The sequence below is a fragment of the Antechinus flavipes genome, chromosome 5, assembly GCF_016432865.1.
Source record: "Antechinus flavipes isolate AdamAnt ecotype Samford, QLD, Australia chromosome 5, AdamAnt_v2, whole genome shotgun sequence".
Lineage (NCBI taxonomy): Eukaryota > Metazoa > Chordata > Mammalia > Dasyuromorphia > Dasyuridae > Antechinus > Antechinus flavipes.
The window spans coordinates 92,788,079-92,860,167 of NC_067402.1; the positions used below are offsets into that span (position 1 = coordinate 92,788,079).

Here is a 72,089-nt window from a genome sequence, read left to right on the forward strand (position 1 = left end):
CTGTAAGGAATGACCAGCAGGATGAATATAGAGAGGCTTGGAGAGACTTACATGAACTGATGCTAAGTGAGATGAGCAGAACCAGGAGATCATTATACACTTCGACAACGATATTGTATGAGGATGTATTCTGATGGAAGTGGATTTCTCTGACAAAGAGACTTAACTGAGTTTCATTGGAGAAATGATGGACAGAAACAGCTACACCCAAAGAAGGAATACTGGGAAATGAATGTGAACTATTTGCATTTTTGATTTTCTTCCCGAGTTATTTTTACCTTCTGAATCCAATTCTCCCTGTGCAGCGGGAGAACTGTTCGGTTCTGCAAATATGTATTGTATCTAGGATATACTGCAACATATTTAACATATATAGGACTGCTTGCCATCTTGGGGGGGGGGGGAGGAGGGAGGGAGGGGAAAAAACGAAACATAAGTGATTGCAAGGGATAATGTCGTGTAAAAATTATCCTGGCATGGATTCTGTCAATACAAAGTTATTATTAAATAAAATTAAATTAAAAAAAAAGAATTTAAGTGAACTGATGCAAAGTGAAGTGAGCAGAACAAAAGAACAATTTATACTATATTAATAAATACTATTATATATTTAATTGATAAAATTAAGGAGAAATTCTATCTTGTAAAAAACAAACTAAATAATAAAAAAAATTAAAATTCTAAATGAAAACAATACTGGAAAACAACTGAATACAGATTAAAAGTAATGATCCCTATTGATTCCAATATGTAGAGAATGAAATACACTGTAGTGGATTTACAAAAACAGAGATGACATAACTCTCATAAGTATAGATAGAAAAATTTGAGATATCATCTAATTCACTCATTCATTTTTACCAATGAAAAAACCAAGACTTAGGTGAAGTACTTTGCCCAAGGTTATACAAATAGTAGGTAGCTGGGTTGAAATGAAAAATCTAGGTCCCTCGATTTCAAACCTATACATATATATGAATTCATACATATATATGTATGCATAAATATATCCAAACCTCCTATAACAAGACTGGCCAATGGCAGTCCAATTTGGTAAGTATGTACAGGTGTTCTGTGACTATTTTTTAATTCTCAATTGACTGGTAAGCCAGAACAGAGTGTGCATATAAAAGTTCCAAATATTCCAAAGCCCTCTGTCTTTCCCTGTTGGCTTTTAAATGAGGAAAGATGTTATAAGCCTTTGGATGGGGGTGACCTTCCCACACCTGGTTGCCATGTGAATATGGGTCTATGTTATGAATGTGTTATGAATAAATGTGTTATGAATGTGTTATGAATAAATGTTTAGAATAAATGTTTAGAAATGCCTACTATGTGCCAGCTATACTAAACACTAGGGCTACAAAGCAAAAAGTAAAACTATTGCTTTCAGGGAATTCACAAGTTTAATTAGTCAGTCAATATTATGTAGATGTTTAGAGATATAAAGTTTCCCTTATGTACTGCTTTGACAGTATCTGACAAATTTTTGTATGTTGTCTCATTGGCTTCATTAATCTTTAATGAAATTATTATTTCCATGACTTGTTCTATAATCCGCTTATTCTTTAGGACTAGATTATTTAGTTTCCAATGAACTTTATTCTGTTTTTCAAAGGCTTTTTGTAATTTTTGAACTGCAAATTTGAATGTGTTTTTTGTTACATTATAGTATGGAAAAGGTACATTCAATATTTCTGCTTTTCTGCATTTATTTGTGAGGGTTTTATGCCCTAATACACGATCAGTTTTTGTGAGGGTGCCATGCACAGCTAAGCAACAATTATAATCTTTTAAAAATATTCTCTAGAGGATTTTCATATCTAACTTTTCTAAAATTCTATTCATCTCTTTAATTTCTTTTTTATTTAGTTTATGGTTAGATTTATCTAAATCTAAGAGGGATAAATTGAGGTCCCCCACTAGTATAGATTTACTACATATTTCTCCTGTATCGCCTTTAATTTTTCCTTGAAGAATTTGTATACTAATTATTTGGTGCATATATGATAAGTAATGATATTACTTCATTGTCTATAGTACTTTTTTGTAAGGTGTAATTTGTCTGATTATTTCTTTTTAATAAGGTCTACTTTTGTTTTTGCATTATCTGAAATCATGATTGCTATGCCTGTTTTACTTCAATTGAAGTAGAATAGATTTGATTCCAGCCCCTTATCCTAATTCTGTATGTATGTTTTTGTTTCAAGTGTTTCTCTGGTAAATAATATATTGTTTAACTCTGGTTTCCAATCTATTCTACTATCTTCTTTCATGTTATGGGTAAGTTCATCCCATTCATATTCACAGTTATAATTGCTAACTGTATATTTCCCTGTACCCTATGCTATTTATCCTTCTCTTTTTATCCTGTCCCCTTCTCAAGAATGTCTTTTGTTTTTTATTCCTACCTCCCTTAATCTACCTTCTTATTTTAAAAAACTGTTTTTGTTTTTTTAATTTAATTTTAAAATTTTTAATTAAAGCCTTTTATTTTCAAAATATATACATGGATAATTTTTAACATTCACTCTTACAAAACTTTGTGTTCTAATTTTTTTTCTCCCTTCTTCCCACTCCTACCCCTAGATGGCAAGTGATCCAACATACGTTAAACATGTACAATTCCTCTATACATATTTCCACATTTATCATGGTACACAAGAAAAATCAGATCAAAAAGGAAAAAAAAAAATGAGAAAGAAAACAAAATGCAAGCAAACAACAACAGAAAGAGTGAAAATGCCTTGTTGTGATCTACACTCAGTTCCCACAGTCCTCTCTCTGGGTGGAGATGGCTCTCTTCATCACAAGACCATGGGAACTGGCCTTAATCATCTCATTGTTGGAAAGAGCCATGTCCATCAGAACTGATCACTGTGTAATCTTCTTGTTGCCTTGAACAATAATCTCCTGATTCTGCTCACTTCACTCAGCATCAGTTCATGTCTCTCCAGATCTCTCTGAAATCATCCTGCTGCTCATTTCTTATAGAACATTAATATTCCATAATATTCATTTACTACAATTTATTCAGCATTCTCCAACTGATGGGCATCCACTCAGTTTTCAGTTTCTTGCCACTACAAAAAGGGCGTCCACAAACATTACCCTCTTATTTATCATCTTTTCCACTCTTCTCTCTAACCTTTCTCTTAGTCACTTTCCCTCCTACTTCCTTGTGAGGCAAGTTGAATTTTTGTACCCAGCTCTGTGTGTGTGTGTGTGTGTGTGTGTGTGTGTGTGTTTTCTCTCTTTGAAACAATTCCGATGAGTGAGATTCAGCTATTGCCTGATCCCCTTCTTTTTCCCTCTCCATTGTATAAAGTTTTCATTGAATGCTTCTTTTACTTGAATTTTCCTTTTTCCCAGTGCTTGTATCCCATTTGCTTTCCTTTTTGAGATTTTTGCTCATGTTCTTTTTGTTGTCATTGTTGTTATCCATTCATTTTCTCACCTTATTTTTTGTATTTAGACTTTGTTAGAGTTGGACTCTGCTCACTTCTGAGAAGGATGACTAACTTAAGTATCTGTTTTTTCTGTCCTTCTGCGGCTTCTGCATATCTGTGTGGAGGCCTCTTAAATATAATTATACCAACAGATTGGTATAATTCAAGAAAAGGTCCTTTCACTGCCCTTCTGGTCCTTTCACAGGTTGGACTCCTTTCTCTCCTGGAATTGAGTAATAGGCAACAGAGTTACTAAATGGCACCCAATCCTATACCCAGTGATAGGGTCCTCTGGTATCTCTGCCCAGATTTCTAATCCCTTAACATCCCTAAATGCTGGACTTTGCATTTCTGCCATGGTCATTGTCCAATAACTGGGTTGTGCTCCTGACCATTTCTCACCCCAGTACCCACAAATCTTTCTTTTTACTTCCTAAACATCTGTGGGATGGGAAAATGACTGTTGACATGTTTTCTGGGGTCATTATAGAAGAGGTTTGGGGAGCTTTGGCAATTGTAACCACTTACTTGGCCATCTTACAGAGGGAAGACAATAGAATTAAGAGGGAACTGGGAAAGACTTCCCCCTTCTCTTCCCTTCCCTTCTATCTTTCTCTTCCTTTCTATCCTTCCCTTCTCTTTTATCCTTACCTTCCTCTCCATTTCTTTCCCTTTCCTTCCCTTCCCTTCCTTCTGACTTGCAGGAAGCCAGGGAAACCGGGAGGTAAAGGTGACTAGGAAGAATATTCTAGGTGTGGGAGACAAGCAACAAAAATGCCTGGAATTGAGGAATGGAGGGTCTTGTTGATATAACAGCAAGGATTCCAGGGTCACTGGACTGATTACCATGTAAGGATGAGGATAAGGTGTAAGAAGACTAGAAAGGTAAGAAGGGACTAGGTTATGAAGGGCTTTCAAAAAAGAGGCTTTTGTATTTGATTCTAGAGATGCTAGAAGTCACTGAGAGAGTGACGTGGTCTAACCTGTGCTTCAGGAAAATCACTTTGTCCCAGAGGATGGACCGAAGTGGAAAAAGATTTTTGGCAGTGGAGACCAACCAGCAGGCCATTGCAATAGTCTAAGTGTGAGATAACAAGGGCCTGAAACCAGAGTGGTACAGAGGAGAAAATGGACTTTTTAGAGAGATGTTGAGTAAAATGGGCAGGCTTTGATGGGCTCGAACACAAGGGTGACACCAAATAAAGATCAAGGACTCACCAAAATTAAGATAACCAGGGTATCTCAAAAAGGAATAACACAAATTCAGAGAAGATGCTATTTCGTTACTTGGGGTTTTCTTAGCAAAGATGCTGGAGTGGTTGGCCATTTTTTTCTACAGCTCATTTTACAGATGAAAAAACTGAGGCAAAGGGGGTAAAATGACTAGCCCAGGATCCCATAACTAGTAAGTGTGTGAGGCTGGATTTAAAGTTAGATCCTCATGACTTCAGGGCTAGTGCTCTATCCACTGCATGTGTGGGACATCCCAGAAAGAAGTTAAGTAATTGAGATTTCTGGGACTCAATCCCTCAGATCCTGAATGAGTCCCCAAGATATGACCTGTGGCCCAGGGGCTCTCCAATCCATAAGGCACTCCAGCTCAGGTCTCACATGGACAAAGTGAAGGTCTGGATTTTCTCTTTTTTTCTTGATGGCTCATTTTCCATACTAGGGAATCTCTAAAAAGATATAATAATAATAATAAATAGTATGGTTTATGTCTAGAGAATCACCCAAGGTATTCATTGTACTATATGGAGTCAGACATAGAATGCTGATTTATTTCCTCCACCACTGAAAATCCCTAAAACCCAGAAGACATCTAAAGGAGCATTAACAATAATAGAAACTTAAAACAATACCCCATCACACACATAAAACTACCCCCAAAAGGGAAAAACAGTTATGGAGGATTGCTGAAATATTAACCTTTCGTTTCACACCAGCCCTGCCTGAACAGGCCAAAGGGACAGATTTCCTGGCCGGCCCCTCACGGTTTGGACTTTCTGAATCCTTTCGGCTGTTGTTCCACCCATTCCCCTCAGGCTTTCCCCAGCCCTTCTCCCGTGGGGGCCACACTTGTTCTCCCCGCTGATTGTGGCAACCTCCTCCTGCTGGGCAGTTGGCTCCCGATCCGGATCTCGGTCTCTGACATTGTGAGGTTACCGCGGGGCTGCAAATATCCATTTCTCGGGCTCGTTGTGGGCTCAGAGAAGAAAACAGAAAGTGTTGGGAAGATGCCATGTTTTGGGCAGGCACATGGATAATGCACTCACATGTCAGGGCTGGGCTGGCAGAAGGACAGCTTACAACGGGGATGTCAGCGCCTGCTCTCTCCCTGACCTTACATCTCTACAATGGGGCATTTCAGGCCGCCCGGCCAGGTGCTCGCATCGCTGGTTATGGCTCTGGACAGATGGCGGCGGGGAGAGAATGTGGGAGGGAGACATGAGTGAAGGAACGTGTTGGGGCAGAAGGCAGAGAGTGAGATGGATGAAGCAGAAATGAGATCACACTAAGGAGGATCTGGGCAAACCTGCATGAGCCGGACTCCAGGTGAACAGGAGAGTTTGCAGGGTGGGCGGGCGGAGCTTCCTTACATAACTGACTTCGGAGCATGGCCCCTTTCGGATCCAGGAGGAGCGCTTGGGGAGCACCGGCCCTGAAGGCAGGAGGACCTGAGTGCGAATCTAGTCCCCGTCGCTTAACACATTCTAGCTGTGTGACCCTGGGCAAGTCACTTACCCCCAACTGCCTCAGCAAAAAAATAAAATAAAATAAAAATAGTGTTTGCCTTTCGTTTTTCACACTTGTGTGCTTCCAAGGTCATATTTTACTTAAGAAGTGCCTGTCTTGAATCCATGCAATACTCTATTTTTAAAACTTATCAATGAGCAAGGACAACTTTTTGAACTTTTCCTCCAAGAAGGTCTTATGATTCTGAAGCCCTGCAGTAGTGGTCTTGAAGGGGATCCCATAGACTCCCATCCCAGAGGAACTTTCCCTAGACAGGTTTACAGCCACTACTTCAAGTCACCAAACATTTATTAAGTATCTAGCATAGACCAAGCATTTTGCTAAGAATTGGAATACACAATTCCTGGAACCTGGCATAAGTTCTGACTCATACTAGGTGAGTAATAAATGCTGAACTGCTGAATTATTGAGAAAAATTAGATTAGAACCCTGTTCTTTGAATTCACTATCTAGTTAGTGGTTTTTTTCCCTAACAACCAAATTTAAAAATTAATGAAATAATGAAATAAAATACAAGTCTGCCTTATATTAAAAAAAAGAATTGGAATACAAAGACAAAAATACAATATTCTTTGCCTTCAGGGAACTTAGATTCTACGGGGATACCAAGAACATGAGTAAGTAAAATAAAAAGAAAATGAGTAAGGGACAGGTTTCCCCCAATTGATGTAATACAGATTGTAGTTTTCCATGATGAGGTAGGTTTTAATGTATGAATAAGATGTACTTAATGACCACCAATCCCTTTTATGAAACTCAGATATTTCTCTGATTGGATTGTGAAAGAGAACAGTGTGATGGGATGAGCAAGCAAATAAACCACATTTCTGGAGGCTCTAAATGATTGGCCCTTAGATAAGTTAAAGAATTCAAGAGCTGGAGGCAATTTTGGCATTTTATTTATACCAGGGGGCATCAATTGAGGGTGAAGAGTTTCTCTCCTTCTCTACACTGGCCATTTGATTGGAACTACAATCAGTTCCAGTAGGAAAAGCAGGAAACACTGATCCAATAGGATCAGTAGGAGAAAGAACATTTTAAAGAGCAGTCATGCCTTGTAGACAGAGACAGCTACAGACAGTTATCAAAGGAAGGAAGCAGCTAAAAGCAATATAATTCCTAAAAGAAGAAAAAAAAAGTCAGACTATGGAGAAGCTGACCCTGGCAACCTCGCTGAGTATTCCACCCTTTTATTACACGCAAGATAATCATGGATAGAAAGTAAACATATTTATCAAGTAGTAAATACAAATAGTAAAACAGTTGTAGGAAAGTTATACAAATTAGATTAGAGAGAGAACATTTTAGCTTAATCAGAGAGAATAATCTGAATAGAGATTGTGCTCTTAGTAGTCCGTGAGAGGGCAATTACTGGGAATTAAGGGACATGTTAGGAGGCTAGTTTTTTTCATGTATCTAAGCTCTGGAGATCTTCCATCTGCCATTAAGGTTTGCACTTTGCCTCTTGCCCTCCATCTTTATCCACTTTTCTCTTTCCAGTCTCTCCACATATAAACTGTACACAGTGTCGCTTTCTTAGGGGTCCGTAGCTTCACAGTGAAAGAAAGGCAAAAAATCAGAGTGGGATGGGGAGACAATATACCGACTATGTACAAACAAGAACTATGCAGGATAAATTGGGAGTAATCTCAGAAGGAGGACATCATTATTAAGGGAGCAGGGAAAGGCTTCTTATGGAAGGTGGAATTTTAGCTGAGAGCCAAAGAAAGTCAAGAGGCAAAGATGAGAAGGAAGAGAATCCTAGGCATAGGGATAGCCACTTAAATGCCCCGAAGTGAGTGTGCGGGCATGAGTAATGTGTAAGAGGATGGGAAAGGTAGAAAGGAGCCAGATTACGCAAGGCTTCCCAAGTCAAACAAAATGTCATATTTGATCCTGAAAGTAATAGGGAGCCACTGATGTATTGACAGGAGGTAGGAGGTGAGAAGAAATGATAGGGACATAACATGATGTGCTTATGATCAGTTTGATAGGTGGATGGAGACAGAGTACAATGGAGAGAGACTGAGGCTGGGAGACCAACCAGCAGGTTATGACAATAAGTTATCACTGATATTCTTTCAATTCATAGGGCGGGTGAAGCTGAGGAATTTAGAGTCAGGCTCTGAAAGTCCAGAACCACTGCTGTCAAACTCACTCCCCATCCTCATCCCCCAGATCAGCTCTGTACTTCAACCAGGCAGCGGACAACCTTCTCACCTGAAGGGACTGGGATTATTCATTTGAAACAGCCAAGCAAGCAGAATAGAGGATGAAGTAAAAGAAGCTCAGGCCCAAGGAATTTATCCCTCAGGTGGAAGGTGGGGCCGGAAGGCATGAAACAGGCTAGATACAAACTCTCTCATCAGCGAGAAGTTGTTATGCCACAGTTCTCTTTAACTGTCCTGACTCAGTTTCCCTGTACAAGTTTCCCTTGTCCCAGTTTCCTTAACTGTTCTGTCTCTGACCCAGTAAAACTAAGGATTATTCGCTCTCGGGTTATAAATTAGCAAGATAAAAGAGTAGATTCCTGACTGTTTTGTATCCTCAAGGATTTACAATATTCCTTTAAATATTCCAAGATAACCCAAAATATCTTTACTTCTTTGTATTCAAACATCCTGTCTCCGGATTTTTTAGGGTTTTATGGCTTCCCCTCCCTGATAAAAACTTTCCCTCCCTTTCTTTTCTTTGTCTCCAAAAAGGTATTTAAGAAGTTGGGGTTCCTCCATTCATTGCTGGAGTATGGCAGCTGGCAGTTGTATGCTGGTCTCCTCCAGCCCTGGGACCAACATGAATTCCTTAGTCCCAGTATACTTATCTTTGTCTGACTGGATAATCTGAGACTAGAGTCCTGTCCAGTCAATCTTATTCTCCCATTAATAAAAATATTAAAACTCTCTAATCTCTCTCCTGCCTCAGTTTCTCCGGCATTACAAAGTGTTCTTTGGTTTTGGTTGTTGTTTTTTTTTTTAGAAGTTTACTTTTTTATTAAAGTTTTTTTTTTTATTTTAAAAAACATATGCATGAAGACTTACATGAACTGATGCTCAGTGAAATGAGCAGAACCAGGAGATCATTATATACTTCAACAATGATACTGTTTGAGGATGTATTCTGATGGAAGTGGATCTCTTCGATAAAGAGAGCTAATTCAGTTTCAATTGATCAAGGATTGACAGAAGCAGCTACACCCAAAGAAAGAACACTGGGAAATGAATATAAACTGCTTGCATCTTTGTTTTTCTTCCTGGGTTATACCTTCTGAATCCAATTCTCCCTGTGCAACAAGAAAACTGTTCAGTTCTGCAAACATATATTGTATCTAGGATATACTGTAACCTATTTAACATGTAAAGGACTGCTTGCCATCTGGGGAAGGGGGAGGAGGAAGAAAGGGGGAAAATCGGAGCAGAAGTGAGTGCAAGGGATAATGTTGTAAAAAATTACCCTGGCATGGGTTCTGTCAATAAAAAGTTATTTATAAAATTAATTAATTAATTAATTAAATTGAAAAAAAAAAAACATATGCATGGATAATTTTCAGCATCCACCCTTGCAAAACTTTGTGTTCCAAATTTTTCCCTTCCTTTCCCCCACCCATTCCCCTAGACAGCAAGTAATCCAATACATGTTAAACATATGCAATTCTTCTATACATATTTCCACAATTGTCATGCTGCACAAGAAAAATCAGATCAAAGATGAAAAAAATGAGAAAGAAAACAAAATGCAAACAAACAATAACAAGAGTGAAAATGCTATGTTGTGAATCACACTCAGTTCCCACAGTCCTCTCTTTGGGTGTGGATGGCTCTTTTCATCACAAGATTATTGGAATTGACCTGAATCATCTCATTGTTGAAAAGAGTCACATCCATCAGAGTTGATCATCATATAATCTTGTTGCTGTGTACAATGATCTCCTGGTTCTGCTCATTTCACTTAGTATCAGTACATGTAAATCTCAAGGAGTATCTTTGTAAGAGTTTGCTCCTGAAGATTCCTAAGGTGCACAGAACATGCATAGGAATAAAAAAATCCTCTCTTAGATTAGCTTTTGTCTTTCAGTCTCATATGATCCTCATAACAAATCTATCAGGGGTGTAATTATTTGATATTCTATCTATTTGACAAATGAAGAAACTGAGAATGGGAGAAATTAAGTTCACTTGCTCACAGTTAGTAAAGGATAGAATAAGAATTCAAAGGCAGGGATAAAAGTGGAAATATGTTTAGAAGAATCGTACATGTTTAACACGTGTTGGATTACTTGCTGGGAAGGAAAAAGAGGGAGAATTATTTGAAATACAAGATTTTGCAAGAGTGAATGTTGAAAACTATCTTTGTACATATTTTGGAAATAAAAAGCTACTCATTAAATTTTTAAAAAAAATTTTTTTTAAAGAATTCAAATGCAGTTTTGTTAGTGGAACAAATAGTTGCTTGGAGATGGAATGGAGACTAGGGGTAATACCTTATTTTGATTAAGTTATTTAACTAATTGGCTAAGTACCCTAAACTCCCACTGTTAGTTCAGAGAAAAGGGTGTTTCTTTTTGGACCGTATGGATTTTTCAATCTCCTGAATGCTATTGCTACTGATCAACCTAGGCTGGCTTCCCAAATGTGGGTGACATGGAGAGCTGTAATTGCCAGTGCATACCACAAAGTGTCTATCTATATCCTTGTTATCTTTATGTAGCAAAAAAATCTTTTTTGCTGTTGACTCACTCTCACCACATTTTGATTTTGCCCTTAGGACCAACATAAATCTGGCTCAGAAACACAGGTTTTTCAACCTTTTGGAATCAAAAGGGTTTGTTAAATCCCCTCAAATAGTCTAGCTCTTTGTGACCGGGAAGGAGGGTGTCAAATCAGTTTTCTAGCTTTCTTTCTAGCCCCTTTTTAGCCCCCTCCCTTTCCTCATCGGTAAAATGTGGTTAAGAATGCTGACACACCCTGCTGCACAAAATTGTTGTGAGGAAATAATTCATAAACCATGGTATTATACTGGGGAGCTATTATTAATTTGCCTCCAGTCTGAATTTTTTGTCTTTCTCTTACTTACTTACAGGTCCCTACTTGTAAGTTCTTTATATTTGTACTGGGGCTGACTCCAACTGAACTCTTTCAGAGATTAGCTTGTCTGCCATGATTCTGCCTCCAGCCTCTCAAGTACCTTGAGGAATTTGGAATGTCTTTTTTCCACTTCAGCTCCAGCCAATACTAGCAGTATTCCCTCATTTTAGGGGATTAGTGCCTGGTAATCCAGTTCCATTTAGCCATTTAATTATTAATTGGCTTTTACAAAGAAATATTTACTTCACAGATGTAGCAAAAACAAACATTTTCCTTTAATACTGTAGTGCTTCAATTTCCAGGATACCACCTTGTTTGGGACTGGGATAGGTGGGGAAGGGATCACATCTTAGTTCTCACATAGCCTTTGTTCCATCAAGTTCATATTTAAAGATAGCATCACTTCAGGCTTGCACTGGTTTGGAGTCCTGGACCCAGGAACATCAGATCATTTGCAACTAGGCTGATTATAATATTTTGCCTGGATTCATGGGTCCCTCTGGATTGAACTCCTGGTTCAGACTAAAGAGTCTATTCCTTATTATTGTTCTGTAAGGAATGACCAGCAGGATGAATACAGAGAGGACTGGCGAGACTTACATGAACTGATGCTGAGTGAAATGAGCAGAACCAGGAGATCATTATATACCTCAACAACGATACTGTTTGAGGATGTATTCTGATGGAAGTGGATCTCTTTGATAAAGAGAGCCTTAACTGATCAAAGATGGATAGAAGCAGCTACACCCAAAGAAAGAACACTGGGAAATGAATATAAACTGCTTGCATTTTTGTTTTTCTTCCCGGGTTATTTATACCTTCTGAATTCAATTCTCCCTGTGCAACAAGAAAACTGTTCGGTTCTGCACACATATACTGTATCCAGGATATACTGCAACCCATTCAACATGTAAAGGATTCTTGCCATCTGGGGGAAGGGGTGGAAGGAGGGAGGGGAAAAATCGGAACAGAAGTGAATGCAAGGGATAATGCTGTAAAAAATTACCCTGGCATGCGTTCTATCAATAAAAAGTTATTAAAAAAAAAAAAAAGTCTATTCCTTGCATCTAGAACAGAACCTAGCTGCCCCCAAATCATGGTGGCTGTTGACTCAGTCCCTTTTGAAATAGCCAGTGGGGGAAAAAAGATTCATTCCCATCATTCCCACCATAGACCAGTGAACTCAGTGAGAAAATGTGAACCATTCTTCAGTTCTCACAATTTCTCCAGAAGTAGCAAATGGCCTCCACATAGATATTTCATTTTAGCAAACGGATGGGATCTGTACATGAGCCAGATCTACATTATATACTTTGTAGTAGGAAGTAATTTTCTCTATTTAATTAGTGAGTTCTCCTCTATTTTAGTCTCTTCCTTCTGAGATTAACCTCTATTCTTATTTATAGACTTTTTGGTACATAGCTGTGTGTATGCTGTATCCCCAATTAGAGTAATACTAACCAAAGTGGAATAAGCTGTCTTGAAATGGGTTACCCCATTATGCAAGCTCATACCCAAACGTAGCATCACTTCCAGTTCTTACTGCTCTGGAGTCCAGAACTCATGCATATCCACTCACCTGGTGCTAGGTCGGTAATTCCTGACTCCTAGAAGTCCTCACTGGAAATCATCAAGCAAAGGCTGATTGACTATTTCTCTGATATATTATAAAGGAATTCTCTTTCATATGAGTCAGTTTAGGTAGTCTGAGATTCTGTGATTACCTTATAATTATACGTCAAATTACTTTGATTAATATTTTTAAAAGAAATGCCCATTAGCAGAACTTACAGATATCTCTGTTAAGCATACAATTTTCATTGTAAAAGAGTTGATTACAATGGTAGGTATAGGTTGATCTGTATGAAATTTTCTACCTAAAAAAAACAAAAAAACATTATATTACTTTCACCTTTTTGTTGTTATTTGTTTGCTTCTTTTTTCCTTTTTTCTCATTATTTCCCTTTTAACCTGAATATATTTGCACAGCATGACAAATATGGAAACATGTTTAAAAGAATTGTACATATTTAACTTATATCAGAATGTTTACTGACTGGAGGAGGGGGGAAATGAGGGAGGGAGAAAAATTTGGAACACAAAGTTTTATAAAATTGAATGTTGAAAACTATCTTTACATGTATTTGGAAAAATAAATTGCTGCTTTAAAATTGCATTAAGGTCAAAGGAAATGCATAATTTTCAGATGATAACCATTCTGGAGAATAATTTGGAACTATGTCCAAAGGACTATCAAACTGTACATATCCTTTGACCCAGCAGTATCATTACTGGATCTATATTCCAAGGAAATCAAAAGGAAAGGTCCCACATGTGCCAAAATGTTTGCAGCAGCTTTTTGAGGTGGCAAAGAACTGGAAAATGAATAGATGCCCATTAATTGGGGAATGGCTGAACAAGTTGTGGTATATGAAGGTAACTGAATATTCTATAAGAAATGATGACCAAGATTTTTAGAAAGCCCCAAAAAGATTTATATGAATTTGTGCTCAGTGAAACAAGCAGGACCAGGGATACGTTGAACACAGTAATAGCAAGATTGTACAATGATCAACCATGAAAGACTTGGTTCTTCTCAGTGGTTCAGTAATGCACGGCAATCCTAATAAACTTGTGATAGAAAACTCCATCTGCATGCAGAAAGAGAACTGTGGAGATTGAATGTAAATCAACACATGCTATATTCACTTCTTTTTTCTGTTTTTTTTTTCTTCTCTCGTGATTTTTCCCTTTTGTTTTGATTTTTTCTCCCAACATGAGTCATAAAGAAATAGTATTTAAAAAGTTAATAAACATGTATAACCAAAAAAAATTAAGAAATGGGAAAATATAGCATTAAGGAATAATAAAGATTCTGTGATCTCAATTTCTCTATGAAACTTAAGCACTTAGCAAAAGAAACATGACTTGGGTTTTTTTTTTTTCCAATATGTATGATTTTAGTTCATTTCAACTGTTGGCCTGACTTTAAAAAGAACATTGACAAATGTTTATTGATAATAATGAAATATACTCCTCTCTTCTAGGTAGAGATACTGAGATATATACTGTCGGAAATGATCAATGATACCGTTTTGCTGCAAGAAATGGTTTTACCTATATCAGATTGCTTGCTGTCTTGGGGGGGGAGGGAGGTGAGGAAGGAAGGGAGAATTTGGAACTCAAAATATTAATGTTGAATGTTGAAAATTATCGTTACATGTAATTGGAAAAATAAAATATTCTAAATTTTTTAAAAATGGTTTCAGGGAGAAGGTGGTGATATTAGGAAATGGAAACTATGTTTTTTAAAGCATTCGTAAAACATTCCGTTTTATGAAGAACAACAACAATCCTCCCTATATTTAATATTGAACAAGTCGGTGGTAATTATAATAACATTATATAGAGATTTTAGGGTGTTATGCTCTTGTCTTTTTGCCAATAAATAATCTAATGGTCTTTTGAAAACGATGGCAGCAGGAAATTTGTTATAGACAACTTTGGTGAATTAAAAAAATATACTTTCAAATACTATGAAAGGTCACTATTTCTGGAAGTTCTACTAATGGCCTTCTTATCCATGAAGGTATAAAATTAGCGGTTTATTCCCTCTAGTTTTTCCATAGTTTTGTGTGTAGATCGCCAATAGAGGGGGCCCATTTCTCACCAGAAACAACCACTGGGAAATTGAGGTATTCATGGAGGGAATCTTGTTAATCCCACAGGTTGTTAAAATCTAAGGATAATGATTCTAGCAACCAAACAGATAGGGCCCAGAAGCTATCCAAAGACCTATTGCATAATAAATACTTTCTGCAGGGAAAGACAAGGCCACAGAGTCAATGAACTATCTTCTCTTTCCCTTTAAGATTTAGAATTAGAAATTAGGATGGGTTAGTCTACATATAGTACATATGAAACAATTTTAAATGCACAAACATCTCCAAGATATAATTCTTGTGTATACTCACTCCTTTCCTTTTCTCTCCACCCCATACTCCACTGAGTTTTATTCATCTCTTAAAGGATATTAGTAGGAAAAAGCAGATCACCTTTCACAACTTCTATCTTAAAATGTAAGGAAATATGTACTTCTTGAAAAGGTAGCTTTAATCTTCACTCGAAATCTTCTTCAACAATCACACATCAGGTCTCTGTCAATGTAAAGTGCCATATTTAATGTATTATCTTGTGGTGCAGTAGGAGTTGTGGAAGGAAACTGGGGTGCAAGCTTTATAGCAGCCTGAGGCTGGGGTGTGGCCACTGTTTATTGTAGTATTTATGTATTTCTTCCCTATTTAAGATGTACTTTTAAAAAATAGGTTCCTGTCTTCCCCCACCCCTCTCATATCACTTATGAAGTTTTGGAGTGTTGTATCATTTTTTACTGTGTGATTTTTTTTTACAGAGCTTGGTGCTTTTTTGGAAATGCTTTATGTCGCGTTATAGCAAAATGAACTGTTTTAGTAATGTTTCCTTGGTTCATCCAATTATACTTACAGAATAATGGCAAAAAACAAACAATCCCCCCCAAACCCAAGGTCAACCCCCCATTCCTGGGGGCAAGTCAATTTATCAGAAACTCATAGCTAAATGGCTTAGGGGATAGAGCACCAGGCCTTGAGTCAGGAAGATTCATTTTCCTGAGTTCAAATATGATCTTAGACATTTACTAGCTATGTGACCCTAGGCAAGTCATTTTATCCTGTTCTGTTTACCTCATTTTCCTCATCTGTAAAGTGAGCTGGAGAAAGAAATGGAAAACCACTCCAGTACCAAGAAAAATCCAAATAGGGTCATGAGGAGTTGGACGCAACAAACAATAAAAATCAGCAATCCCTTTCTGATGGATTGGGCCACTTCCTATGAAGTTGGGCATACATTAATTATTCCTGTCTTACTAACTTAGGGCATTTTATATATTCTAAACTGCAATCATGAGATATCACATTATAAAGGCTGCTACACAGAATAATAGGAATATGGAACAATAGTCTCCACAATGATCTTAGTACAAGTTACATAAATATTTAACATTCTTTTAAGTTTTCCTTTTCTGCAAATGTATTGACTAACTGAACATACAACTGGGGAAATTATAAAGTACCACTTTATCATTGACGTAAGAAGATCATTAATGTTAGGGGGTAAAGGACTAAATAGGTAAGCTGTAATCAATATATTGACCCTAATTGACATCTGGATTAACAGAGAAATTAGAGCACAATTGAGAAGTAACTTTGCATCAAGGCTGGACTGTGGTATAGATCGATAGTTGTGATCTCGCCTGGATTCTACTCCAGTTCTCAGAATTGCATCCGTTACATTTCAGAGCCGCTGCAATCATTCTAGTTTTTGGTCATCTGGGGCGCCAATTTTTTCCCACTATTGCTTCTGTCTTGCTTTCTGCCTCACCCTCTAGGGGCCAGATGATTGGGCACCCATTTCTCAACTTCCTATTTCACATTCTTCCCAGCAGGAAAATGCCCAGCAAGGATACTGTGGAACTTAATAAAGCAATGTACTTGAAAAATCCATCTAAATTTTGAATCTAAAATTATTTATTTTGTAGTCATTTTTTAAAATTTCTGCTTTTAAGAGTTTGTGTATTTTATGTGGAATGGAGACACTTTCATTTTCTATAGCTCCACAGCCTTCTCAAAGAAATCTCTCACAAGAAGCTATTTGTTATGAGGAAAGCCTCTGGGCTAATTTAGTTGTTAGCAATTCCATTTCCTTTTCTTGTTCTAGGAATCCAGTTTCTCTTGTCAGGTATTGAAAGTAATCATGTATTAAAGAAAGACTGTTTCTCTGTCTCTCTGTCTGTCTCTGTGTATGTCTCTCTCTGTCTCTCTCTCCCTCTCTCCATCCTCTCTGTCTCTCTGTGTCTGTCTGTCTGTCTGTCTCTCTCTTTTTGAAAATATTATCCAAAGAAATCCTTGGCTTGGCTAAAGTACTGACTTTTGGAAGTACTCAAGTATCTTAAATCACCTTTAAATTACTTCTCTGTTCTCTCAGGCCAGCATAGAGCTGTTTTCCAAAAATTGGTTGTGAAACGTCATCTAGACAATCTTTGAGGACTTAACCAGACATAGTGAAAGTTACAGTGATGTATTTGTGTTCAGGAACATGGGGTTGCACCTTAACATGTGTTGCACATAAAATGGGCAATTATGTTCTGGGGGTTATCCAGAGCGGTTCAGGATTCCTATGAAATGAAAACTGGACATGTTGGACTGATGCTTCAGCTAGTGATTTGTTAATAGAGTATAGCAGAGAACGGACTAAAGGCAAGGTAGTAGGCTAATAAGACCTGATGAAAAAGCAGTGTATAAACAGAATACCCAGGGTTTCATGGTTATAATCACTGAGTCATACCTGCTGAGGGCCTGTATGCTCATCAGGGGCCCAGATGGCAGAGCCAGGTGCAGTTTGGTGTATTCAGAAGGGCTAGAAATATTACGTTACATCCCACCTAGGAATAAGGGCCAACTTGCCAAGAATACAAAACTTCCATGAACGATCACATTCCTGGAACAGTTTGCTGTTGCAAGGTATACGTAGGTGATTGGAGACTGAATGTCATATCTTATAACTTTATATTACAATCTATCCCTTGACCCTGAAGGCCACATCCTAAAGCTGCTGCTTTATCACCAGTCTGTTTCCAGATTTGGCAGCTTCACTCTATCCGTAGTGAACAGATGAGGGTCAGAATCACAATTGCAGTGCCCAGAATCTCAAGATTCTGTTTATGATGCTTCCCTGATCCCATTGGGATAACTGGCTCATAGTTCCGGGAAATCCAGGATTTTGTCTTTATCATGCTTCTCTTTCCTGCATTGGCTCTGCTCAGAACTCCGTGTCATGAGCAATGGCCAGAATCTTGGGGCAGCAAGAGAAGTTCACCTTTGTCTAGAGTTCTTCTTGGCCAAATAGGACCACGTGGTCCTGCCCCCGTGACCCATTGGTCTTCAGCCTGAAGACATAAAACAGCAGCTCTTTGCTTGATTTGTGTGACGAGGACTTGCCCCAGGGATAACTGGCCCATCTCTGGTGTGGCTCATCAGTGGGTGAGGTACGAGATCAGAGGGACTAGGAATATAGCAGTGGCCAGGGGCTCTTAATAGCAGAGTTATTCAGGAGGTGTGGAAAGAAGTACCGAGTGACTTCCAAAGTGAAGCAGCCTGGAGCTGGCGGGCTTCAGTGGCAGTATCTAAAAGGGGACCTCAGTGAGGGGAGGAAAGTAGATGGAAGTATTAGGGAGGGTGGATCATTGCATCCCAATGGGCCTTTCTCATGACTAGGGGAAGCTCGTAAGCTCTAAACAGAAAATTAATTGGTAAGAAAATATATGAAACAGACGTCATCAATATGTAGCCAATCTCCTTCAGATATCCTTAGAGCTGTCCAAGACCCACCTAATATCAGAAGTAATCCCATCTCCTAACTGCTGGCCAGAACAGTCCAGCAGTGGTTCATCTCAAGAGAATTCTATCCTTGACTCCAATTCCAAGAAGGGTTCAGAGGATTTCAGGATTCCTGCAAAATGAAAACTTGACATGTTGGATTTGCTGTTTCAGAAGGGAGTCTATTGGCAAGATGGGATCGGTGGAGGACACAGAGGATTTGGGACTGGAAGTCAGGTGCAACCTCAAGGAAATAAATAATAAAGGCAGAAATAGCCAAAATTATATGATCATACTCACAAATCAAGAGCTATGGTCATGGAGGGTGCTGAGCCAATCTCCTCTAGTCACAATTCTCAGTTTTGTTTTGTTTTGTTTTTAATGCCTCTTTCTGGCTGCAGGTGGGCAAGCCACCTGCAGGAGGGTGTTTTCCAGGAGGGCTGGGAATAGCTGGTTCTCCCTGAAGGAGGGGGTACAAACATGTCAAAAAAAAATCCTCTATGCAAACTAAGGTATATTTACGGGAACCAGGGAGAGAGGGCAGGGGTTGCCAGGCACACATAATCCCTCTAAGATCAAGAGGTTCAAGGTTTCTATAACTTGATCTTACTTGATAGCAACTCAATAGTACAGGTACTAATCTTGCTGGAAGTAGCTCAGTGTGCAGATTGCTGTTTCACAGTTAAATACCAGGGACAACAAGGTCAGGAGTCAGGGCCTTGTGACTGTTTTATATTACACAAATTATCCACAAAAAGCCCCAAACATAAACATTTACTACCTAGCCAGCTCTATTAGGTACTGAAGATAGGAAGGTTTTTTAAAAAAACCAATCTCTGCCCTCAGTTAGCTTACCTTTGACAGGAGGGAAACAACTTGTAAAAAAAAAAAAAAAAGCATATATATCATAAAATAAGCAACCATTTAAGAAGGAAGGCGAGAACAGTAACAACAAAGGAGATCCCCTAAAGCTTCCTCTAGCCGCTGAACTTAGTTTTGAGGAAAGCAAGGGATTCTGAGAGAAAGAAATGGGGAGAAAGTGCATTTCAGCTATGGAGCACAGGCAAAGAGAGGGGAGACAGAAAATTAAGTGGAATATTTTGACTGGACAATGGAAGTAACCCTCCTAGGGAAACTAGTGAGAATCGTGAGTGGAAATATGATATGAGCCAGATGTGGTGACACACCTGTAATCCCTGCCACTGGAGAGGCTCAGCCAGGTGGATTACTGGAGTTTGAGAGTTCTGAGCTTTAGTAGGTCAATAGCCAACTGATGTCCACATTAAGTCCAGAATCAATGTGGAGGGTTTCTGGAGAAGAGAATCTCAAAAAATTGCCCAACAAGGGGTGAACTAGCCCACCTTAGAGATAGTAAGTCAAAGTTTCTATACACATCAGCAATGGATTGAGCTTCCAGGCTCAGAGAGAGAAGGAAACCTCGTCTCAAAAACAAAACCACCAAAAATTGTGTGATTGGGTATATGTGTATGTGTGTGTGTGTGTGTGTGTGTGTGTGTGTGTGTATTTATATATATATGCACATAGATATGCTATCTTCAGATATGTGTGTATTTTTCAATATACATATGTATATTGCGTATACATATATACATATATATGCATAATACTTGAAAATGGCATTTAGCATTTTGGTACTTCATATATTAATTATATTCTTGGAATTAAAAATATGAAATGATTCCAAGTAGTTTAAGTGGAAACTTTTTGTATCATTTGGAATTTTTCCCATGGCTATTTTCCTTTTTCTCTGCTTTTTAAGTTCCTGTTTCATAAACTTCCATAGATTTTCCTCCTCTCCTCAATTCAAAATACAACCTATTCCTCTGGAAATTTCTAGTTAGCTATTCATTTGTCCTCCTATTTAGGCAAAACCAGGAAATTGCCCAAACACACACACACACACACACACACACACACACACACACACGAACACATGTAAAGGTTTAGAAATAGACAACTTTCCAGAACTCAGGTTGCCAACCCTTTATCCATATATTCATTCATTTGACAAATACGTGGTAAATGTCTTTTAGTGGAGAAGATACAAATAAGACACACTGATTTCAAGAAGTTTACATTAGAGTAATGAAGATGAACTAAATAGAATCTAATGAGAGATATACAAAATGCTACATTCTCTCCCTCCTCAAATTTCCCAAGAGCACTTTGGATTTCTCCATTGATGGATCACAATTTACCTCATTTATAGAGAATGGAATTTGAAGTTGGTGTTCTTTAAGGTCTCTTCTCAGCTCCAAGATCTCAGAATTCTTTTTCTTGCCCTTTTCCACCGAAAGCTCATGCAATCTGCTCCTCAAGTCATACTAAAAGTGAAGGCAAAACCATGGACAAAAAGGAAATTCAAATGCAGCTCATTCGATTTCGGTTTTTTATTTTATTTTTTATTTTTATTGACATCTTTTGATTTTAAATCACTTTCATTTCTGAATGTCACTCTTCTCCCCCAGGCCTTCCATTTCAGTGACCCATTCTTTGTTTTATTTTGTTTTGTTTTTTTTAAAGGCACTTTAGAAAAATTAATCATTCTAAATTTCACGTTATATGCAATATTTAGCACCCATAGTCCTACACCTTTGTAAAGAAGGAAAAGAGGTACTTTTTTTTGTATCTTCTTTGGGGCTGAGTTTTTTTCATGTTGGACCAATAGATGTTCCTATCTTTCCAATTGTGGGGCAGGTAGGGGCGAAGTGGATAGAGAACCAAACCTGGAGTCAGAAAGACCTGAATTCAAATTCAACCTCAATCCAACCTAGCTTCATGACCCTGGGTAAATCACTTAACCCTGTTTGCCTCTGTTTCCTCATTTGTAAAACGAACTGGAAAAGGAAATGGCTGACCATTCCAATATTTTCACCAGGAAAACCTCAAATGGGAACATGAAGAGTTGGACATGACTGAACAAAAACTTCTTAACTGCTTTTCCTATATTAAATATTCTCAAATTTTTTATATGACCAGTTCTATAGACAGTTGAGTTTGATGCTTCGGGCATTTATTCTGATGCCTTTGATAAACAAGCCTTTTACCTTGTTTTCTCTACAAAACTCAAAACATTTTTCTCTTATTATGGGAGAGGTAGAATGTAAGTTTCTTGACAGCAAGCCTCTTTTACTTCTACCTTTGTATCCTTAGTCCCTAATATCATCTGGTACCTATGAGGTGCTTACTATATGCTTTTCTAATTGAATGGAATCAAAAGGTTTACCTTAAAGGATCATGATACTAACAACAAGAGGTTGTCTGCCACAGATCACTCAAATTAGCATTTAACCCTGACTAAGTAAATAAAAATGAGAATAATGATATTCGAACTACTAGTTACACAACAATGTCATTGTAAGGATCAAGTAAGATCAAAGCAATGCAATCCCTTTTTAGCCCTGAAGTACTATATAATTGTATTATTTTTATGCCTTCCTAGGCATTTGGTTTCTGCCAAATCAAAACATGTGCTAGCATTCTATAGCCAGCCTTAGAATATACACATAATTGTCTTTGCAGTTAGCAAAGAAAACATGGGGCCAGTTTAGTGGGTGGTGATGAGCACCCACTTTTCTAAAAGAAGGAGCATCTATTGCAAAAGGAAAATACTTTAGTACTTTTGGTATAAAATAGATCAACATGGCTGGAGTTGAAGTAGAGAAAATGGCCTATACTTGGTTGTTGTCAGTGCATTTTTATTCATATTTATTCAGGAAGACTATGGAGTTTTGCATTTGAAGTGAAGAGAATCTCTCTGCAGAACTAAAACATGATCAAAATTATGCTGAAAGGGCTTCCAATGGAGGCTATTCAGTTTTTCTTTTGAGAAGTACACTTTTTAGTAGGTAGTTCTTGGTACCTCTTAAGATTTAGTTTTCTAACTATTTGACCTCCCCCATTGATTTAGTTTTGTTTTATTTTATCTTATGAATACATTTTTTGACAGAATGAAAACTTGTCAATGACTCAAACAAGTCCTCTTATGAATACATTTTCCCCAAAAGTTTATCTTGTAAAAATCTTATTTTAATGATATCTTGTTTTCACATCATCTAAAATTTTCCTCTATATCTCTTCTAGAGAGTCATTCTATACAAATATCTATTTAAGTCTCTGGTTATTGGAGAAAAGACAAAGAGAAATAAGACACACTGTCTTAAAGAAGCTTACTAAAGTAAGATAAGATATACAAAATAATTAAAGTCTGAGATAAAACCTAATGAGCACATGGGATGCACAAAAAGTGATGATCTTTCCTACTCCAAATTTTCTAAATGCACTTTACATCTCTCCATTGATCTATTACAATTTATTTCATCTATAGAGAAAATAGTTTTAGAACCAGAAGGGACATCAAAGATCATCTACTCCAGTTTAGGAAACAGACTCAGAGAGATTGGGATTTGCTCAAGCTCACCTAAGTAATAAATGCCAAAACTAGGATACAAACCCTGATCTATGATTTTAAATTCAAAACTCTTTCCACAAATCACGATTCTTTATGTAATGCCTCTTATAAGGCATACAACTCTCCCTCATAACTTAGGTCCCTAGTGGGTTCAGAAACAAGAGGGACAATGAGACAACTATAACTCTAAGGATCACAGGAGGCTACTGCTAATTCATGAGTACCCAACAATATGTTTCCCATTTACAATCAGCCACTAAAATTAGTTTTTAGCAAATGCATTCTTAATGTGACATAGTAAGAATAACTGATAGAAATAAACCTATTCCCTCTATCTACCTTTGAAAAAAATTCCAATAAATATATACATCATCCTTGGGGAAGAGTGAATGACACATGTATTTTATATATAAAAATATATCAAAGATAAAAATAAAATCATCCTTTCTTTGTAAAATTTTTTCTTGTAGTTTCTTGTAGAGATCCCATCCAGCTCCCCTTGAATGTATCTCTCTTTTGGGTGGGCAGCTCAGCTGGTTTCTCAGGTCTGCTTCTTTCTAAAGTCTAAGGTTAAAACTTCTGCTCATCAAGAAGAATAATAGTCTCCGAAACTGTCTCCTCTCTTGAATGATTGTCTTCCTGAATCCATGTTTGTCTTCCATATCCCTCTCTGCTCCCAGGGGATGCATTGTCTCCTATTGATCCAGTCTTTTTAGTGATATGACTATTGGTGAAGGGAGAAAAGAGAAAATTGCCTTCTTCTCCCAAAAGTGACTTCCTCCTGATATTTTACGTATTTTGGTTTTCTATACTTTACCCATCCATCTAAGACTTCATTTTTTTTTTAATGTTAGCTTGGTACTGTACTTTATTCCTCAATAAATCCATTAATAAATGTAGATCTTATTATAGAGAATGGTGGGTTTTTTCAAAAAGCCATTTTTTAATTTTAAAATAATGTATTGTCAAGCCATTCTCCAATTGATAAATAGTCAAAGGATATGAACAGATAATTTTCAGATGAAGAAATTAAAACCATTTCTAGTCATATGAAAAAATGCTCTAAATCACTTTTGATTAGAAAAACGCAAATTAAGACAACTCTAACGTATCATCTCATATCGCTCAGATTGGCTAAAATGACAGGAAAAGATAATGATAAATGTTGGAGGGGATGTGGGAAAAACTGGGACACTAATAAAGTATTGGTGAAGTTGTGAAATGATCCAATCATTCTGGAGAACAATTTGGAACTATATTCAAAGGGATATCAAACTGTGCATACTCTTGAATCAGTAGTTTCTGTATCCCAAAGAGATAATAAAAAAGGGAAAATGATCCACATGTGTAAAAATGTTTGTAGCAGCCCTTTTTGTAGTGGCACGGAATTGAAAATTGATTAGATGTCCATTAGTTGGAGAATGGCTGAAAAAGTTATAGTATATGAATGTTATGAAATATTATTGTTCTATAAGAAATGACCAACAGGATGATTTCAGAGAGTCCTGGAGAGATTTACAAGGACTGATGCTAAATGAAGTGAGTAGAACCAAAAGAACATTGTATACAACAACAATAAGATTGTGATCAACTATGATGGACTTTGAGCTTTTCAACAATGAGGTGATTCAGCTCAATTACATAGACTTGTGATGGAGAGAGCCATCTGCATCCAGAGAGAGAACTATGAGGACTGGGTGTGGATAACCACATAGTATTTTCATCATTTTTATTATTGTTTGCTTGCTTTTTTTTTTCTTTTTTCCCTTTTTGATCTGACTTTTCCTGTGCAGCATGATACATGTTTAGAAGAATTGCATATGTTTAACCTATATTGGATTACTTGCTGCCTAAGGGAGGAGAGTAGGGAAGGGAAGGGAGAAAAATTTGGAACACAAGGTTTTGCAAGGTGAATGTTGAAAATTATCTTTGCATGTATAATAAAAAACTTATTTAAAAAAATAAAATAGGCCTAGAGAGACTTACATGAACTAATGCTAAGTGAAATTGGCAGAATCAGAAGATCATTGTACATGACAACATCAATATTATACGATGATCAATTCTAATGAACTCTTTCCAACGATGAGATAACTGAGGCCAGTTTCAATGATCTTGTGATGGAGAGAGCCATCTACACCCAGAGAGAGGACTATGGGAATTGAATGTGCATCACAATGTAACATTCTCATCTTTTTATTGTTGTTTATTTGTATTTTGTTTTCTTACTCATTTACTTTCCTTTTTGATCTGATTTTTTTTTGTGCAGCAAGAGAATTGTATAAATATATTTACACATATTGGATTTAACATATATTTTAACATGTATAACATATTTTAGATTGCTTGACATCTAGGAGAGAGGATGGGAAGGAGGGGAAAATCTGAAACACAAGGCTATGCAAGGGTTAATGTTGAAAAATTATCCGTGCATATTTTTTTTTAATTTTATTTTATTTAATAATAACTTTGTATTGACAGAATCCATGCCAGGATAATTTTTACACAGCATTATCCCTTGCAATCACTTATGTTTCGTTTTTTCCCCTCCCTCCTTCCTCCCCCCCACCAAGATGGCAAGCAGTCCTATATATGTTAAATATGTCGTGCATATGTTTTGAAAATTAAAAACTTTAAAAACTTTTTTAAAAAGCAAAATAAAATAATATATTTACCTTTAAACAACAAAAATAATTAAACATGCTTACAACTCTGCATTTTAAAAATGAATTACATATAATATTAAGATCAAGGGGTCAGATTCTGGAGAGCAATCTGGAATTATGCCCAAAAAGTTATCAAACTGTGCATACCCTTTGATCCAGCAGTGTTTCTATTGGGCTTATATCCCAAAGAAATACTAAAAAAAGGAAAGGGACCTGTATGTGCCAAAATGTTTGTAGCAGCCCTGTTTGTAGTGGCCAGAAACTGGAAAATGAATGGATGCCCATCAATTGGAGAATGGCTGGGTAAATTGTGGTATATGAATGTTATGGAATATTATTGCTCTGTAAGGAATGACCAGCAGGATGAATACAGAGAGGCTTGGAGAGACCTACATGGACTGATGCTAAGTGAGATGAGCAGAACCAGGAGATCATTATACACTTCGACAACAATATTGTATGAGGATGTATTCTGATGGAAGTGGATTTCTATGACAAAGAGACCTAACTGAGTTTCAATGGATAAATGATGGACAGAAACAGCTACACCCAAAGAAGGAACACTGGGAAACGAATGTGAACTGTTTGCATTTTTGATTTTCTTCCCGAGTTATTTTTACCTTCTGAATCCAATTCTTCCTGTGCAACAGGAGAACTGTTTGGTTCTGCAAATATGTATTATATCTAGGATATATTGCAATATATTTAACATATATAGGACTGCTTGCCATCTTGGGGGGGGGGGGTGGAGGGAGGGAGGGGAAAAAACGAAACATAAGCGAGTGCAAGGGATAATGTTGTAAAAAATTACCCTGGCATGGATTCTGTCAATACAAAGTTATTATTAAATAAAATTTAAAAAAATAAAAAATAAAAAATAAAAAAAGATCAAGGGGTCAGGATACGTGGATTCTAATACTGAATCTTTCATCAATTAGCTGTGTGCCCATGAATAACCCATTTCACTTCTCCATGTTTGTTTCTTCACTTATAAAATATAGAGAATAACATTTGCTCGATCAAATTTGTTTAATTGCTTTCAGTTAATATGTATTGACTAAACACCTTCTATGTGCTAAATAAGGTGGGGAATAAAAGAATCGCAAAATGTGGTCTCTGTAGTGCGGAAAAGAGTTCCTAAGAGACCTTCATGAGGTCTCCACAGAGAGAGAAAAGGACCTCTAATAACCTTGAACTGTGAATTTGTTCTTTGTCTACACGTGGTTTTCAAGTTTAAACCTAGTCTCCTCAGAGAACTTGTGTGTAGGTGGAAGAGTATCCACAAATCCTGTCTACCCAGTTCTGTATTCTTTTTTTTTTTTGGTAGCTTTTTGCTTGTTATACTTTTTCAGTAAATACCTGCTTCTAAAAGCTAATTAAGTCTGGCTGACTAATTGGTAATCAATGGGGAGCACACAGGGTGAGAGTGTTACAAACCACAGCTCCCTAGAGTTATCCTTAGAACTCTGAAAAGAGTTATTTGTTCTCTGGGAACCCAACCTGCCTAATTTGAGTGGGCATTGAGAGAGGGAATGTCCCACAGGTGGTAATATAAACTAAATAGAGAAAGAGACAGAGATAAAGAGAGAGACAGAAAGAAATAAACAGGAAGACAGAGAGAGAGAGAGAGAGAGAGAGAGAGAATTCACTTTATTTTAATCTCAAATTCATTTCAATTTCAAGCAAATTAGAAATAAAACACAGATATATTTACAGATCAGGCTACATGGCTATGATCAAAATATCCCAACTATTTGATGGCCCCTAATCCTAATGATAAATTCAGTTCTTTTGGAGGTTGAAAGAAAAACGTACAAAGCGAAACATAAAACAAGCATCAGAAACCCGAAGGCAGTACTCAAGATAATTTTTCAGTAGCAAACTGAGTCATTGCTGCTACAGGCACTCTAAACACACTCATAGAGTGAGTAAAATTTGCCTTTGGCAGCCTCCCACCTCCTTTTTCATCCTCCTTCCCATTTCTTGGCACACACTGTTTTTCACTGCCTGTGTACTCACGGCACAGTCCCTGTACATCTGTGGCATGTGGCATCTCACCTAAAATTGCCTCTTCTGAAGGGATCTCTGCTCTCCCTCTTCTCTCCTTTCCCCTAGTATCAGTAAAGGGAAATGAAAATGGACATAGAACAATCTGAGTTTGCAAATTGCAGAAGAGGCAGAGACAGACAAAGAGGGGGAGGGAGGGAGAGGGGGAAAGAAAGAGGGAATGAGAGAGAGAAGGATAGAGGGAGGGAGGGAAGGAGGGAGAGAGAAAAAAGAAGGGAGAGAGGGGGAAAGAGAGAAGGACAAATGGAGAGGGAAGGAGAAAGAGGAGGGAGGGAGAGAGAGGGGGAGAGAAAGAGGGAGAGGGAGAGAAAAACAGACAGAGACAGAGAGACAGAGACAAAAACAGAGAAACAGAGATAGAGAAAGAAAGAGACAGCTAGAGACAGAGAAATAGAGACAGAGAGGGACAGAGGGAGAATGAGAGGAAGGAGATGGAGACAGAGACAGAGATAGAGAGGGAAGTAAGTGGAGACTCCCAGCTTGGAGATAGTTGGGTCTTTGCTATCTGAGCTGTGATTCAGAACAGCCCAGGTTTGGGGAACAGGATATTTAAAGCCACAAGAAACACTGTCCTGTCACATGTTTCTTCTACCGCTGGAGGATCAAGGACATCCTTAAAGTTCTGCTCTTTCCCCCAATGTTTGTCCCCCACAGAAGAACTAGTCACATTGCTGATCAGCAGTAATAGAGAAGTTAGAAAGAGATGCTTCTGTAGAGCTACTGTAAAGGAAATAGTTTTTTTAAAACATACGTTTATTGTTGTTCCTTCTCATCCAATTCTTCATGACCCCATTTGGAGTTTGCTTGGCAGAGATACTGGAGCCGTTTGCTTCTCCAGCGCATTTCACAGACGAGGAAACTGAGGCAAACAGGGTGAATGATTTGCCCAGAGTTACACGGCTAATAAGCCTCTGACAGCAGATTTGAACTCAGGTCTTCCTGACTTCCGGCCTGATACTATCCACTGTTCCATCTAGCTGCCTCAATCAGGGTCTTCTTAAAGCTTTTGTGTGGTTTGTAAGCCTTTGACATACCAACTTTAATAACGAGTACTAGCAGCAAAAAGTACAAAGTGCAAATGGCATTTAAAAGAAAATGCAATTTTCTTCTCATAGTTAATGTAAATTTCAGTTCTGTCAATTTGACTTCTAGGGACAGAATTTACTTTCTCTTCTACAGGAGTCATTTTCCCTTTGCCACAGAATGTGATATAAATTTAAAGAGCCGTATAAATGTAGTTGTCCCAAACTTGAGTCAATTTGCCTTTAAATGGCAGCTAAATATTATTCTATCATATTTAACTCTAATAATGCCCTAATTGTTTGTCTGACTTTCTAAATTTAATGAGACATCCAAGTAGAAATATCCCATGGGCAGATTGGATTTTATAGGACAGTAGGGAAGAAGTCAGAACAAACTATGGAGAGAAGAGGGTGATGGATGTAAAAACTGAGAACATTAGGGTCCAGAATCTAGATGGAGATTTTACTCCTAATTCAGGTAATCTGTTTCTTGTATATTCTGTGTCTTCCTATTTATGTGCATGCCATCCCCCTCCATTAGAATATAGGCTTCAAATTAAGACAATTCTGAGATATTGTACAGATCTCTCAGATCTGCTAAGATGACAGGAAAAGATGATAATAAATTTTGGAAGGAATGTGAGAAAACTGGGATACTAACACATTGTTGGTGGAACTGTGAACGGATCCAACCATTCTGGAGAGCAGTTTGGAACTTTGGGCTATCAAACTGTGCGTACCCTTTGATCCAGCTGTCTCTCCTAGGCCTGTATCCCAAAGAGATCATAAAGGAGGGAAAGGGACCCGTATGTGCAAAAATGTTTGTGGCAGCCTTTTTTGTAATGGCTAGAAACTGGAAACTGAGTGGATGCCCATCAGTTGAGGAATGACTCAATAAGTTATGGTGTATGAATGTTATGGAATATTATTGTTCTATAAGAAATGACCAGCAGGATGATTCCAGAGAGGCCTAGAGAGACTGACATGAACTGATGCTGAGTGAAATGAGCAGAACCAGGAGATCATTGTATATAGCAACAACAAGACTATGTGATAATCAACTCTGATGGACTTGGCTTTTTTCAATAATGAGGTGATTTAGACCAATTCCAGTAGACTTGTAATGGACAGAGCCATCTATATCCAGAGAGAGGGCTATGGGGACTGTGTGTATTGGTTAAACATATGCTATACTTCTAAACATATTTCCACATTTATCATTCTGCACAAGAAAAACCAGATCTAAAGGGAAAAAATGAGAAAGAAAAAAAAAAAAAAAACAAGCAAGCAAACAGCAACAACAACAGAAAATACTATGTTGTGATCCACATTCAATTCCCATAGTCTTCATTCTGGGAACAGATGGCTCTTTGAATCACAAGTCTATTGGAATTGGCCTGAATCATCTCATTCCTGAAAAAAAAAGCCACGTCCTTCACAGTTGATCATCACATAATCTCATTGTTGCCTTTTACACTTTTCTATTGGTTCTACTTACTTCACTCAGCATCAGTTCATATAAGTCTTTGCAGGCCTTTCTGAAATCATCCTGCTGGTCATTTCTTACAGAACAATAATATTCCATAATATTCATATACCACAATTTATTCAGCCATTCTCTAGCTGATGGGCATCCACCGTGAACTTGTTTTTAAAAATATTTTGATAACTATATTTCAATAGAATTGGTATTCCCTGTAATCTTTTCTATTTTATTTCACATATTATTTTGAAAAGATCTATAAGTTTCATAAGGCTGCCAAAGGTGTTTGTGACACAAGAAAGCTTAAGAACCTGTAAATATCATATAAATGTTATGATTTCCTACTGAAGTTGTCACAAAAGAAACCACCTCTGTTTTCACCAGCCCACAAAAGCTCTACTTTCAGGGGAACAGTCACATGAAATGTTATGCTCTTGAAATAAATAAATAAAGTAAATAGCACCAGTTCAAAAACTAAACCCAGACCAACTTCAGGGCTTAATCAGATAGGTTTAATTATCTGTCTAGTTTAAAAAAAAAAAAAAAAGTCATTCTTGGGATGGAAAATGTTATCCACATCCAGAAAGGAGAACTATGGAGATTGAATTTGGATCAAACTGTAATATTTTCATTTTTTTTGTTTGCTTGCTTTTTTTTTCTTGTGGTTCCCCCCCCCCCCTTTTGATCTGCTTTTTCTTACACAACATGACAAATATGAAAATATGTTTAAAAGGATTGTACATGTTTAACCTAGATTACTTGCTGTCTTGGGGAGGGGAAAAGTAAGGAAGGGAGAACAAAACTGGAACACAAAGCCTTATAAAAATGAATGTTGAATACTTTAATATATTTAACATGTATTGGTCTACCTGTCATCTGGGGTGGGGGGAGGGGAAGAAGGGGAAAAATTGGAACAGAAGGTTTTGCAAGAGTCAATGCTGAAAAATTACCCATGCATATATCTTGTAAATAAAAAGCTATAATAATAATAATAAAAAACTTTAAAAAAGAAAATAAAAAAATGACTCTTGAAAATGATCTTTACATGTATTTGAAAAAATAAAATATTATTAAGAAAAAAGAAAAAGGAAACTATCTTTACATGTATTTGGAAAAATAAAATGCTATTAAAAATGATTGTATTTTACTTTGTATCTAAATCAACTGCAGAAGACTTGCTAGGTTGCTAGGAGTAATCAGATAACGTAGCTTCTTAATTAATTAAAGAGCATTGTATAAGGATTAAGACAAGCACACAGCTCCAGTTAAGAGAGCAGATGGGAGAGTTGAAGTGATTTCTCTCATTTAGTGCCTGGCAAAAAAGAGAAGGCCTTGTAGACAGCTGGCATGTTTAATGGACAGAGGTTTAGAGCTCAGGTTTCTTGACTAAAGAAAATAAAATTTAAAAAATAGAAAAAGATTAAGGAATCATTGCAGCCAAAACTTACTAAGAGGCAGTTGGTCCAGTGATCAGATTGCCTGGAACTGAGAGAAAGTAGAACTAAGAGAAAAATTGCCAAGAGGAGTCTAAGCACTAACGGGTGAATGAAGTTAGAATCCTAGCAAGAATCTTGCATTTAAAAATGTGGATTACATTCTTTGTGCCTGATTTTTGTCAAAAATCCTATTTACTACAGTTGCATTGGTATACACCTGAAGAACGTTTTGGATGAAATTCTAGCCCAGAAAGACATCTGTCAAAATAGCTCTCCCCTTTTTTTGTTTTTCCTTTCAAACATATAATTATGCTTAATCTTTTTTGGGGGGGTTGGGAGTATTTTATCTTCTCCCTTTCCTTTTTTAAAATTTGGTTATATGAACAAACATTTCATTATTTTTTTAAAATGTGGATTGACATAAGTTATGAGAACAAGAGAGTTTTGTCCTCTCTAGATCTTGGTTTCCTCATCTAAGGCATGAAGGAGTTAGTCCCTAGATGATCTTTATGAAGCTGTTCAGCTCTAAAATCCCAAGATTTATGATCACAAGTAGGATTTCTAAAACTCCCTTGAACTTCTTGGGAAGGTTGGTAAAGCCCATGGATTCCTTCTCAGAATCAAGTTTTTAAATGCATAAAATAAAAATACAGAGAATTACAAAAGAAACCAGTTACATTGGAATGTAATTTTCAAAATTATTATTTTTTTTAAGTTCACAGACCCCAGGTATAGTTGGGAACCTGGAAAGAAAGATAATTACCTTCCTGATAGAGAATTCTGGGGAAATGGTGGAATAGGTCAGTAAATTTCAAGCTCTCTCTATTTCCCCAACAAATAAAACAAATTTGCGCCTTGAACATAGACTAAGATTTGATAAAATCAAGAAGATTCAGGACAGAAGAGGGGTCCTCCAGAGACAACCGGAGAAGATCTGGACAAAGACCCCAGACTGGGCATTAACCTGTCTGAAATGCAAACAACACCTCCAAGCTAGCTCAGCAGAAACCTCAAATGGGGAGCCCTGGGGCTAGCTGAGTGTGTCTGGAGCCTCAGCAGGAATCACAGAGACTTTCACCTCTGGGACTGTTTGTGGAGTCAGGTCCGAGTCCCAGAAGACTGAGAGAACCTCAGCTGATTAGGAATACCAGCTCCAGCTGTGCTGCAGAGCTGCGGCCCTGAGGAAACAGCACCCAGTGAGTGCAGAGGCAGTGGGACAAGGATTTTAAAAAATGAGCCCGCAAAGAAGAAAGAACCCCGCCATGGAAACATATTATGAAAACAAGGAAGATCGAGGGTTCATGTTCAGAGGAAGACACTTTAGTAAAAAGAAAAAAAAAAAAAACTTTTACCCTCCCCCCCCCCCCCCCAAAGAGTACGGTGAAATGGTTCTCTGCCCAGAAAAAATTTATAAAACTCAAAAAAGAAATGAGAGACACTGAGGAAAAATTAAAAAGAAAAATAAAAACCATCCAAGAAAAACAAGATTATGAAAAAAAAAAAAAAGTTAGCCAATTAGAAAAGGAGGTACGTAAGTCTCAAAGATGAAAATAAGTCTTTGAAAATTAGGATTGGGCATTCTGGAGAGCAATCTGGAATTATGCCCAAAAAGTTATCAAACTGTGCATACCCTTTGATCCAGCAGTGTTACTTCTGGGCTTATATCCCAAAAAAATACTAAAGAAGGGAAAGGGACCTGTATGTGCCAAAATGTTTGTGGCAGCCCTGTTTGTAGTGGCTAGAAACTGGAAATTGAATGGATGCCCATCAATTGGAGAATGGCTGGGTAAATTGTGGTATATGAATGTTATGGAATATTATTGTTCTGTAAGAAATGACCAGCAGGATGAATACAGAGAGGCTTGGAGAGACTTACATGAACTGATGCTGAGTGAAATGAGCAGAACCAGGAGATCATTATATACCTTAACAACGATATTGTATGAGGATGTATTGTGATGGAAGTGGATTTCTTTGACAAAGAGACCTAACTCAGTTTCAATTGATAAATGATGGACAGAAGCAGCTACACCCAAAGAAAGAACACTGGGAAACGAATGTGAACTATTTGCATTTTTGTTTTTCTTCCCGGGTTATTTTTACCTTCTGAATCCAATTCTCCCTGTGCAACAAGAGAACTGTTCGGTTCTGCATACATATATTGTATCTAGGATATACTGCAACATATCTAACATATATAGGACTGCTCGCCATCTAGGGGAGGGGGTGGAGGGAGGGAGGGGAAAAATCGGAACAGAAGTGAGTGCAAGGGATAATGTTGTAAAAAAAAAAAAAAAAAAATTACCCTGGCACGGATTCTGTCAATATAAAGTTATTATAAAATAAAATATATATAAAAAAAAGAAAATTAGGGTTGGGAAGCCAGTGAAGCCATGAGAGATCAAGAAATGACAAAACAGATTATAAAGGATGAAAAAATAGAACAGAATGTGAAACATAAGAAAAACGACAGATCTAGAGAACAGATCAAGAAGGGAAAATATAAGAACAATTGGATTGCCAGAAAGTTGTGACCAAAAAGAGAACCTTGACACGATAATGTAGTAAATAATCCAAGAAAATCGTCCTAGAGTGATAGAACATGAAAGGAAAGTAGAAATAGAAAAAGTTCAGGGATCATCACCTCAAAGAGATCTTTTGTGGAAAACAAACAGGAATATTGCCAAATTTTGAAATCCCCAACTCAAAGAGAAAGATTTGCAAGAAGCAAGAAAAAAAAAATTAAATTGCTGGAGTTACAATTAGAATTATACAAGACTTAGCAACTATACTAAAAGACTGCAGATTCTGGAATCATATCTCTCAACAATCAAAAGAGCTAGGCCTTCGGACAAAAATATCATATCCAGCAAAATTATTTATAATTTTGAATGAGAAAAATTGGACATTCAGCGAACTTGCAGATTTTGAGGACATTTTATCAATAAAATCCAAACTTAATAGAAAATGTAGCATTTGGGAGCCAATATGAAAGATCAATTTTAAGGAACTTAACATGGACAAAGTGTTTAAACATGGACAAATTATTTATGTTTTTAAAATATATGTATACTATATGTTTAAGATTCCAAAGAATAATTTACAAGGAAGTTAAGTAAAGATGGGTGTTCATTCATATATTTTTTTTCCTACTAATGTATATAGTTTCTTGACCTGGCAATTTGTTGTTATATATTTTGAATCCTCTCTGATGTTCTGCTGGACACATGACAATATTCGCTTTTGTTTTGCTCTATTTTGTTTTGTATTTTCTGGAGTTTTTTCTTACTCTGTTTTTTTTTTTTTCAAATAAAATAAATTTTTAAAAATAAAAAAGTAAAACAATATAAAATAGAAACAAACAATTTTTAAAAAGATAATTACCTTTCTTATGATGTGTATTCATTCTGAAATTTTTCCTCTGAAGAAGTGTCATATTTACATTTGATATTTATTTTAAAGCTTATGTATTTTAATAAAGAGAAATGTCTTTGATATATAAAAGCAGAAAGTCATGGTTATGGGGCAGCTAAGTGGCACAGTGGATAGAGCACCAGCCCTAAAGTCAGGAGGACCTGGATTAAAATTTGGCTTCAGAGACTTAACACTTCCCCAGCTGTGTGTTTCTGGGCAAGTAACAACCCCAATTGCCTCAGCAAAAAGAAGAAAAAAAAAGGATCATGGTTACAAATATACAGAATGATTTTACACAGAAGAATTTACATTTTTAATCTTTAGGAAAATATATTCTCAACTCTGATTATATGCAGTGACAAATTTCCTAGTTTGGTGGCTATCTACAAAAATTTTCAGTGAATATTGATCAGAGAAATGCAAATTAAAACCATTATAAGGTACCACTCCACACCTTTCAAATTGACTAAAATGACAGGAAAAGATAATGATGAATGTTGCAGGTAATGTAAGAAAAACTGGGACACTAATACATTGTTGGTGGAGTTGTTAACTGATCCAACCATTCTGGATGATTACAATTTGGAACTATTCCCAAAGGGCTATATAATGTGTATAGCCTTAGATCCAGTAGTGTTTCTACTGGATCTATATCCCAAAGAGAATATTAAAAAGGGAAAAGGACTCACATGTGCAAAAATATTTGTAGTAGCCCTTTTTTGTAGGGCAAGGAAATGGAAACTGAGTGAATGCCCATCAGTTGGAGAATGGCTGAATAAATTGTGGCATATAAATGTTATGGAATATTATTGTTCTGTACGAAAGATCAGCAGGATGATTTCAGAGAAGCCTGGAGAGATTTACATGAACTGATGCTGAATGAAATGAGCAGAACTAGGAGGTCATTATACACAGTAACAGCAAGATTATATATCATTATATAATCATTATATAATCAATTCTGACACATGTGGCTCTTTTCAACTACAAGGTGATTCAGACCAGTTCCAATGGTCTTGTAATGGTGAAAACCATCTACATCAAGAGAGGGGACTTTGGAGATTGAGTGTGAAGCACAACATAGTATTTTCACTTACTTTATTGTTGTTTGTTTGCATTTTTTTCTCTTTGATCTGATTTTTCTTGTGCAGCATGATAATTGTGGAAATATGTATAGAAGAATTACACATATTTAACATACATTAGAAGGGTGAGGGGAAGGGAGGGACAAACAAATTTTGGAACACAAGGTTTTGCAAAGGTGAATGTTGAAAACCACATATACATTTTGAAAATAAAAATCTTTATTAAAAAATTTCAGTGACTTATTGAAAACTAAGAAAACTTAAAAGTAGGAATTACACAAAAAATGCCAAGATGTAACAACTTTTTCACAAGTTGTGTGGGACTAATTAATTTAATTATTTCACTTTTTTATAATCAAATGCACCCATTATATAAACTAAGCAGTATAGAAGTGAGGAGATTCTTTACAAGTAAGTTAGACTGTTCTTAATCAAGGATTGGACATTATAGACTTTAGTTTTATTTAATATTATCTTCTGCAACAGTCTAAAGGATGCTATATATCAACTGTAGATATGTTACCAAATGAAAAAAAAAAGGGGGGGGGGCAATAAGCCCATAAGCTCAAGTATGAAACAACAGAACAATTTAGGTGGGAGAGAAAGGAAGAGAATTCCTATACTCAGGAAATCAGAAGTTTTAGTCATATTTCCATAAAGGTAGACCTGAGAAGACTGGAGGCTTGTGGGAAAAATTGACCACTAAAGCAGCAGAAAACACAATGGTTAATAGAAAGAACAGTGTATGAGGGAGCAAGACTGATGGTCGTTTTCAAAACCTCAGGAGCTGATCGTGATAGCAGTGTCATTGGGCTCGTGGCCAGCTTGTTAGGAAGCCAGCTTGTTGTTGTCTGCTTTCATGGCACTGTCGATCATCTGGAACCTGCCAGAGTTGGTTGCTCAGAGTGTCCGACCAGAATGTTATGGAGGGGTAGCTGCTGACGGAGCTACCCCAGAGAACCTGAATTCAAATCCCATGTCTGATGCTTGCCTAGCCTCCCCGTCTTAGTTTTCTCATCTGCAAATCGAGGGGTTGGATCTAATGGCTTCTGATGCTTTTTTTTTTTTTTTCCCTGCTCTAGCATCCATAATCCTCAATGAAATTTCCCCTAACTTCTGTAACTGCTAATACCCTCTTCTTTCTCATTACCTTGCATTAGACTTACATGTTATACAAATCATAACTCTTCCTTAGTAGAATTTAAGTTTCAAAAGGGCAAGAAAATTTGTGGTTTTGTCTTTATATTCCTAGTACTTAAGACAATGCTTTGTATTTAGTAGGCTTAATAAGTATTTAGTGAATTAATTTGAATTTTGCATCAGAGATTTACAGTTTTTACTTTTATTATATTTGTCCTGTGTTTTAATAAAGCATTAATTAATATAGCATAAATTAGGTATGCTTTGTTTTGTGTTTTATGATAGCATTAAATATTTTACAGATGGGGAAATAAGGCAAACTGTTAAATGACTTGCAAAAGTTCACAGAGCTAGTAAGTATCTGAGGTTAAATTTGAATATGTCTATTTAACTCCAAATTTATGATTTATGGTATCTTTAAGACTACTAAAGAAGGCTTAATATATTTTCATTATTTTGAAGATGAATAATGTTTCAGTAGCTTTTAATTATATATATGCATACACATAATTTTGAAAGGTTTGATACATTTTAAGTGTGGTTTTTCTTAAATTTAAAAGTCAAGATGTGTTCTAGAAGAAAGTATATCCAACTTTAAAATGGAAATCACCAGGACAATATGTCGTGATAATATTGGCATCTATTCTTTTAAATGAAAAATGTTCATCAAATAAAAAAGAGTTACAGCTGTTTCCTAGCCAGCCCTGGTCATTCCCAAAGGTAGTTCCCCAGGATATACAATAACCCTTTTGGGGATAGTGAACTCAACTGGGTATCTTTTTTGCTTAGGAATACTCTGAGTAATGCAATGTTTTAAAGTCTTTTCTGTCAATATGACATGAACACAAAACCTTAGCTGTCCTAGTCACTATTTTTCCATGATCTCTAACAGGCTGGGAATCACAAAGTAAGCTTTGTAATTGCAGGAATTGCTTATTACTTTGTTACATCCCAGGCACTGAGTGGTACAGAGTCGTGTCCACAGTAGTCATTCAGTAAAGCATGGATGAAGGAATAAATCTTTAATTTGGATATCTCAAATGGAATGTGCTATTTGTTCACCTACAATTATCAGTAATTGCTTTTATCAATGGAAAATTTTTTCTTTTCCACAGCAATAATAGATATTCAGCTCAGATTCCTGAGTTTTTATCTAGAAGTCTGAAATATAACTACAGTAGCATCAAGACTGGGAAATCTCTCTTGGGCTTCTCTGTTTGCTAACATGATTTCGAATTATCTGTTATGAGCACTGTGTTCCAGAATAATATTGATTGTTTTTCAGATAATGCAATTCATGGTTAATAACCTAGTCAGTTCTTGTTCAGGGAAATATTTATTTTGTTCAGTAAGGTTTGACAGGAAAAAATACATTTTAATAAATAAAAATTACATAAGACCATTTCTTTAGGTATGTTTTTAGTAAAAGATCCTTATTCAAGTTGGACTAGATGGCAGAAGTCCCTTCCAACTCTGTGATTCCTTGATTCATAAACTCTCATTTTTAGCATTGAATAAGGAGGACACTATTTGCTCCCAATTGCCTTTTGGCAACTTTTAGGGCTTGGTCCCTAAGAGTAACCTAATCTAGGCAGCTGATGGTGCGTAGGTTACTACCCAGATTGAAATCCAGTCTTAGTCACTTCCTAACTGTGTAATCCTGGGAAAGTTATTTAATCTTTATCTGTCTCAGGTTCATTATCTGTAAAATGGAGATACTAAAAGCTCCTACCTCCCAGGGTTGCTGTGAAGATAAAATCAAATATTATTTGTAAAATATTTAGCAGGATGCCTGGCACATAGTAGGGGTTTAATCAATACTCATTTCTTTCCTTCCTTTGGTGAATTTAAAAACATTATTCTAAGAAGGTATCCCATAGGTTTCATCAGACCATCAAAGAGTCATCAAAGATGAAATACTTTACAGATGAATAAACTGAGGTCCAGAGAAATGAAATTATTTGACCAAGATAAAATAGCTCTTTAATGTTAGAGGTAGCCTTAAGAAACAATCTGCTACCTCCCAATCTGTATTATATAGACTAACTTCTGGCTCAGCAGCCAAGTCAAAGACTTAGATACAAGTCAATAGAACATAGGGAATACCTACACATTTTCTGAGTGGGGGAAGGGGTCCCTCATCACACATCTCTAGAAGTCTCACCAAGTGTCCACATATCCTGGAGCAGGAAAACCTATTGCTTATGCTCATTGTTTAGTTCTTCCTCCCTTCTCCACTGATCAATATCCAGTTTCCCCTCTCCCATATATGTAGCCACAAATTTCATAGATTATTAGAGTCAGGAAGGACGCTAGTGATAATCTGGTCCAATTCTGCATATTTTACATATGAGAAAACTGAGGGTCAGAGAGGTAAAAATAATTTGCCTATAACTATACAACTAGTAATCGATTCGCCCAAAGTATTACCACTCACATTCCTCAAAATTCCTTGTATTTGCTTCTCCGTGTTCATGTTCACAAACTTTCCCTTCCACTTCCCATCCCTTGTCCTCCTTCAGTAGAATGTAAGCTCCAAAGGACAGAGAGAGCCTCAATTTTTTGGTCTTTGTATTCTCCAAACTACTTAGAGAGAAGCTTTGTACAGCCAACAGTTGGTGTTTATTAAGTATTTGTTATTTAAGTGGTAGAGATAAGACTCAAACTAGTTGTCTTGGTCTCATTTTGAGCTTTTCTTATCTTGCAGGTGTCCTCTCTCTCCTTCCTTCCCTCTCTTTGCTTCTTTCTCCATTCCCTTTCCTTCTCCTCCCTCTCTCTCTCCTTTTCTCTCCTCCCGTCTCTCTTTCCCTCTCTCTCTCTTCCCCCCCACCCTGGCTCTCTTTCTATGTGTCTCTTTTTCTCTCCTTCCCTATCTCTGTCTCTGTGTCTCCCACTCTCTCGCTCTTTCTCTCTCTCTGTCTCTCTCTCTTTCCCTCCCTCCCTCCTTTCCTCTCTTTCTCCCTCCTTCATCCTTCCTTCCTTTTCTCTCCCTCTTTTCCTCCCTCCCTCTCTCTCTTTCCTCTCCCTTCTTCCCACCCTCTCTCCCTTCCTCTCTCTGTCTCTGTCTCTCTTTCTCCCTCTTCTTCCCTCCTTTCTTTCCATCTCTCCCTCTCTTTCTTCCTCCATCCTTTTCTCCCTCCCTCCCTGTTTCCCTCTCTTTCTCACTCTCACACACTCACATACACATTCTCACTCACACACACACATACCACACTCACACACACACACACACAATCAGTTATCTCTCATATAGGGAGAGCCCAAAACACTGAAGAAAACATCGGCTTAAAGACCACTGAGGGACATGTTTTTTAGGATGATCATTACACATCCTGGAAGGCTTCAGAGAGCCCTGGATGATGAGATGGAGAATAGAAGAAGGAATACCCTAGAATTCAATCGCAAAAAGATGTATTGAGTTCTTCCCATATGTAAGTGGATCTGAACCATCTGCATTCTTAAGACAGAGACTGAGAAGAGATTAATGCAGAAATCAGACTCTTTCCTGTTTTGAAAGTGGGGAGACAAGAAGGTAGAAGATTTGAAGTGGAGGAAAAGTCTGCATCAAAGACAGAAAAATAGGACCCAGAAATGGGATGTTGTAAGCCATTATTTTTCCACTCTTGCCTAGGGCTTCTTCTTCAACTGCCCAGGCACAAATAGGAGCTGTGTGCTGAGGTGTGTTTGTCCTGGGAGCCGTAGACAGGCACATGGCTCAGGAGCACCTTGTCTTGCCCTCATAAACAGACCTGGCTATGAAGAGTCAGCACACTGCCACAGACTACCCTCAGTGACAAATAAAAAGGGCCCCTGGCTTGGTAAAGCTGCCTGAAAGAGGGACCTTGCAAGTGAGCAGAAGATCCCACGTTTAGAGTGTGGGGGTGTGTGGGTCCTGGCCCAATAAAATCCTGCTCCCCAAGCTGTTTTCTTGAGAACACTTGCCTTCTATTATTGGTGTACTTTGAGTCATGAGTCTTTTGGGAGAATTTGCCAGGGCTAATTCTGAAAGAGGAACTGTCAGTGAGTGCTTTGGGTTTGTGTTCTGAGTAAGCAGCTGGGAGGGAGAGCAGAAAGGTTTCAAAGTGAGAGTTGTTCTAGTCTACAGAAAAAAGTTTGCAGTTCTTATTGAACTTTCCAAGTGACTCTCTTTGGGGGATTTGGTTGTTTTTAGTAGGAAGCAAATTGAATATAAAAAGGATGAAAGTAGACAGTTATTCCTCCTAAGAGTCAGAATATGTTAGGAGAAGGAATAAATGACAAATTCACCTGTGCTAACTCCCAGCCTCCTGTGCAGAAGTACTGAATGTCTTGGGTACCCAAAAGTCTACATTATTCCTATTACTACTTTACCCCAACTCCCACATGTCTATCTACAGAACTGCCACAACTTCCTTTAACTAAGATGTAAGCGTCAAAGTTTGACATTTAAAATTCTTTGCTGACTACAAATGAATTTGACTCCAGAGTCAGTATTCTATCTACCATACCACCTACTTACTCCTATAGGTTTGGTTTATTTTGTTTTGTTTTGGGGGAATTTTGGCAGGAGAGGCAATTGGGGTTAACCTAATAAATGTCTGAGGTTAGACTTCCAAATTCTTCATTGAGAACAATAAGGTTTTGTTATTCATACATGATCTCTGATATGGTTGTACTGTAAGCCTGATCCCCTTCCAAGCCATCTCCTCCTATAACACATTTAGTGACAGAGTTCTGTTTTGACATTAAAGTAGGGAGAGCTGCATTCTACTCTTGAGTATTCTATTAACTTGCTGTGTGACTCTTTGAGCAAGGAACCTCACTTCTCTGGCTTTAGTCTCCTTATTTATAAAGTAAAAGGTCTCTGAAGTCAGGTTCTTGATTCTGGTCTTATCTTCCCTTTTCATTTATACTCATAGCTTTTCAGTTCCTAAATACAATTCTCCCACTTGTTTCTGCACAACAGTAAGCCTCCTGTGTCATTGTTTGAAGTCATAGCATGATTAGACAGCCAGAGGTACAAAATAAACAATTCACTAGTGCATGATACATAACAATTGATATCCTCTCCCAATTCTGTGGGAAATTTGCCTCTATTTTATATGTCAGCCTCAGATTAATTTCTAACAGTAAATCAGATTCTGAATATATTGAATCTTTCCATGGCTGGACTTGCTGTACACTTAACTATATTTTACCATAACCTTATTTTTTTTCCCTATAAGTTGTTAAAAGTGAGCCAATAGTAGATGACAGTGAATACAGCAAGGTGGTGGAGGGAGTGGGGGAGTGGGGTAGGTTGGAATCAGGAAGACTTGAGTTCAAGTCTGAACTTAGATCTTTACTAACTGTGTAAAGGCTCTTAATCTCTATTTACCTTAAGCCATTGGGGAAGGAAATGGCAAACCACTTTAGTATCTTTGCCAAGAAAATTACAAATGGGGTCATGAAGAGCATATGCTCCTATGTATCAGACTTAAGTTATACATATGAATTACTGAATTAATGTTCTGTATTTTATAAAACACATACAAAAATAAATAACTTTTTCAAAGGATGAGATAAATGTAAAATAAATAAAAAATTTTAAATGTTATTTTATTAAAAGTAGAAAACCCTTATTAATAGTTATTGATAATTTAGTGAGCAATGTGATTGAATATGCTTAATTTTTTAAAAATTTATCTTATCATTGTGTTATCAGCCACTCTAGGGTCTGATTTTAAGTTGAGGTCGTTTCATTTTTTGATTTTTAAAGGCAATCATATCTTTAAAAGGAGACCTCACAAAGATACATAGATCCAAATTGAAAAGGTGCTTTGTCAGCTGCTCCTATTAAATCATTATGTTCATTTTTCAATCCCATTCACCAGCTTTGCAAAAGTTTTTATTGAAATTTGGATAATTTCCATCTTGCAATGTCAATCAGTTGTTCATTCAAACTATTCAAAAAGTTACATTTTTATATGTACAATTCATAAGTTCAAAACTTCATACTGTCATTAATTAGCATTTCCAGGCGCAAAAATATACATAGGGTGAAGCTCATAGTTAATGATAATAATTGCATATCCATATCTTAAAAAATTTTCTTGATAACTCTCAATTTTTTTTGTTCAAACTGGTCATTTATGATTAGAAATGTCCCATTAAGAAGGATGGTTTCATATTGTCATTAGCTAATATCTTCAGGTACAAATATATACTTAGGTTGAAGCTCATAGTTAATGAAAGCAATTGCATATCCATAGTTTAAATAGTTTTCTTTATAACTAGGAATTTTTTTTTTGTTCAACCTGGTCATTTATGATTAGATTAACATTGCTTTTACCTAGCTATTGAAGAACAAATCCAGTCTTTTCTTACTCACATTATTGACATTTTTAATCTGTGGTTTCTTCATAGGAAATCATTTTCTGTAAGAATCATTTTAAGCTAGTGCTTATTTTCTGAGGGTAACTTCAGTCATAACTAGCTAACATAATCATGAATGCATTTAATTGGGCATGCGTAAACTGCAATATGTCACAATATACTGTCAATGAATGAAAGAGTTGGGGTTCTACTGTCAAGTTGAGGGCAACTTCTACTCTTCCCTCAAGATATCTTGAATCCTGTACATGACATGTCACCATGGGAAGAATATCACTGTCGCTCCATAAAGTAAATATTAATAGTTTCATTTTTTTAGGCTATAAATAAACATAAATCAAAGTTCTAACATTTCTTCCTTGACCTTAGTATTTCTCACACATAATTACCTTAGAGACCACTGAATTATCAGATTGCAAGTTTCGTGAGTGAGACAGCCAGGTGGTACAGTGGATAGAGTTTGGGTGCTGAAGTAAGGAAGATTATTCAGCTTCAGCTGCTTCCTAGCTGTGTAAAGCTGGGCAAGTCATTTGACCCTGTTTGCCTTAGTTTTCTTAATTGTAAAATGAGCTGGAAAAGGAAATGGCAAGCCACTCCAGCAATTTTGCCAAGAAGACCCCAAATGAAATTACAAGGAGTCAGGACTGAAATGACTGAACAACAAAGTTCCATGGTCTAATTTAGGCTTTGTATCGCATGAAGTGGTAATGTGGTGTTTTGTCCATAGCCAATTATTGAACTGATAATCCACACTGATTGGACAGTAAGTTGTAAGTTACCTCCTCAATGAAGTAAATAGCATCACAAGACTTGAAGCAGTTCCCATTGCCTTCAAACTACCTTGCTTCTGCCAAGTTCTTCCCCTCTGGCTAGCTTATTCTCAGGTCATAACTCAGAAGTGTCTAAGAGGAACACGTTTGCTCTCTCAGGCAGCAAGTGGACCATTAGAGCATCACCGCTGCACTCCATTAAATGAGCCACTGGTTGCCAGAAGGAATAAATGACTGTTCATTTAAAGAACATTTATTAAGTTCCATCTTGTTTGGGTGCTGATACAACTACAATAGCAGTAAGAACTACAGGACCCTCCTTCAGGGAGGTTACTATTTAACTAGACTCTTACATTGTAGGATGCTAAATATATTCATGTTTGTCACAATGTAATTAACTTAAACACAATAGGTTTGTTCAGATGACAGAATATTCATTCATTTAAATTTTCATTTCATTTCATAAAATTCATTCATTTAAATATTCATTCAAACATAATAAATTTAATAAGCAATTTAATTAATTAAATCTGTCTAGATAATTTGACCCAGGTGTGGCTCTGTGCATTACACAGTTTTTTGGAGCCCCAGGTGAGAGTTGGGTGATAGGTGGGCATCAAAGGTGTTTGAGCAGCCCTGAAAGGGGCTTGACAAGCTGTCATACCAGAGAAACTTTTGCTTTATGAACAACTCTGACATTCGATACTAATAAGAAAAAGGAAGAAACCCCTGCCTTCAAGCAGTTTACAATCTAATTGGGGAAGACAACATACAAAAAAGGAAGCTAAAAGGAAGGGAGAATGTACCTTGATTGCTGGCTCATGATAAGGTAGAGTCTAGGCAGTCGACCAGAAGTGCCTTTGCTTTCTCTCTTCAGTCTTATTAAATCTGGCTTCCAACTTCCCATCATTCCACTGAAACCACTCTCTTCAAGGTCACTAATGTTGCCAAATCCAATGGCATTTTCTTAATTATTCTCCTTGATTTCTCTGTAAATTTGACATTATTGATCACTCTCCTTGATACTCTCTTCTATCTAGGCTTTCAAGATATCAGCCTCTCCTGGTTCTCCTCCTATGGATCTGATTGCTCCTTCTCTGTCTCCTTTCCAGGATCTTTTTCCAGATCACAACCTCTAATTCCCAGTGTTCCTCAGGGTTCTATCTTGGGCCTTTTTCTCCCTCTCTACTATTTCACTCAATGATCTCATCAGTTCTCATGAATCTAATTACCATCTCTATGCTGAGAATTATTGGATCTACCCCTCCTGCCCCAAGCTTTCTGCTAACCTGCAATCTTGCCTCTCCAACTGCTATTCAGATATCCTGGGTGTCTAGGAGATATTTTAAATATTTTAAACTTAGTATATACAAAACAAAACTCATCTTCCCTATAAAAGCCTCATTCTTCTATCTTCTCTGTTACTATTGAAAGCGACACCAACATCCCATTCTCAGTTTCAAACCTAGGAGTCATCCTGAATCTTTTCCTGTCCCCAATATAAAATCTATTGCCAATGTCTTTTGATTTCACCTTTACAACATCTCCCAAATATACCTCTTTCCCTGCTCTAACACTGCCCCCATCTTAGTTTAGGCCCTCAGCACTTAATACCTTTGTTACTGTTCAATCATTTTTCAGTCATAGCTGACTCTGTGACCTCATTTGGGGGTAGCAGAATTTGTTTTTGTTGTTCAACCTTTTTGATTGTGTCTAACTCTTTGTGATACCTTTTGGAGTTTTCTTATTATGTTTGTGAAAATATAAAAGAATAATTGCGATATTGCTATCAAGGTTTTTATGGTACACATGTCCTGGGGGAAAAAAAGTATAATTCAACACTATCTCCTTTCCCTTTCTTCTAAAAGTTTTTGTTTAAACACCTACAACTTTTTTAGTACCCAATCTGTTGTGAATCTAGTCAGCTTCCTATAAACATCTAACACTTAGTACTTGCTTTGGATACCACAGTGCCTTAAATGTTCACTGGATTGAATTTAGAGGATTAATATCTCTGGCAAGTCAATGGACTAAAGCATCACTCTGAACTTTCTGGGGCATAGCTGAGGGCCAGGTGACCTGTCTCAGCAGAGGATAAGAGCAATGATCAATAAATATTAATGCTTTTGGGTTCCTTTCCCCCTTGTTCTTCAGGCACCACTGATGAAACTACATTAACAGATTTTATGTTTATCTGAGAATAAGCATGTCTTGAAACACCTTTTTCTTGTTTGTATTAATTTCCCAAATACTCCAGGCCCCTGCTCATCTAAGAATATTTCACAATCTCTAACAGAATAATTCAGGTGTTTACAGCTGCAAAATTAATGCAAATGTACAGAATCCCTCAGAAAACAAAGAAAAAAAAATTCCAGCAGACAGAGGGTTTTTTTGGTATTGCTGTCCATGCAACAAGTTGGATCATAAGCATCAGACTTTTAAAGAGCACAGAGTTATCCATAAATACCTTTATTCAGAAACCAAATGAAAATGAAAGAAAATATCAGAGGTAAATTTTAAAAATACATTTTATTAATATATTTTGTTTCTGTAATTCTGTTTTATAATTCTGTAATTTTTGTTTCTGTAATTTTTAAAAGAAAAAGAGGAAGAGAAGAAATAATACATAAAAAAAAAACCTGACAATATATGTAATATCATACACCCATGGATCCTCTACTTCTACAAAGAAGTATGGGGGGGAGGTGGTTTTACACACACACACATACACACATACACTCACACACTGACATGGATTATCATCCAAATTAAGTGATGCAAAAAGCTGTGATCCATTTTTACAATTGTCATTTACAACTTTCAGTTCTATTTTCTTCATATATTCATTTCTGAACCCAATGATGACATTTGAATCAACATCCTGCTTCCTACCATAAAGGCCCTCCCACATAAAACGAAGTATAGCTATAGGGCAAAGAGGAGATTTATTTCCAAGTGTGACTTATAGTCATATCCTGTAGAATCCCCTGATATATCATACTCTGTCTTATCAAAGTGAAAGGTTTTCTCTGACATATTATTAACATCCTCTCTCTCTCTCCTTTCACCACTTGTCCTAGTTTTACTTATTACCGCATGTAGAACAAGAGAAAGGAAAACTTAACCATTTCCAGTATTTGCTTTCTAAAAATTATTTTACCATCTAAAAATAATCATATCATGTTACTACCTATTTGGCAGCCTAACTATATTATTACTTTATTAATGGAGAAAATGAGCTTATCACTAATATATCTTGGAATATAAACTTAGTGGTAGGAGGAATTGGGTCTATATTGTTCTCCCATTCACCCTAGCCAATTAAGTACTTCATAAATGCTACTTCTTGGGGGAAATTGAGATAAGAATTCAGTTTCCAATTTCTCTTAACCTAATGGTCCTTGATGGTATAGTGAAAATTTTAATTATATGCTATTCATATCAAGGCTGAGGAGTCTGAGACTCCCCTGACTGTTCTCTTTCCAGAGTAAAAAAGGGCCAATTAGAGAATAGCTCATAGCCAGAGAAAGGAACCCCAAAGAGTTCACCATATTTGAATCAGCAGAGCAGAACTTAGAAACTTTATGTTACAAATCAGGATAAAATATATAAGAAGTTAGGTTTGAACTCTCCAGGTCCCCAGCTTTTCTTTCTTGCTTATTAGAACCAAGTTAGGGATCAGGCTGGGAAAACAGAGCAGAAGGTCAAGGATCTCCTCCACTTCCTTCAAAGACAAGAAACAATAATCCTGATAGTTTAAAAATGTAAAGGTGATTAACTTTGCTTCTTAAAAATTTGTCACCAGTTGTTCAACTGTTTTGATGTTTTATGAATCAGATACTAATCTTATTATTACATAAACTATTAAACATGTATGTTCCAAAAGGGAAATTTTTTATGAAGGAAATGAATGGGTGATGTAACTGTTCTTGCACATTGAGTGGCTGAATATTTTTTTTCTTGCTTTGCTTATGTATCTGGGCTTTATATATCTTTTATATGTGTAATTTTTGGAACTCAAGCCTACATAAAGAACTTACATAAACCAAAGAAATAACTTATTCCAAACTGAAGTGGAAATTTTCCTTTTAAAAATAAGTTTTTATTGATGTTTTCTGTTTCTAACAACATCATAGTTATCATAAGTATCTCCCCTTCTCCCTTGCCTAAAAGACATATGCCAAATAGTATTTTTCAGAAAGAAAAAAAATATCAGTACAACTGATTGATACTTTGCAAAAAAGTTTAAAAATGTATATAGTGGGAAATAACAGTGGACTTCCCAACTACACCAATGCGTAGACTGAGGGTGTCTCATCACATCTATTCATTTGAGTCCTGTTAGATCTTTATCATGTTGTTATGTTTACTTTTAATTTTTTTGGTTTGTGTTTCCTTTCATTTACATTTTCATAGTAACTGTATGGGCAGCTAGTAGTAAAATAGATATAATGCCAGGCTTGAAGTCAAGGAAACTACCTTCCTGAGTTCATAACTAGCCTCAGACACTTATTAGTTTTGTGACTCTGGACAAGTCACTTAACCCTGTTTGCCTCAGTTCCTCAACTGTAAAATAAGCTGAAGAAGGAAAGGGCAAAGCATTTCAATATCTTTGTATGGAAAATCCCAAATGGGATTATGAAAAGTCAGACACGATTAAAATGAATGAGAAAGTTACTATGTATGTTTTTTTTTAACTTGGTTTACTTTGTTCTTCATCAATTCATATTTATTTGTATATACTCTATATTTATCACACATTTAATTTCTTATAGCATAGTAATAATATTTCATTTCATTTATGTACCATAATTTTTTTCAACATTCCCCAATTAATGGGCCTCAACTTTTTGAATGTAGATTTTTAACTATCACTCAAAAATACTGTTATAAATATTTTGGAATAAAGGGGGCCTTTCGAAGTAAAATTTTCAATTCTCTATTTTCTCTTCTCACAAACCCTCATATTTTCACTAGACTTCAGGCCATTTTTATCTTGACATAGATATCCATAGCAAATTAAAGCAGCCTCATTAGTCTAGGCTTTAATAGAACCAAATCCACATTGAACTCTCTTCTTATATCAAGTTTGTATGAAGAGAAAAGCTTCTGAATTAACTTTACCAAATGAATAACATTACCAAACATTTTTTCCTCTAGTAAATTTAGAAGAAAATTTTACAAGATTTTTAAAAACAAATTTCCAAATTACCTTACATAGATTTGTGGACTATTTCAAATAGCCTCATTTTTAGACAGTTCAGCACCATGAAAGAAGTGGTGAAGTGGGCCAATTTCCTCAGTTATTTTCTGGAGAACAATTCTGTGAATCCAAAGTATCTGGGAATAGAAAGAATAAAACAGGAACTGTTTCTGAAAAAGCAGGTGCCCAGTCTACTACTGAGGCCAGAATCCTTTATGGTAACATTTCTTAAAGAATTAGCTAGGCCATTTCAGGAAGAAATTAATTTCTCACTATAATCATGTTACTATGCAATTTTAGGCATAGGATCATTGACTGAGAGCTGAGATCCTAGAGACTATCTAAAAGTTCTTAAACTGGATTCTGTATCAAAATCTTGATAATAATGTATTGAGGATGTGTTAGGGTCCTTAACCAAGAACAATTTTTATTTCATAGCCTGTGAGGTTTCTTTTCACTCTTTGAATCTATGATTATATCAGTCAGTCCAAATGTCATCAGTGATCCCAACATTGAGATGAACAAAAATCCCAATGGAAGAAAACAGGATAACTTCAGAATTTTGTTTGTTTTAAAAAACTATTTTGATATTTGTATTTTGAAATAATTAGTTTCCTTTTTAATTCTATGCATCTTATTTTATGCATTTAAAAACAAGATTGAGAAGTCCACTCATCAGACTGCCAAAGCCATCCATGACACAAGAAAGGTTAAGAAAACTTAATTAATCCAACCCCTCTGATTTTACAAATGAAAGACCTGTAAATTAAGTGATTTTTTTCCAAGGTCATATATTAGTGGGATCACTAGGATTCACCCCCAAGTTCTCTGACTTCAAGAACCATATACTATTTTTCCACTGCACCAAACTGTGATTCCTTGCACAATGGAATTATAATGACAAATAGAAGATTGAAAGTGTCAGCATTCCACTGATAATCTGGCAGATGTCCAGAAGATAAAGATCATGCCACATGGGGATCAGTGGAAGGAACTAGAAATGGAGGAAACCGAGGGGGGTGTTATATGACTGTCTTCAAGTATTTGAAATGATGTGACATAAAAGTGGGATCAGAGTTGTTCTACTTGGCCCCAGTGTACAGAACTAGGAATAATGGGTAGAGGTTACAGAGAGGCAAATTTGAGCTTGAAAGCAGGAAAAATTTCGTAATAATTAGAGCTGTCCAAAAATGGAATGTTTTGTTTGGCTCCAGAGAGGAATACTAACATTACAAATATAGACTGCCAATAGTTGCATTTATACTTAATGTGGTAGAAAACTTCGTAATTATTAGAAACAGTGGTGTGCTAACAAATGTTTAACAACTAGCTTTAAGGGGAGGGAGGTGATGTGAAGAATTATCCATTACTCACTTTAATTTGAATTATCAACATTTTTCGATGACTTTCTTGCTAGGTGATTAATAAAACAATAAATTAAGCCTTGATAGATAGCATTTACCAATTTTTAAGGTATAAATGCTCACAGCAAAAATTTATCACTTCACTTCTGAACCAGTTAGGAGAGCTGCCTTTAGTATACTATTCAGAAGTGAAATGGGCTAGTACTCCCCCAGAGATAATGGGTTCCCATCACTAGAAACAAAATCTTGATAATAACTTATTGAGAATGTTAGGGTCTTTAATCAAGCACAATTTTTTATTTCAGGGTCTGTAAGGTTTCTTTCCTCTTTGAATTTGTGATTATATCAGTCAGTCCCAACAGTAAGATGAACAAAAATCCCAATGGGAGAAAACAGGATAATTTCAGAATCAGTTAAGAAGTAAAAGATTGTTGAAACCTGGTTATCCTTTATTCCCATTGTCCACTCCCACTTCCCTCAAGATTCTTAGGAGACATCTAATGGTCGTCAGGAAAAACTGTCCTCTTTTATAACTTTGAGAATAGAACACCTGTATCACATGCCTCTTAAATTTTTAGTTTGTTTTTATTTGCCGCTTTCATGGGCTAATTCTCCCATTATAGCTAGTTACTATATGAAGTATTTACTTTTCTGGTGACTAATGAGAAGCATTACATACATATGCTTAAAGTTCAATTGCATATACTGCTTCTTTAAAAAAAAAGTTTATATATAAACTTTATATACCAACTTTGTGGGGTTTTATTTAATAATTTTTTTCTCAATTACATGTAGAGATAATTTTCAACATTCATCTTTGTGAGGTGATGAGTGCCAAAATTTTCTCCCTTCCTCTTTTTCAGTCTTTATAGTCTCTTCAAATGTGACTTTCCTCTCTTCTACCTCTGGTGCTTTGACTATATTTTCATAGACACTCTACTGAATGACAGACCAATGTTGCCAACCAATTCATTGGAAAATCCACCAGATAAAATAATAGTAACTTAAACGGAGGACAAATTTAAGTCAGAAAGCTGCCTTGATATCAAACTGAGAGACAATAGAAAGTTTATTTCTGTGGAACATTTATGATGATGCTTGAGGGCTTATAATGTGTGCAGAAAAGAATCATGATTTTCAAACCATCTGACATTTGTACTGGTAACATCCTGATCACATAATTACATAGCTGATGAGGTATGATTACTAGCAAAGGAATGAGGGAACTTGTGTGGTGCAGTGTAAAAAAAAACTAAATGAGAATATGTGAATATATCTGATTATCTATTGAGAATTACTTTGTGCCTAAATGTTGAACTTGTGTAATGGCTTGAAAACAATTTGATAACAGGTTGAGAAACTGCGAGAAAACATCTTAGTTAGAAGCAGTTAGAATTTGATGTTATTGCTATATGAATACCAAAATCTACCTTCAAAATATTTCTTTTATGTCTCTTTTTTTCCTTTGGCCTTGCCATCACTATGGTTCAGGTGCTCATTACCTTAGGCCAGTAATAATCTTCAGATTGGCCTCTTTGCTTTATGTCTCTTCTCACTACATTATATCCTCCATTCAGTTCCCCAAAGTCCAAATCTGACTATGTTATATCTCTTCCATTCAATCAACTCCATGTGGTGTTTTTCTTTTTTATAATACATAATATAAAAATGGCTCTCTCTGGGGAGAAAGCAGGTTTCTTGGGGAGGTTTTTTGGAGACAGCCTTAGTTTTAGTTGAAAGTAATAATAACCCAAAATGCAGCCAGCTGGTAAAAAGGCAAACATTTATTTTCTCCTTCCAAAATAGCCCAGTTAGTTGAGGCCTATCTCTCTGCTTAGTTCCAAGAGCTCTTGCAGCTTTGTCCTTTGCTTCTGCCTCTGCTTTCTCAGCCTCCAATTCAGTCCAAGTTGAATCTGTCTTGCCTCCGAGAGAGGGCTTCTGACTCTCAATCTCCCAGAGTGCTCTGTGTCTGCACCACAGTGCTCCTCTCCAATCTAATTCAGCCGAACTCTCCTGACTGGGCCTCTGTCTGCTTCTTATATTTGAGAGAGTAGGATTGTGAGATATCTCCCAGCCTGCTCTCTGGCCCTAAGAGCTTCAAGGAGGTGTGAATTTGGATATCTCATACTAAACCCTGAAATCTCCCAAACGTGTGAACTCCAATGAGTAAAGGTGTGAACACAAGCATTGTATCAATTAGTTCTACTTAGTACCTTGTTTCAGGTTCTGGTCCAAAACATCTCCTCTTAAGATCAGATCAAGGATACTGAACCAGGCTAAATTAGATAATTATTGTCTCTATCAACTCTAATGACTTAACAATTTGTAAAGATTCCCACAACTCTAGTGGCTCCCTATCATCTCCAAGATCAAATATAAAATCTTCTGCTTGGCAAGCAAGGCTCTTAACAATTTAGTCCCCTCTACTATTCCATCTTCTCATACCTTATGCTTCTTTACCTACTCTGCTACCCAGTGACACTGATCTCTATGCAGTTCCTTGCAGTAGATATTCCATCCCCTAAATCTAGGTAATTTCATTGGCAATTTCATTCTCAAATTTCTCTCTTTCCTCATCTCTGCCCCTTGGCCTTCTGGGTTTCCTTTGTGTCCAAGACCAAATCCCACCTTCTATGAAAAACCTTTCCTGACTCCCTTCTTTCCGAGATTATCTCCAATTTATCTTGTATATCTATATATAAAGGAAATTTGAGAAAGGGGAATTGAGAAAGCTTTCAGGGAAGAAGTCATATGGCAACTAAATGAAGACATAGTAGCATTCTTATCAAATAGTGGATTTATTTTGCCCTTTCTTCAGGACCTTCCTTTTCTGGAACTGGTTTAAGGTTATTTCAAGGTTAGTTCTAGTTAGTGTTCTGATGTTCTGGTTAGTGATTCCTTCTCCAAGCTATTATGATATTTACTATACATTTTAACCAAATCATCTTGAGAACACTGCAAGTATTCAAAGTAGTAGCTAGGGTGGAGTGAACAAAGACAGAGAGGGCACCAACAGCATTTGTAGTCCTTCAGCAGCAAAAAAACAACACAACTTAATAAGTTAATAGTATTAACTTATAATAAGTTAATAAGCAAGCATAGGAAAGAAAGGAAGTTTAAAAAGGAAGCTTCCAGAAAAGGGTTGAGTAGCTTAGTCCTCTTACCCTAGCTCTCTCTCTTTTTCAGCGCTCTTAAAGACACGCTTCTTGCTGATTGCCCTGTGGTTTCTGGCACTTGCTCTAGTTACAAAAAGTCTTTGTTATAGCTCTGCAAAAATTATTTCTAACCCTTTTTGTGCACAAAACCCCTTCAACCAGACAAATCTTATGCATTGTACATGCTGTATGATATAAAGTACCTGTATTTCATAATACTACTTTCTTCTGTGCTCTAATATTAAAAAAAAAAAATTACAACATAGCATGATGAAGTACTTCTAGGGACAAGGCATCCTTGAAATGCTAGATTCTCATTACAATTAATTCTCCAATTGTAGGAGTTACTTTCTAACTGTAGTAAAGAATTGCCCATGAGAGCCCATTTCTGAGAGTATACACAGGGAACCCATGTGAAACCTTGAGACTCCTGCTTCTAGAAATTCATGATGAAATGAAGAAGAAGAGACTGACTCTTCATTTTTGAAAGCATGGGTAGTTATTCCGTAACTGTTTCCTGTCTGATTACTGTGTAGTGAAGCAAAGGTCTTTTGGTTGGCTGCTGAACTGGAACTGAGTGTATATACAAAAAGCACTTACTGGCCAGATTTGTTCTTTTCTAGGGAAGTAAGCAATAACTGCTTCAGGGCTCTTGGTGGAAGAAGACCTTGGCTTCTCCCTCTTCAATCTTCCTTCCTCCAACCTCACCCCTTAAAGGCAAGACCTTGCTGTTGCTACAGTCCTTATTGTACCTTTTCTCCCTCTTCTGTTCTTAGCCAAAGAAATACTTGAAGATAGAATGACCTGGGAAGATACAGAGGTCCAGAAATGAGAAGATAGTTAATAAGGTAATTAATAAGGATGAAGAGGTAGTGGAAACCCTGAGGAGCAACCTGAGGTATCCATCCCAAGTGGATAGAAAGCAGCCACAGCTCTATGTCCTATGAAGAAGTGATTCAGTTCATCAGCTAGTCACATTGAGAAGTAAATTAGGTGGGGCAAATGCTTTGTACCCACTTTAACTAACTTTAAGTTAATGCTTTGACAAGAAACCTCAAATGGGGTCACAAAAAGTCAGAAAGGAATGAGTAACAACAACAAAAAAAAGTGGGACTAACTGAGGTGGTGAAAGGGAGAATGTCCTAATTTGAGTGGATGCTTTTATTGTCTTATCAAGAAATATCTCTTTGAAAATGTTAACTGATATTACTATTTAACTGTTAATGTGACATTAAATTATGTTATCGGAAGAGATTGGCAGCACTGGATAGAGTGCCAGGGTTGAAGACAAGAAGATTCATCTTTCTGAATTCAAATCTGATCTCAGACACTTACTATATGATCCTAGGCAAAAAAGAAATGGCAAATCACTTCAGTATCTTTGCCAGGAAAACCCCCAATGGAGTCACAAAGAGTCAAATTTGACTGAAATGACTGAACAACAAATTGGGGGAGATAGTAATTAACAATTGACATAAGAGAAGAACATATCAGAATGGCAGTTTAAGCCAACAGAATTAGAAAAACACTTCTAAACCTTCAGGGAGTCTCCATAGAATTTTGAGAGGGAGATGTTGCTAATCCCTGGGGCTTCAATTTGCCAGTGCAAGTGAAATTGGAATAAGGATCCCTTTTTTTCCTTCCTCCCTTCCCCAGACTATGTAATTGCTATATAAATATTTTTTAATTAAGCACTAGGTGTTATAATTAGTTTTGCTTCATAGTCATACTTCTAAATGTGGTCAGCTACCTTGCATTTGTATGCCCTAATAGACAAGCAGAGTCTATGTGGTAAATTAGTTACCCCCACTGATAGGAATTTAACTACCAGATGGTGCTGCTAGCCATTCATTCATTGGAGAATCCCCTGCTCCCTCTAGTGGTTTATAGATCCATTTCTGGGGAAGCAGTGCTGAGTAAGTTCCATGCTCTCTGTAGTTTAGCTCAGTCACTCTTCTCTATAACATTAATTCATCATAAAGGGGCTATATGGATTAGTCAATCTACCCATTAGAATTCAGCCTCAAGTCCCTATTCACTTTCATAAATCTGCCTTCCTTTCTTTGATTGTGTTATATTTCAAAGACCGTTATTCATATAACCTTGGTACAATGGCAACAACTTTACAAAGTAGCATTTAAGCTTACTGCATGCAGAATTCAGTCAGCATAGAATCAATAAGCAAATAAACAGAATGTAATAACCACGGACTACAATATATACTGAAACAACAAAACATCTTCTAAGTGACTTCAGGTCTAGCTTCTTCTAAACCCTGGCAATATTCCAACAAAAGGATCTAGGCGTGAGTTTGTTTTTAGTACCCCAATACTGCTTCTTTTTGAGTAGATAATGGAGTCCATTTGAATTTTTACTCCATTGACAAAAAGAAGAATGTCTAAGAACTGGGAACCTCTGGAAAAACTCTTAAATTGATATTTATGGGGCAGAGAATAAACTCGGGATCTAGGTGGACTAAGGATTTTGGATCAGTTTATGGCAAGGAATTTAGGATTATATGTAACTGAAATTCAGGAGGATTGATATTTGGTCTTAGAAGTCTAGTTGATATGATCTTAGAAGTCTTGTCACTGAAAGGATCTTCCTGGCCTTTCCCTGGCCCATTTGTTTTTAAGAGAATGTGAGTCTCAGCTCAAGGTCATAGCAAACATGTTATAGAGCAAAATGAGATGGTTTGGAGGTTGGTCCCAGCTAGTAAAAGCATCAGGGAGAGTAGAATTGGAAAGGAAACTATAGGTCATGTAGTCCATCCCCTTCATTTTACAAATGAAGAAACTGAGGGTCAATGAGATTAAGTGATTTGCCCAACACTACCTAAGTAGTAAGTGACAAAAATGGGATCTGAATCCAAGGTTTTTGGATCCAAACCTAGTGTCCTGCTCCTCTGTTCTAGCAAATTTTGACTTTAGATTGAGCTGGGCACTTTTTGGACACAGACTTTCTCTATCATGGGCATTATTTAGAATCTTATTTGAAACTATGTCCATATTTAATTACTATATTTTTTAAAAGATACAGAAAATATGAAAAGGTTCAGAGAACAACTACAAATATAATGAAATTGTGGAAAACAGGTTCCCTCAGGGAAGGTTAATGGAAATAGTGTATTTGTCTTATAGGCTGGAGAAAACAGGACAGTTACTTTTATCAAATTAAAGGGTTCTTATAAAGAGGCTATTTATTATCTGCTTTTCAGATCCATGGATGAGCATAAGAAATGGTTTACATTAAATCAGAAATTTCAGGTGGGCAAGCAGAAAAAAAAAATTACCATCAAGGTGAGCGATATACTAAAATAAATTACCAAGTGAAATTCTAAGAGTACCGTCAGGAATTCAATTCAACAAACATTTAAGTATATTCTATGTGTAAAACATGGCTAGGAATGGTGATACAAAATTTAGATAATAATTCCGAGACTCTGCCTTCAGTGGATATTTCCTAACTTTTTCATACCAACTACCTTGCTGCAGGTCTCAGAGAGCATGCCTGGAGGTTTTTACTTTTGCTTCCAGAATTTCTGTTCTGGGACTCCTCTGTCTTTAAGGCCTCATCTGGCTCACAATTTCAGGTAGGCCACAGTCATATTTCTCTTCACTTCTTACTCATGGATATTTTCTCATCAATTGACTTGTCTTTGTACATATATTCTCCTGCTACTTCCCAAGGTATACATCAATCTACTCCCAAAGGGTTCCACTCAGAGAATCCCTTACTGGTTGGTCACTATTCTCCTATTATGTATTCCCTCTTTGATTAAAATATAAACTCTAAAACAGGGACAGACTTTACACATGTCACGTGTTCAACACAGTGAAAGACACATAGTGTTAATTAAATGGTCATTCATTTATTCAGAGAAATTACAGCCTTTTGGGGAATGCAACATAAACAGATATCATAGAATTACACAATAAATTCAACAGAAGGACACAAAATGTTATTGTTCACTTTTTCAGTTGTGCTCAGCTCTTCCCAACCCCATTTAGGACTTTCTTGGCAAACATTTTTCATTTCTTTTTCTAACTCATTTTAGGAGGAAACTGAGGCAAAGAGTTAAGTTACTTCTTCAAGTGTCTGAAGTGAGACCTGAAATCACAAAGACGAGCCCAACTTTAAGCCTACATGCCCCTTTTTGTCTGAAGGGGAAGGTCAGAATAAGGGGCATCCAGGCTTTAAAGGATTAATGGATGTTCAATAGGTAAAGAGTAAGAGGTATAATAAAAAGCTAGACCAAAGGCACAAAGACATTAATGTATATAATGGAGGAGGTGGGAATAGGAAGGGTGGTAAAAGTAGAGAGTAACTCATTATGATTAGACTTTAGATCCTATGAAGAGAAAGAGAGGGAGAGAGAGACAGAGAGAGAGACAGAGAAATGGGGTGTGAAGGTCAAGTGATGCCAGGTTGGAAAGATTTGAATTTTCTTGAATGTAAAGGAGCCAGAGAAAGTCCAGGAAGTATCTGAAGTCTGAGATCCGGAAGAGAAAACCTATGTATGTGATTGGTTTTCCATCTCTGATGATCTAGGAGAAACATGTCAGGGCCTGGCAGCAAACTTCATACCCCTCCTCTCTAAACCTGAGGCAATTCTTCATGGGAAATTCTAGCTTGGAAGATTTCAGAAAAAAAGGGCAGGGCTAGAGGAGAGGAGAACTATAGAAAGAACCTGTACAAATAAGCCTAATGTCTTGGAGAGGCCCCAAAAAAGAGTCATAAAAAAACCCCAACTACTATAGATACAGATAATTAGATTTAATTAGACACACTGGCAATTGAATCTCTGTTAGAGATTCACATAGGACAGCCTAGAGCAACTTCTATTTGCTTTAAGGCTTAGCAAGAAAGTGCTATTTGGGACTTTCAGTTAAATAATAGAACAATAAGAAGAAAGAAGAACCAGAACTGCCCAAATAATCTTAAAAAATTAGAAAACCTGCATTTTTCTCCTAGTTCATTGAATATGAAAGAGAGAAAAAAAAGAAATTAAAAAAGAAAGAAAAAAAGAAAATCACCTGGTAAAAGAAAGAAATTATAATTAAAGCATTTGCTATTTGAGACATATAGCAGATAGAGCACTGGGCTTAAAATCATTAAATTAAATCATTAAAATCAATTAAAATCATTAAAGACTCATCTTCATAAGCTCAAATCTGGCCCTAGACACTTACTAGCTGTGTGATCCTGAGCAAGTCATTCTATTTGGTTTGGCTCAGTTCCTCTTCTGGAAAATGAACTGGAGAAGGAAATAGCAAACCACTTTAGTATGTTTGCCAAGAAAACCCCAAAATGGGCTTGCAGAATCAGAAACAATTAAACAACAACAAATTCTGCTTACTCTTACCCCTTTCATCTTGGTTCATTACCTTCCTAGATATTCCAAATATGAGAATATCTACCACTTCCCATTTCTTTTCTTTTTTTCTCAATAATATTTTGTTTTTTAATTACATATAAAGATGTTTTTCAACATTCATTTCTGTAATTTTATGAGTTCTCAATTCTTTCACCCTCTCTCCTTTATCTCACCCACTCCTCCTCAAACAATCTTATAGAGATTATACATGTACAATCATCTTAAACATATATCCATATTAGTCAAGGTGTGAAAGAAAAATCAGAACAAAAGGGAAAAACTATGAGAAAGAAAAAACAAATAATAACAACAGCCAAAGATGAAAATAATATGCTTCAACCCACATTCAGTCTCCATAATTCTCTCTCCGAATATGGCCCAAGTCTATTGGAACTGTCTTGGATCTCTACATTGCTGAAAAGAACTAAGTCGACCATAGTTGATCATCACATAATCTTGCCCACCTCCCCTTTTCTTATCAATTTGGGTTGAAGGGTCTCAAGGCATCAGGATCTCCTAATCCACTGCCTACCTCACTTATTTATTGACCTAAGCCCCTCAGGACTGGAGACCCATGAACACTGGGGCCTCATCTAGCTAACAAGAAAACTATCTAGAGCCTGGAAAACCCCAGAGAATTTTCCTAAAATAGTTGCCAGATCAGTGGGAACTCCTTCAAATTTCCCTTCCTCACCATCCTGTTTGAGAAGAGGGCAATCATTCTCTGATTTCCTCCTACTCTAGCCTTGCTAGTCTTAGCTGAAACGAAAGCAGTGGGGATTCCCCATCATTCAGAACTCCTTCTCAAAAGATGGTATTAATCAGACTGAGGTTTCTCTGCTGCTGAACCACCTTCCCCCTGTGACTATATTCAAATCAAATGATATTGTTCAAAAAATTTTAAATTACTTCAAAATAAAACAAACCTGGAACAATTTACAAATTAAAAAACCCACAACTAGGGAGATTCCTATAATTAGTAAAGGAGAAACTTCAAACTAGCTGAGTTTTTAACAAAAATAGTAATATGCTTTGCCTGTTATTAATTGTAGTCAAGATAATATAGATATACACATACATACATATACATATGTGTAAGAATAAACATGTGCTCTTTAATACAAATAATCAAATTAAGACTTGGATTAAAAAGTATATAATGATTAATATAAAAATGCAAAAGATGCTAAAATACATGGATATTCCCTGCTATTATTAGAGAATTTAAACTAAGCTGAGAAGTGATAATAAAAAATTTTAATCCTTAATGTAAAAGGACTATCAATAATAAAAAGAGAAATACCCAAATGAATGATTTTAAAAAAGAAATATAACTTATTTCATTAATTCGCTTTACTAGTTGAAATAAGCATACAAAGTTACAATGAATTTCACTTCCTTTGGACACCCCATAAAGTGGAAAGAACCTTGGCTCTGGAGTCAAATGAGTAGGATTGGAAACACTGGTTTTGACAGTGTATGACTAGGTAAGTCAGTCAATATTTCTTGGATTCAACTTCCTCATGTGTAAAGTAAGGGAGTTGGACCAAAAAGTCTCTGATATCCCTTTAAGCTTTAGATCTGTGATTCTGTGAGCAAAATATTAAATGAAAATGATGTATTATTTACAACAATAAACAAAAACCATTTGAATTTTAGCATTAATAGAAATTTTCACAATGGAACAAGAAACAAAACCCCTAATTATTTTGCCAATATAAAATACATTTGTTGCAAAAAAGATTTTTAAAAATGTAAAAGTATGATGCAATCAGAAGTTCATAAAAATCAGCAAAAATCAGTAATAGTATCTGATAAAATGAAATTCAAATTAGAAAAGAAACAACTAAGCTTTCAAAGGCATTATATAATGATGAGAGGAAAAGTAAATTAACAGGTATATAAAAATTTTCACTTTATATGAACTGAACATCTTGGTATTTAAACTCATAAGACTTGGGTAAGAGCAACAAAAATGTAAATTTAAAAATATATAAAAATACATATGTATATATATTATAATAGTAGGAAACTTCAATGCTTCATTATCAGACTATGCCAAATTAAATAATATATTTAACTAATAGATTGCAAATCTAAATTTTTTTTAAATAATAACTTTATATTGACAGAATACATGCCAGGGTAATTTTTTTTTTTTTTTACAACATTATCCCTTGCACTCGCTTCTGTTCTGATTTTTCCCCTCCCTCCCTCCACCCCCTCCCCTAGATGGCAAGCAATCCTATATATGTTAGATATGTTGCAGTATATCCTAAAATCTAAATTGTTTAATTAAATTGGAGTGAACACAAAGATGATAGAGAAGGGAATTTAATCAGTTATTACATGACAAGTAGTGCACTAAACATACAGGAAGATAGAAATAAAAGGAGGAAAAATAGTCCTTGCCTTCAAGAAATTTAATAAATTAATAAAAGAAGACAACACATATAGGAGAGCTAAAAATTAAAAACTGGGGAGGAAAATAATATAGCTGAAAATGTCAATGAATTGTAGTAGAGGTTTAGAGCCAAGCTAGTTGATGCCATAGATAGCCTATCAAAGCGTAGTGTCTCTAGGGATAGAGTCCATTCATTGTCAGTTGGGAAGGAGAGGATGTCCAAAAGGAAATGTGCTTTTCAAGTATATGTGGAATGCTCACAAAAAATTAATCCTATAGTAAGCTACAAAAAACCTCTCTATATTTTCTCTTTGTTTTTTGAGAAGAAATTGGCATTAAATGATTTGCCCAGGGTCATTAAGCTAGAAAGTGTTGGGTGACTGGCATCAGATTTGAACTCAGGTTCTCCTGACTTCAGGGCCATACAATATCTACTGCACCATCTAACTGCCCCTTTATATTTTCAAAAGGCAAAAATGAATCTTTTGTTTTCAAAATACATACAACAAAATTAGAATTAAATTATAAACATGAACTAAAATTAGAAAGTTATACTAAACTGTTGCAAAACTATTAATTGAATTATATGCTGTAGCTTACTTATACTCAGGATTTCCTCGTTATTCTTAGGCTCCTGTAATTTTGATTTTTCTAAAATTATAATCTTTCATTATTAGAAGTCATATAACATAACTAGGAGAATAATAGTATTAAAAATATTATAAGGAGTTTGGAAAAAGTATGTTTCTTGATTTTGAGGTCTTTTTTTTTTTTTTTAATATCCTTAGCACCTTGCATAGTACCTTGCTTAATGTTTGTTGAGGAGGCAGCAAGATAGCTCAGTGGATGGAGCACTAAATGGATGAAATTAAGGAAGCCTCGAGTTAAAATCCTGCCTCAGACACTATCTGTGTGACCTTGGGCAAATCATTTAGTCTCTACTTGCTTTAATCTACTGGAGAAAGAAGTGGCAAGCTACTCTACTATCTTTGCTAAGAAAATCCTATGGACCACATAGTCTATGGGGTCATAAAGTGTCAGATAAGACTGAATAGCAACAATAAATAATTCTTGAATTGAAATAGACATCATTGATTTTGTACAAACAAAACCAATGCAGCTAAGACTAGAAGGGAAGCTGGGGGTGGGGGGGTTAGGGGAGGAATTACAGCCAGTGTTTCTGATAAAGCCCTCATTTCTAAAATATAGAGAATTGACTCAAATTTATAAGAATACAAGCCATTCTTCAACTGATAAATGGTCAAAGGATATGAGCAGACAATTTTCAGACAAAGGAAAAAAAAAAGCCATTTTTAATGATATAAAAAAATGCTCTAAGGCAACTCTGAGGTACCACCTTACATCTCTCAGATTATCTAAAATGGCAGGAAAAGAGTATGATAAATATTGGAGGGGATGTAGGAAAACTGGAACACTAATGCATTTTTGGTGGAGTTGTGAAATAATCCAACCATTTTGGTGAGCAATTTGGAACTAGGCCCAAAGGGCTATCAACCTGTACATACCCTTTGATCCAGCAGTCTCTATTGAACTTGCATTCCAAAGAGATCATAAAGAAGGGGAAAGGACAATATTTGTAAAAATATTTGTAGCAGTCCTTTTGGTAATGTCAAGGAACTGGAAATTGACTGGATGCCCCTTAGTTGGGAAACAGCTGAATAATTTATGGTATATGAATGTAATGGAATATTATTGTTCTATAAGAAATGATAAACAGAAAAGCTGGGAAAGGCTTACATAAACTGATGCTAAGTGAAGTGGGTAGCATTAAGAGAACATAGTACACAATAACAAGAAGATTATATGATAATCAACTGTGATGGACTTGACTCTTTTCTTTCTTTTTTTTATTATATATTTTATTTTATTTTATAATAACTTTATATTGAATCTGTATATATCCATATAATCCATATAATATGAATCTATGTCAGGATAATTTTTTTTACAACATTATCCCTTGCACTTGCTTCTGTTCCAATTTTTTTCCCCTCCCTCCCTCCCTCCCCTCCCCTAGATGGCAAGCAATCCTATATATGTTAGCTATGTTGCAGTATATCCTAGATACAATATATGTTTGCAGAACCGAACAGTTCTCTTGTTGCACAGGGAGAATTGGATTCAGAAGGTAAAAATAACCCAGGAAGAAAAACAAAAATGCAAATAGTTCACATTCATTTCCCAGTGTTCTTTCTTTGGATGTAGCTGCTTCTGTCCATCATTTATCCATTGAAACTGAGTTAGGTCTCTTTGTCAAAGAAATCCACTTCCATCAGAATACATCCTCATACAGTATCGTTGTTGAAGTGTATAATGATCTCCTGGTTCTGCTCATTTCACTCAGCATCAGTTCATGTAAGTCTCTCCAAGCCTCTCTGTATTCATCCTGCTGGTCATTTCTTACAGAACAATAATATTCCATAACATTCACATACCACAATTTACCCAGCCATTCTCCAATTGATGGGCATCCATTCAATTTCCAGTTTCTAGCCACTACAAACAGGGCTGCCACAAACATTTTGGCACATACAGGTCCCTTTCCCTTCTTTAGTATTTCTTTGGGATATAAGCCCAGAAGTAACACTGCTAGATCAAAGGGTATGCACAGTTTGATAACTTTTTGGGCATAATTCCAGATTGCTCTCCAGAATGGTTGGATTCATTCACAACTCCACCAACAATGCATCAGTGTCCCGGTTTTCCTGCATCCCCTCCAACATTCATCATTGTTTTTTCCTGTCATCTTAGCCAATCTGACAGGTGTGTAGTGGTATTTCAGAGATGTCTTAATTTGCATTTCTCTCCAAGTGATTTGGACTTGACTCTTTTCAATAAGGAGGTGATTCAAGGCATTTCCAATAGACTTGTGATGGAAAGTGTCGTCTGTAACCATAGTATTTTCATCTTTTTGTTGTTGTTTGTTTGCTTGTTTTTTTTTTTTTCCTTCTCTTTGTTCTTGTGGGTTTTTTTCCCCTTTTGATCAGATTTTTTTTTTTTTTTTTTTGCTTAGCATCACTAATATGGAAATATGTTTAGAAGAATTGCACATGTTTAAGCTATATCAAATTGCTTACTGCCTTAGGGAAGGAGAAAGGGAGAGGAGAGGGAGAAAAATTTGGAACACAAGTTTTGCAAAGATGAAAGTTGAAAACTATCTTTGCATGTATTTGGAAAAATAAAATACTATTTAAAATAATATGAAGAAATTGACATGTTGAAAATAGTGGACAATTTCCTAGGTGTGATACAGGCACATTTTCTAATTATTTTGAAGTCTGGATTCATCTCATTTATAAAATCTGTCCACAATATATGAATTGATGGATTGATTTCATCACTTATACAACTGTATATCACAATTTGATGGAATATAGACCATTCTGACCCATGGGTTACTCTGATAAGTTAGTGAAAAAGTTTCTAATAATATCTTTTTCTTCCTCATGCATTACCCTAATAAATGGCTTCAATTTTCAGGAGTTTTCTCCTAAATCTCCTAAATCTGCCTCTGTAACTTCTATTCTCCCCTTGGAAAAATAAAAAGGGAACAAGTTATTTAAGTTATATACCAATAATCTTAGAAGGTGATATGGCAAAATAGAAGGAACATTGAATTTATAAACAAGATACACTATTTGCTAGTTGTATAGTGAGAACTGTGATACTGTAACCTTCATGTTTTTTTTTCCCCTAGGCTAAATATATCTAATTCTCTTTATTATTTCATCTTATGCCATGTGTAATGGGGGACTGGCTAATATAGACCCAGTTCTTTCAACATATACAGTGAACTTTGCCTGATGATAATCCACGTGAGTGCATGTTATAAAAGGTTCCACTTGAAGGAATTTGACTGCTCCCTTCCTTTTGATTTTAAGGAGGAAGAAGAAATAAAATAAGTCTTTGAGTGGGAGGGCTCCTTACTTTCCACTTCTTACCTTATGTTGTGGATATTCCGTTTCTGGATATTCCATTTCTGCTTTGTTTATTCTCACTTGCTTATAGATAAATGAATATGAGAGACAGAATGATTTGTGTAAATTTTGAAAGGTTGAAATGGCTACTTGTGATTGGGCAATTGAAATCTATAGCAGTCTGCTATAACTGTATCAGTGAGCCTGATGAACACTTAGTCCGGAGTAGCAACCTACTTAATTCAGCCCAGTAGTGAATTGCCCTGGCTATTACCATGTTTCCCCAATAATAAGACACTGTCTTATTATTTTTTTGGACAGTGTTTTTCTGTCTTATTTTCAGGGAAGGGCTTATTTTAATGAACATTGACAGCAATTTTAATAAACAGGTAAATGTGAACAAAAAAAAGTATCTTTATTCAATAATGATCATGTCATCTTCTTCAACAACATCGTCATAAGTGTCCATATCCTGAATTCCGTCCTGGATGTCTTGCGCCTCTATTTCCTTCAGAAGAAGTGGGCCCAATCTGTCATGTCCAGCAATATAGCTCTCTTTAAATGAACATGTCTTGTCCAGGTAACCTGCTCATAGTGCCTTGGCGACACAGCTGTCAGTAATTTTATCCCATGACTTCTTCACCCAAGTCACGACTTCTTGCAGACAAGGCTTCACAAAGTTTCCATGTTGATTTCTTTCCATTCTATTTTCAATGTAGTCATTGACTTCCATGCACAAATGGTCCTTGAATAGCTTATTTATTGTAATATCAAGGGTCTGGAGATAGGCAGTCATTCCTGCAGGAATTATTACTAGCTTTATTCTTCTCTCTGTAAGGAAGTTCTTCATTTCTTTAGCACGGTGAGTGCTGGCTGAGTGCTCCTTCTATCCTCCATGATGCCCCCTGAGTTCTTCTTTTATCCTCCATCATGCCCCTTTTATCCTCCATGATGCCCCCTGAGTTCTTCTTTTATCCTCCATCATGCCACTTTTATCCTCCATCATGCCCCCTCACTCCCGCTTACATACGGGTTTTTATGTTGTCCTGCCTCAGCTCTCCTCCGTGGCACTGCTCTCAGTGGCGCCAGCAAGCACATCACTGGGGAAGAACAGGATGACGCGCTCACTGCTGCAGCTCTGATTGGATGCAGCTCAGAGCATGACGTGCGTTTCACCCGGGGGGGGGGGGGAGGAGGGAGGGGGGACGGTGCATGCAGAGGGTACCGTAATGTAGCGTGTAACGCAGGGGATCACCTTCACTACAGTAACAATCTCAATAGGGCTTATTTTCGGGGGAGGGCTTCTTTTAGAGGAAGCTTACACAGTAAGGGGAGGGCTTATTTTCGGGATAGGTCTTATTATTGGGGAAACACAGTAACTCTAATTGCCTCAAAAAAAATTATACATGTGAAATGCTAATTTAGATTCTACAGCAGAGGGTGAACAAAGTTTCCATAATTACCTAATAAGAGGATAAAGGTCTTATTTATAACTACATATTCTATAAATGTGTATATATATATATAATATATATATATATATATATATATATATATATATATATATATACTATGTTAATTCATTTACAATCCTCAAAGTGAGGTAGAATAGCACCCACATTTCTATAAATCAAAATCAAATCTTTATAATAAGAAAGGTTCATACAAACAATAAATAACAGACATTCAGATAAATACTGGGGAAGTTTTGTTGGCTCTACCCTGAGGGGAAAGCATGTGTCCTTCAACCTCTTTGCCTTTTTAGGCCACTCTCTTTTTAGTGACCTCGTATTTCACAGAAGAGACTCTACTATTTCTAGGCACAATGTCATTTCCTTCTTCTATTTAAATTTTGTGTAGGGCATCGGCTTTGACATTGGCAAATACTTTAGGTGAGCATGTGACTTCGTGTATTATGTTTCACTTGATAGGACACTTCTATGTTGTTTAACTCTTTATCTCCATGGCCATGTCTTGGAATCTTGTCTGGTCTTAGGATATGCATCAGAGGCAACTTTTTTGAAGAAAGCATTTAATGATTTGTTTTGCTGTACTGAATTAAAGCCCAGAGTTTGGGCACAATACTCCACAAAACTAGTATCGTAAGTAGTTCAATGTTTCTCTAACCTGAACTGACCTAATCTTTATTTCATAGGCTCTATTTGCCTGAATACTAAGGCCAGGAAGCATATTTTACTAGAAAGAATGAAGTTTGTAAAATTCTCCAAATGTCACCAAAAGAACATTTTTAAAATTATGTCATATTTAACAAACAAACATTTAATAGACATTCTGATGTAGATAGTATAAACAGATATTTTATCAAAAAGACATTTACTAGTCTTTGGGAATAATTAAAGCACTTAATCCAGTAGACAGTCTTAGACCTGGAGTAAGAAAGACCTAAATTCTTCTATCTCAGCAAAAGAGAATTGAAAGTATATCATTTGTAAACCATCTGTGCCTTTACATGCCCTTAATTTTCAAATGGATAATTACCTAGGCACATGCTTTCCAGAGAACCTTTTTTCCACTGGCTTTTCTAACTAGAAGTTTTAATATCATGTTGATATATATATATTTTCCATAAAGTTAAACTGTGATGAATTGATGCAATGGAAACATTTTATATTTTTAAACATTGGATCATAGAATGAACTAGTAAGTGCTAATATAATACTGCAAGATTTTTATGTTCTAGTTACCTCATTTGATTTTTTTTTGCTTTTTATTGATATCTTCTGCTTCTTATCTTACCATAGCTATCACTTGTATCCCTTATTCTGTACTCTCATAGAACCATTCCATATAGTAGTTTTTTGAAAAGAAAAAAAAAAAATAGCACAACTGATTGATACATTGAAAAAGTGTGAAAACATGCAATATGCAATATTTCTTGTGAATCTCTCATCTCCACATAAAGGTAAAGTTAGTATGTTCTTATATCTCTTCATTTGAGTGCTACTTTGTCTTTATAAATTTTATAACATTACTTTGGATTTTTTTTTTTTTTTTTGGTGTGTAATTCTTTCCATTTATATTATAGTCACTGTGTAAATTATTTTCTTGGCTCTGCTTACTTCACTTTGCATCAGTTCGTGTAATATATTTCTCTGTATTCATCATATGTATCATTTCTTACATTCTGTTACATTCATGTACACAATTTGTGAAGCCATTCCTCTGTTAATAAGCATCTACTTTGTTTCCAATTCTTAGCTAACAAAAAGTACTACTATAGATATTTTAGAATATGTGGGGACTCCCTTTTGAATGACATCCTTGGAGCCCATTAATGGAGTTTCTGCTTCAAAGAGCATGGACATTTAATAATTTTATTTGCATAATTCCAGTTTGCTTTGCAAAACAGTTGCACTATTTCACAGCTTCATCAATAATGTATTACTATGTTTAACCTTTCATAATCCCTTCCACAGTGAGTTACCACCTTTTTGAGTCATTTTTGTGAACTCAGGGTTGTTTTGATTTGCATTTCTCTTAGAATCTTTTTTCATGTGGTTGTGAATACTCTGAAATTCTTCTTTCGATAATTATTTGTTCCTTTCTTTTAACCACTTTGATGAGGTATTAGGAAATGGCCGTTAGCTTCATACATATTTTTCAATTACTTATATATCTTGTATACCAAACCCTTATCAAGGAAATTTGACAAAGACTTTTCCCCCAATTGGTCAACTTCCCTTCTTATCCTTTATACATTAATATTGTCAAGTGCAGAAGCAGAATTTGAACTCTGATCCTCTGGTTCCAGAGGCAGATACTCTTTATTATCCTCATTTTATAGAAGAGAAAACTGAAATTCTGGGAAAATAAATTAAATGACTTGCCTGTGGTCACAATATATGAATCTGGGGTTTTCCAGACTCCAGGTTTCATGTTCTTTCTGCTACATCATGCTCTCTGACATTTAGTACTCAAGGTCCAGTCAACTCCAAGCAAGATATGTGGAATTAAGAGGCAGGATTTGGGGGAAGAGTACTGATTTGATTTCATAGACATGAGGGAATTATGGTGAATACACACTATCAGTGTAGATCAGCCATTTCTCTGAAACTTATACCTTTAGAAAACTGCCTGAGGCCCTGAGAGATTAAATGACTTGCCAGGGACCATTTGAACACAAACAACCTCCCCTTCTTTCCTACCCTCATCCCTCCAGCATTTGTTAAGTGGCTGCTCTGTGCCAAATACTGTGCTAAATATCTCATTTGACCTCACAACAACTCTTCATGGTAGATAGTATTAATATCCCTATTTTATAAGTAAGGAAACTCAGAGGTTAAGTGACTTGCCTATAGTCACACAACTAGTAAGTGAATGAGGCTGGATTTGAATCAGATCTTTCTAACTCCAAAGCCTGATACTCTATGGACTTTACCAAACTGCCTTAAACAGATAAGACTTTTACTCTGAATAGTAAAACAAAATAAGAATCAGCATAAAGAGGGTGGAGAAATAATTAGCTCAAAGAGTTGATTTGTAATTAGGATGTCTCCCAAATCCAGTTGGGGAGATTCCAGTCTTAAATTCCAGTCTTGGGCCTAATGCAAAGAAAGCTGTGATTGCTTAGTATATAGCGCAATGATCTGGCATGTAGTCACAACAGGAAAATTGTTTGCTCTGGAGTATGATAAATAGAGACAAAGAGTAAGAATTTGTTAATGCTAAGCTAGTGCTATTCAAGAAAGATGATGCCTTGACTAGTTGACTTAAGTGTTGGATTCAAATAGATGGATGTAAGTGGAGGTAAATGCATATCCTTCTAGCAGATAAGGGAATGCCAGCTTATCTTGGTTTTAATGACATTTGCTATCAAGATTACCCAACTCCTTTTACTTTTCCTGTGATCACTAAGCAATCATCCAACATTAATTGAGTTTTCCAAGTAAAATTTTTCTGTTGTGAAGAAAATGTGCACATCAACTCACATCAGTATCTGTTCTGCTCAGTAGATGCATTTCTCATTGCAAATCAATAAATCGACTTTCTGGTTTATTAATGCCTCCTGTATTTGATTAGCATAAACCAGTTTCTCCTAGCTAGTTCACTTGGGTATAAGCTGATAAAATCACATTCCTGAGCCACTGGGCTAACCTTCAGCCTCCTTAAGAATTTGCAATCCTATGAGCTAGTCTTCTTACAATATCTTCCAGCTGCAAAAAGTATTACAAAATATGTTCAGCAAATATTAAATGCTTAAAAAGTAAGATACAATTAAAGATGAAAATCTTTCAGCTAAAACTTGGCAATTGTGTTACTGAGTTAGAACTCTGGTAGATCTAGTTCAGTATGGTTACTAGCAGAGTCGAATTTTACAAGTACTCTCCACCCGTAGGCTTCTGTTTCAAAGTCAGGGACTGACCTTGTGCCCTATCCCCTTTAAGCTTCCTTTTGTATCTTTCTAAGGTTGGAATGTAAACTCCTTGAGGGCAGGGACTTTTTTTCTACTTTCATTTGTTTTCCTAGTGCTTAGTAAGTATTTAATCCATGCTTATTGACTTGACTAATTTGAGGTTTTGAGATGAGTCCTGATGGGACTTTGTTGTCTTTAATTAACAAATTATGTGCCAAGCACTAGGCAGGTATCAGGGATACAAAGATAATGGATTGGTTCCTAACTTTAAGGGGTTTACTGGGGGGTGGGGGGGGGGGGAGGGAACAAATACACAAACATAAATGTAAGTATGTATCCTTTTTAGACTAGCAAAATGGACTTTAGACTAATGAAATTAAAGGTTATAGAAAACAAAACCATAAAGACAATAAGATATAAAGTCTTTTTTAGGTGTAATTTTACCTTTTGGGGAATCTCAGATTGTGAATAGCTAATTTTTCTATGAAAAGACCTGGAAAGACAACAAATTTCTCCCTCAGTAACTTTTTCTAGCCATTCTTTTGCATAGAACAGGAAAATCTTAAAGGTTTTGTTTTTGTTTTAATTAACAAATGGTTAGTTGATTACCAAAATAAAATGGCTAGTGTCTGGTTATGGTCCAGGTTGCAAAGATTAAGATTTAGGAAATGTACTGGATGGAAAGGACCCAATTATATTGAGATCTTTC

General features: G+C 36.3%; 1 long non-coding RNA gene across 4 annotated transcripts; it reads right to left on the minus strand.

Moving 5' to 3' along the window:
* Positions 1 to 3,223: 3,223 nt before the first annotated feature.
* Positions 3,224 to 28,488, minus strand: LOC127564470 (uncharacterized). Of its 4 annotated transcripts, none has more exons than XR_007954279.1 (6): positions 20,919 to 23,131; positions 18,712 to 18,832; positions 15,262 to 15,444; positions 13,079 to 13,164; positions 5,010 to 5,128; positions 3,224 to 3,672 (listed from the first exon to the last, which is right to left on the minus strand). It is a non-coding gene; the product is annotated as an uncharacterized LOC127564470 (long non-coding RNA). The 4 variants fall into 4 exon arrangements; XR_007954277.1 differs by lacking the exon at positions 3,224 to 3,672 and adding an exon at positions 27,856 to 28,488 and having other exon boundaries at positions 4,712 to 5,128; positions 20,919 to 21,044; XR_007954276.1 differs by lacking the exon at positions 3,224 to 3,672 and having other exon boundaries at positions 4,712 to 5,128; positions 20,919 to 23,130.
* Positions 28,489 to 72,089: the final 43,601 nt, after the last annotated feature.